General features: G+C 39.4%; 1 non-coding gene across 1 annotated transcript; it reads left to right on the plus strand.

Moving 5' to 3' along the window:
* The first annotated feature begins 14,620 nt into the window (after nt 1-14,620).
* Nucleotides 14,621-14,727, plus strand: LOC141624042 (small nucleolar RNA R71). The gene has a single exon (XR_012533853.1). It is a non-coding gene; the product is annotated as a small nucleolar RNA R71 (small nucleolar RNA).
* The last annotated feature ends 57,362 nt before the right edge of the window (nt 14,728-72,089 follow it).

The following is a 72,089-nucleotide window of genomic DNA, read 5'->3' on the forward strand; positions in this document are numbered from 1 at the left end:
CTTATACTTGTAATTGTTTTACATGCATAAGATCCGATTTAATTTTATGACTAAATTAAACTTTCATATATTGGATATGTAAACAAATGAGATTAATGAATCCCAACATGGGGGACCCTCCCTCGGGCGTGGTGTTGGAGGATTGAAAATCAAACGGGGGTAAGCATCGTCAAGCCGGGTAATACTTTCGGAGAGACTGGCTATTGCTTCCTCAACTTGTTGGAACATAGCAAGCATGGTTGCGGCACTGAACACAAATACCCCGTCCGAGGCATCCCTCTCCAAGGCATTCACCTCGTCATCAATTGGCAGGTTGGGGTGTGAGCAGTCCAAGGTCGGCTCATCATCAGAGATAGCATGGATTCCCAAAGGGTTCGTTTTGTTATTTGGTTTAGTCGGTGGTGGCAAAGGCAATTCCCCTTTCTCGATCATGTCTTAGATGATGTGTTTGAGCTTGAAGCAGGTTTCTGTGTCATGACCTTTCCCTTGGTGGTACTGACAGTAGGCATTAGGTTTCCAGAAGCGGGATTTCTTAGCATCAGACGGATTTGGGGTGGGTCTGATTGGTTGTAACTTCCCTTGGTCCATAAGCCTTTTCAGGGGGCTTGCATAAGTTGACCCTATATTGGTGAACACTCTTTGGGGGCGCTCAGCTCTCTTGGCGGTTGGTTCGAGGAGGTTAGCCTCGTCAATCTTGTTTGTCTGACTATAAGGGCGAGATCCGGTTGATGTGGATCCCTGGTAGCCTCTACCGGTGGTTTTGGATAGGACACCCTTGCGGAGGTCGTCTTCAATGCGTGTCCCAAGGATTTGTAGATCTTGGAACGTCTTGATGTTTTGGTACCTCAGTAAGCTGGCATACAGCGGGCGGAGATTGTTGACAAACTTTTCCACCAAGGGGGACTCACTCGGTTTGCTGACCAACTGAGTGCTTACTCTCCTCCGACGGGTTAAGAACTCGGTGAATCCCTCCTTGTTATTTTGGGTTAGGACCTCAAGAGTACGGGTATTGGTTTGGATTTCGACATTGTCGGCATATTGCTTGGGAAATTCAACTGCGACCTCATCCCAGGTAGTGAGGTTCTTCGGGTCCAGGGAGTAGTACCATTGGCGAGGGATCGGTTCCAAGGATGATGGAAAGATCTGGGTGAAAAGTTCCTGTTTAACCTCTTTAATGGCCATGTAGTCTTTGAAGGCTCGAATATGATTGAGTGGGTCCTCCACTCGCTTGAATTTGGGCACATCGGTCAAGGTAAAGTGATCAGGTAGTTGGTCTCCAATAGGTTCAAACTTCGGTTGTTCTCAAGAGTGATATTGTTACCCCGGGCTAGGAGTTGTTCTTCCAAGAGCTTGAGCCTTTTCTCAGTTTCAGTCAAGGGCGGAGTGTTGTTCTCTCCAGTTTACTTGTTTTCCAGGGTGTCGATACGGGTCTCGACACGGTCCAGAGTGACCTTAAGAGCAGTGAGCAGGCTGGCTAGCTGAGTAGTTGTGATATCTCTATTGTTATCATTGTTGTTGTTGGACGAAGTTGAAGAAGGGGCCATGGTTCTGAGGCAGAGAAAATAGCTCACATTATAACTCAATCCGACAGGGTTCAAAGACTGAACACAGACAACGCAAAGGACAGAACAAAGATCAGACTCAACAAGACGATGATGACCGTGTGTGGTACCTCGGTGCAGACTCGATTTATGACGTGATGGTGTTGACCGAACTTTTGGCACGCGCCCAACGTAGTGGCGTGACGCCGTTGGACGAGTCTCGTGGTGAGACGACTCATAAGTAACGACCGATAAGTACGTTTGCTTCGACTCGATAGACACGAGGCGGAATTGGAATGTGGACTGAAGTTTTCGAAAATAGAAATTTTCAAAAAAGGTTCGTTTGTCGCTTTATGGACGGCTTCCGAAGATAGGGATCTCCGCAAGTCGGTTAGTTGAAAGGGTTGTCTTAAGTTTGTTTGCAAAAGACGGTTTTGAGTTTGAGCCGGCTCGGAAAATGATGTATTGTTTTGAAAATCGGGGTTCGAAATATTTGAAGAAGCCTCGGGGACGGTGTATGGTCCTCGGGTTCTCGAAAGTGTCTCGAGAAAAGGGTGTGTGCTTTTCCCGGGTTTTGAAAGGGCCATTGTCGGCGCGAAACGGGTTAAAGTCCGTGTCTCGACGCGGCGATTATAATGGCATAAAAAAGTGTTTTTGAAATGGTTGTAAAAACCGAGTTTTAAAATCGTCATTACGACGGTCTAGAAAGGCGTGTTTAAATGGTTATAAAAAACGGGGCTTGAAAATCGTCATTACGACGGCCAAGAAAGGTGTGTTGAAATGGTTATAAAAACCGGGTTTGAAAATCGTCATTACGACGGCCTAGAAAGGCGTGTTGAAATGGTTATAAAAACCGGGTTTGAAAATCTTTATTACGACGGCCTAGAAAGGCGTGTTGAAATGGTTACAAAAAAACCGGGTTTGAAAATCCTCAATACGACGGCCTAGAAAGGCGTGTTGAAATGGTTATAAAAACCGGGTTTGAAAATAGTCATTACGACGGCCTAGAAAGGCGTGTTGAAATGCTTATAAAACCGGGTTTGAAAATCGTCATTACGACGGCCTAGAAAGGCATGTTGAAAATCAATGGTCGGCGAAAGACCGAGGTTTGAAATGGCCATTATAACGGCACAAAAATGTGTTTTTGAAAGTTTGAAATGACACGGAAGGATTTTTGATCACATAGCACATAAGCACTCACAGTTTCATTATATTATGCATAATGCTGACATGGGTTTTGGATTAAAGGGGTGGGTTACACACCAAGCAATCAAACCCCGATTTGCGAGAGGGATACCAATCCAAACAAAATGTGTAAGGAGGGTGCCCTAGCCTCGTGCTCGAAGGTGATGAAAGCTCTTTGATGAAACAGAAATGTATAACGGCAACGGTATGCTTGACTCAATCGGGATTCGAAACGCGGGGATGAGAAAACTCATGCCGACGAGACGAGCCAATTGGTCGAAAAGGTTTAGGTTGTGGGCTCGGACAAGGAACCCGACCGTGACCGTAATATCAATTAATGCATTCCAACCAAGACCTCGTTCGAGTCTCACCATCTAGGGATCACAAAGACACAAGTGTCCTAGTTATCCCCAGCGGAGTCGCCAATCTGTGGACATGGCCACCTACGCGCCAGGCCAATCCGTGGACGCATAGCGGTCTTTTGAAAGCTACACTCGGCGGCGTAAAAGTATGCTTTCGACCGGATCATTTTAGATCGGTCGGTTTCGTCTCGACAAGGGTCTTGAAACGACTAGAGATGTTCGAAGTCGCCACCAAGAATTTGTGGGATGCTTGGAACCCGTTCGAATCCACTTTATACCTCGGTCAAACGATGCACAAAGCAGTGTTTGACATAGGTACTAAAGATAAGGAATCGTCCCTCTTTAGCATCCTATCTCTAGAATGACTCTCGTACGCCCTGGATAAGGTCGTCCACTATCCAAAGTTTCTGAGTAAGAGGTGAAGGTACGTATTGGGAAGCCCTTTAATCAGACAACCAATCCCGTCTGCGGTAGCGACCTCTACTGATCGATCTTGGTTAGTTGAATGCAAAAGTTGATAAAACGGTTTAAATGCACGAATGCACATCCAATAGTTTAAACCTAGCATGTGAGAGCTTTCTAAGTCGGTTGATTTAATCCAATATCAAGTATAAGATGTCGAGTTAGATTTATGGTTGATTTGCATGCAAGACGAAAATTAAACATCCATTTACCTAGTTAGGTTTATGGTGCATAACATGATCCATTTGTCTTAGTAAGACATTTTGCAAATATGATTTTTGAATGGGCAAGTTAGTCATTTGATCCGTCCTATATCCGGGTTAGCCGAAGTCGGGATCGTCCTAAACTAATGTTGGAAGGGGAACAGACCCTGCATCAGGCACCCAGAAGAGGCGCGAGCCTATTGGCAATGTAAGGGGGTCTCACCTGGTGTGCAAATAGGAAACGAAAAGGCCTGTTTAGGCGCGGGTCAATCAACGGTATATGACGTGTTATAACCATTGAAAAACGTTTATAAAACGCGTTGAAAATGGTTATTTGAACCCGTTTTGGCTTGAAATGGCCATTTAGGCCGCATTTGTGTTGATTTAAAGAACGAGACTTGAATAATCGTCATTGTTTTGACGGTATTCGATGTCGGGTTCGACTGTGCAAGCTTGACATGATTAATTTTGAAAATGATTATGAACTAATTGTTTTAAGTTCATTTGAATATAATTTGTCAATACTCATCATCGTACTCGGATTAAAATCCGACATGGTATGTAGAACCAAGGATGACTTTGTGTTGGTGACTAATACATTTATTTTGAAAATGTAAAGAAATGATGAAAGGCTTTAAAATACCTTCCAAAATGTAAAGAAATGAAATAAAAGGCTTTAAAATACCTTTTAAATGTAATTAACCAAATATTATCACCAAAACACAAATTAAACAGTCATGGTATTAAGAACCAAGGGTGAAAAATGTTTTATGGTTAAAACTTGTGAAAAATGGGTTGAAAATACTTGAAATGGTAAAAACCGATTACAAATATGAAAATGAAAAATAGAGGAAAAGAAGAGACCAAACACGGATTGGACTTAAGGCTGGCCAAGGTGCTTTAGGCACGAGCCTATGTGATACGTAAGTAGCCTCTGCCTCAACCAAAAAGTCCAGTTTTGGCTCATCCTTCCCATGTTTTGGACCATGTTATGCATGATTTAGCAACTTATATTCATGAAACAAGTGAAAACATGATAAAAGAAGATTTTTACACCCTCATACTTACATGCTTGGCTTATGGCGAGAAACCGACGTAAGTGTATCAAGTTATTTGGTCGAAAAAGACTCGGTTTAAAACCATTTTAGTAAGTAAAAAGTGTTTTTTATTAAGTTTAGTGATGGTGTAGTGGTCGAGATGGTCGGTCAAGTGATTTAATGCACGATGACGGTACCAAACATTGTGTAAGGCTCGTGTTTACGATCGGTAGGTCGTAAACACGTGTCGGATTGTGACTTTGGAAGTCGAGTCGAGAATTATAAGGGAGAAAAGAGGGGGCGGACACTCGCGTAAGTTCTCAAATGGTGGCATTTGAGGGGTATTTATAGAAAAATGAGTGGTTGTGTGAGTTTTGAGCGACGTGGCCACCTGGGCTGCTCAAAGAGGCGCGAGCCACGTCGCACGTCTTCGAGGTGTCTTGTTGCTTTCACACAAATGCAATCATGATTTGTTCTATCCTAGGATTTGTATGCACATGTTTGGTACTTGTGTTGGGATTCATTAATCTCATTTGATTACATATTGAATATGTGAATAATTAATTTAGTCATAAAATTAATTCAAGATCTTATGCATGCAAAACAAGTACAAGAGTAAGGAGAAAATCGGTTCCTAACATTTGATATTTCGGATATATGGGCACTAGTAAGGTCGCCTACCTTAGCTAGTTCTTGACCTTTCCTTATGGATGAACAAGATTCAAGTGTAGAATCTCTCCCCAAGGATTGTACCAAGATAATACCTTTAATAGTTTAAATTAATATAAGACTAGTATTAATAAAAACTACCTTAAAATAGACACAAAATAATTTGTATTTGCTCTTGAAAATTTTGGTCAAGAGGGAGAGGTTTTGTGATATTTTTAATTTTTTTGTTTTAACAACAAAAACTAGAGAGATTTATTTTTCTCAAGTTCTAAAAAATAACAAGAATGAATTAGTGTAAAGGAAAAATACACTACTTGAGTGTATAAGGGGGGAGGCAACCGGTTTTAGCATGGGTAGAGTGCCCAATGCTTTTGCTTGTTGCTCTTCACAAGAGTGTAGGCTTAAAAGCCTATAATTAGTAGGCAATGATAATGTTTCCCACTAATTAAAATAACCAAACACAAATTTTCCTTCCTCTCCCATTTTACACGGCACATATGTATAATATGGACCCATTTTAACTTTGTCAATTTGTTAATTTGTATTGTGTGACAAATTAGACATGTTCCTAGACATGTCATTTAAATAATGCAATTTTAACAAATTAAAAATCATTTTCTAAATGAAATAAATCACATAAAAAATTAACTTAGTAATTCACAATTACAATTACTTAAAATGGGTCATAAAATTATAAATAACAACTTCTTATATTTATAATAGGCAATTCATTCTATATTTTAATTGTTTCATAAACAATGATTTAATCTAAGCAATAAAACAATTCGATTACTTTGAACGAATCTTATTTAATCAAATTACAATAAGACACGTAATTTTACTCACAAAATCACTCGTCAACTTGAAGGAATTTAATTAACCAGTATCGGCATACGATTAATTAAATAATCAATTAAGAGCATTACCCTATAGGTATGTCTGGTCGGACTCTCGAGGAGGTTTAGTTTTCGGTACTTGTCGTTAGGAGCACCTGGACCAAAACACAATTTATAACTTCACAAACAACTCTACAATTAGTAAAGAGGCAAGTAAAGGTCGGATCCCAAGGGACGGGAATTAAAATGAGATTTTCTATTGCAACTAGTGGTGTCTAAGGGTGTCAGAAATTGGGGTTTGAAGTTGAAGATCACTAAACTAAATAGCAATGAAAGTAAACAAACAAGATGATTAAAAAGGGATGTAAACAATTGATAAAAGGCACTAGGATGTCATGGGATCATAGGGGATTCATGGGAATTGATCATACAAACATATTCTCAAGTTATAAACAAGAAATTATTGTTGTGATGGATCGAGTTGGTTTATATCTTACAATCCTAGGAAAGTTTGGGTCCTGGAGCCGAATCAATTAGATTGTACAACACCTACAAGTCGACTTAATCTTCCCTACTCAACTATAGGCATGGTCTAATGAGACTGGAGTTGGTTTATGTCTTACAAGTCTCATTGAAAAGATAGGTGATGGGTAAAAAAAATGCAAGGATTCATAGGCTCGCATTTCATCAAACATAACATGTGCATAAGTTGAGATCACAATAAGCAAGCAAATAAACTATGAAAACATATTAATTTAAGCATGAATCATCCCCTATGTTGGTTTCCCCTAATTACCCACTAACCCTAGCTAAAGAAACTACTCACTCATTATCATGTTGAACATGCTAGCAAGGTTGTCAATCATACCAACAAAGTAAAACATGATGAATAAATGAAAGTAATTAACAATAATTAAAAAGGGATTAAGAGAATTATACCTACTAATGATTCCAATAATAAAGCAAAGAATAATAGAAGTACTTGATGATTGATTGGAAGGTTGTCAATCTCCCAATAATAACATAAATAATCTTCAATTACCCCAAACAAAGGATGAACAAGAGAGAGATTAAGGAAATGAAACTTGTATTAAAACTTGATTAAATGTTGATTACAAGATTAAAGAGAGATTTGATTGATATTAACTACACTAGAGATTTCTATGAAGAACATGCTAATCTAATTAGACTAATGGGGTATTTACAGTGGGGATTCGTTACATAGATCAGTGTTTACTAAGGGCTTAAATGACGATTAAGTCCTTGAGGAATCCCCGGTCTCTAGGGAGACTCCGGTCTCCTTTTCGCCGGTCTTAGAAAAATATGCGCATCCTTCCTTGAAGCTTGTAGAAGACGAAATAGCTGTTAGAGAATCCGGGCGTCCAGGGCACGGGACGGGCGGATTCTGGTGATTCTGGACGGGCGTCCAGGTGGGCAAGACAGGCGGATTGGGCTTGTTTTGGACGGGCGTCCACAGGGGGAAGACGCTCGGATTGTGGTTGCTGGACGGGCGTCTTGTGGACAATCCGCTATCTTACAGCTTCTTTCTTTCTTCTTTTCTTCCTTTTTCTTCATAAAATCCTTGAGGATTTCCTCGGGGATGCAAGGATCTTTTCTCATCATTGCCCATCTACTATAATATGTACAAAGGCCTTCTAATATTGTCTTCTCTTTGATGCTTGGTCATTGAATTCAATCAATTTAGCTTCATTTTGCCATAAAAATGCAAGGTTTGCACTCCTTTCCTACCAAGGACACAAAACCTCAAAGCATATGCAAAACAAAGGACTAAAGACAATAAATGACCCAAATATGCACTAAAAAGCATGGGAACAAGACTAATTCGGGGACTAAATATGCTCTAATTATGGTCACATCAAATATCCCCAAACCGAACCTTTGCTCGTCCCGAGTAAAGAGGTGACAAAGACTAGGACCATTATTTAAACTAACCTAATAGCATAGCCGATATGAGACAATTAGCGGGTGTCACTCCGCCCCTTCAACTCACAACAAGACAACCATGAGGTAGGATGCCTTCTTGCAAGGCAAGGTGGGTCTTGCCAAAATGGCGACACATCCAAACATTAAGCACACAAAATCAAGTAATGGATGCATCTACAAAAGAATAGCCACTTTTCTCATCTAAGTGGCGGAAATTATCTACAGGGGAAGCAATTCAAGGGTACACACTCCTTCATAGATGCAATTTCTTCAAACTACTAAGCCTAGAAGGATACCAATAAATCACCTCCAACTTGACAACTTTTCAACTTTTCTTTGCATTTCTTTTTTTTGAACATTTTCAAAGTCACCCGATATGTAGTGAGGGTGGCTTATATTTGAGGCTTTAGGAGTCTATTTTTGCTCCTCTTTTCATTTGATGCATTTTGCAAACTTTCTTTCACATTTCATTTCTTTGAACTCAAATCAATTTCTTTTTTGTGCCCATTCCCTTTGATGACAAAAATGTGGTAGAACATGGATGATGGATGCATGGTTTCAAGGGTCACCTTGGAATAAACGGTAGCCAAGGAGTTATCACACCACAAGGTACTCTTGACTAGGCCTTAATCCATGGGTCAAAGGATACTAGCATGACACATCCTAGGGTGTTTTACAAGTATTCTAACAAGCAAAGTCTTAAGAAGAAAAAGCATCTACTAGGGCCTATATACACTTGTCAAGTTTCCCAAGTAGACGGTTTCACAAAATTTTTCTAACATGCAACTACATGCCATGATGCAACTAGCATATAAACATCCTAATGCAAATGATTCTACCAACTAATATGCCATATAAACTAAATGCAAGTCCTAAATTCACATTGTTATACCGCATCAATCAAAATAAAGCCACATAGTCACTAACATAAAGAGGAAAAAGGAGATTGAAAAGATCATACCATGCGGTCTTCAATATCCTCATGTCTCGGATGTGGCGTAGTCGATCAATGTGAACAAGGATAGAACAAATACAATATATACAACAATATATACAAGTCTACACTACAAAGGAAATGAATTTGTTTTTGGATTTTCAAATTTGTCAATTTTTTTGGTTTTTTCGAAACTTTTTGATTTTTTTTGGGGTTTTTTGAATAAAAGTTAAGTTAGAATTCCCCATCCACACGCTAATATGGGAATTGTCCTCAATGGTCAAAATGATGGGAAACTATGCAAGCATGATGCATGAATTCTACACTAAATGCAAGCTACACTAATCTACACTACATGATGCATGGGTTTTTTGTTTATGACGGAGAGCGTAATTTAGATTACCTCCCGTTACGTATGCATGTACTTCCCCAAACCGAGATAGACATTATTTCTAATGTCCTAAAGTTGGGGGTAGTTCATGCACACAAGATGCAATGCATGAAACTAAATTGTCATTTTGAATTTTCAAAAGTGGGAACAATGAAATAAGAACACCTCAATGGGGCCGAGGTGTTAGTCCTCATGTTGCTAGGACTCTCCAACTATGATCAAGATAAAAATAAATAAAACAAAGAAAGAAGTAGACAACCCTCAAGAGGGTAGGAGCCTCCAAAGCTTGCTAGTCTTCCACCATATCATCATTGTCATCATTTTCCTCAATAGAAGTGGACTCATCACCACTCCCCTCTTCACTTCCTTGCTCACGTCCTTCATCACTTTCTTCATCATCTTCATTAGCCTCTTCTTCTTCATCATCTACCTCTTCATCAATGCCCTCATCATCAACAACCTCATCACCGACAACCTCATCGTCACCCGGTCTTTCACCCCTAGATGCACTTGGAAAGAAAACTTTCCTATCCGCCCAACTAGGCAAAGGACATGAAGGATCAAGTAGTCCTTGCCTAGCTAAATGAAGGAGGGGTGGATATTGGGCCAAGTATGCATCTTCCCGATCCTTATAAGCTTTTTTGTGCATCTCTTGCATAAGTAGAGTCATGTAGTCATTGCCCACTTCAACACCTTCGGGTTTGAACTCTTGATATTTGAATGGATAGGGTGGTGTGACAATGGAGGAGGAGGGCATTTCAATTTCACCCCTTTGTTGACGGATGATGTATTCGGCTTCCTTTGAGAGTGGAAGAAGGTAGTTTGTTCTATGAACACTCAAGCGGCATATCTTGGAAGGCAAAGTAAAAGATCTAGCATCATTGGTGAGCCACCCATATTTGGTGTCAAGAGGATTATGCTTGACCCACTTGTACTTGTTAATCATGGCATCCATGTAAATGAGATGACCCCCTCTTTTCGCCACATACTTGCTATCCTTGTTGAAATTCGGTTCAAAGTATTTGGCCAAGAGAGTAACTAGACCTCCATTTACGATAAAAGCGGTGCCTTCCTTTCCACAATCTACATTGAGCCATCTTTCCACCAAAAGCCTTAGCGCATTGTAAGGCTTGGTGAATTCCCTTCCAATATTTAAGGCCGACTCAATGAGACCTCAATCGAGCTTGGTTAAGTGGTTAGTGTCTTTTCTTGCAATGATAGTATTCCCGATGACCTTGTGCCACACTCTAATACCCGGATGGTGGACTAATAGAGCGCGACAAGCATGAAAGTTATCAAATTTCTTCCCGGAAATCGCCTCCCAAAGAGGAGCGGGGTCATATTTTTCGGGCTTCTTATAGTAACGAGGTGTATCACTAAGACCTAATGCTTTACTCAAAACATCAAAGGTGATGCGCCTATTCACATTGGCAAGGCGAAACTCGATGTATTCTCTAGTCTCTACCTTAGTCACTTTCAATGAACTCAAGAATTCCAAGGTAAGGGAGGGGTATGTCAATTCTCTTGTAGTAAACAATTTTCTCAACCCCATGGCTTCAAAGAAGGCTTTTGTTTGCTCAAGGACACCCAATTTGTTCAAGGCATCTTCACATATGAATTTGGTGGGTAGAATGGATTTCTTAGCATACTTGGCAAATGTATCCCTATGGGAGTTAGAAATGAAAATTACCTCCGGATAGTTTAATAATTGAGCAATTTCCGGAGTTGTTGATGTTGTTGCTTCCAAGGGAGGATTTTGTTGTTGTTGAACTTCTAAGCTTGCACTAGCAACCACCATAGCCATTGAGGCTTTCTTTGCTTGAAGGCATTGTGCCTTTTTGAGAGTGCATTTGCCTTGAGTGCCTTTGTTGATCCTTTTGTTCTTGCCATTGATGATTATACCAAGAAAAGATTGAAAATCTTCAATTTCCAATTATACCCAAATCGATTTTAAGATGAAAGGATTTGCTTTTGTATTTCAAAAATCGACTCAAAGGTTGAAGATTTTGGTGCTTGGATTGATTATTGTTGGAAAAGTAGTGATTAATTGTTGTTGTAAGGAAGTTTGGATTTGATTTTGTTGAATTTGGTTGAGAAAATCTTGTTTTGGTGATGGAGAGGATGAGGGTTTTTGGGGTTTTGGGGTTTATGGTAGTGTTTTGAATGTATGAATGAAGGAATGGATGTGGGAGGGGTATTTAAAAACACCCGAAATTTTCGAACTGCAGGGGGAAGACGAGCGGATTCCCTTCGAGACGCTCGAATTCTGCTTGTTCTGGGTTCAGGAATTCTCGCCTAAAGACGAGCGTCTTTCAGCTGGGACGCTCGGATTCTTCAGTTGTAGGACGAGCGGATTCCAATAAAGACAGGCGGATTCTGTTACAGCGAGTTTTCTTATTTTGCACTGGCAAAAAGACGGGCGTCTTTCTGCAAAGACGAGCGGATTCTTCCAGATGAGCGTCTTCTCTGTTGGAACGCTCGGATTCATCAACAGTCCCAAATTTTCAATTTTTCAGTTCAATTGGACGGACGGATTCTGCAACAGACGCCCGGATTCCCATAAGACGAGCGGATTCCCCTTAAGGACGCTCGGGTTCCTCCTAGTCTACCCGGATTCAGTTCCATCCGTGCATTTTCATATCCCGTGTCATTTTCATTCTTCAAATCCCATGTTCTTCATTGTAGGGGCACTACTAAGGCATGAATAGCCTAGGCAATTGCTATCCCCATACTAAGCTAAAGCCCTACACATCAATTAAATTATTAGTCCCTCCCTCACTTCTCTCAAAAATGATAAATATCTTGATCAAAGCATAAAAATCCAAAAATGACAAAAATGCAATGTAAGAAAAATGCGAGTTAGGGAGTTAGAAATATTTACAATTGGTGGTTTGGAGAGGACTCCACCAAACTCTCATCCTTAGTGAGATGTCATGGGGGCATGTCCAAGGTGTTGTTGATGTTACTCAACACCTTGAAGAAGTAGTCAAAAGCTTGTTCATTGTCATGATAAAGATCTTCAATAGATCTTTGCCCTTGTTGTCCTTCATGTTGGTCTTTATTGATAGCATTACCAATGTAGGGATTGAAGATCCCTTCAAACTCATTGTCCCAAAGACCACAAACTTCATCTACTTGGTCACTAAAGATCTCTTGAGTTGATAGAGACAACTCTCCCACTTTCTTGTCTTGGCCTATGAGGCCATCCTCTTCATTGCTTGACTTTGGTGAGCTTTTCAAGCTCTCTTTGTTACAATTCACTTGCTCTTTGAATGGAGCATCATCAATTTCTTCTTCCATTGGAATTCCGACTTCTTCCTATCATCCTTCCGGCTATAATGATCAACCATAAAACATGGTTCATGCAAACGGGGAGCTCTCATGGTCTTGTCAAGATTGAAAGTTATGCTCTCATCTCCCACTTCTAGAGTGAGCTCTCCATGCTTCACATCAATCACGGCACCCGCGGTGTACAAGAAAGGTCTACCTAGAATGATTGGAATATTGGAGTCTTCTTCCATGTCAACAATGACAAAGTCCACCGGGATGAAAAATTTCCCAACTCTTACGGGAACATCTTCCCATATCCCTAATGGTGTCTTTGTTGATCTATCGGCCATTTGGAGTGTGATATTGGTGCATTTAAGCTCTCCCATCCCTAACCTTTTACTCACCGAGTACGGCATAACACTCACACTAGCCCCTAGATCACATAAGGCTTTGTTGATCGTGGTGTCGCCAATGATACACGGTATTGAGAAGCTTCCCGGATCTTTTAAGTTTTGGAGGTGAACTCCCTTGAAGTATTGCACTACTCACCTTAGTGAAGGCGATAGTCTCAAGCTTCCGGATCGACTTCTTCTTCGTAAGGATGTCTTTCATGTATTTTGCATAGGCCGGCACGTGATTGATTAATTCCGTGAAAGGAATCGAGACTTCCAAATTCTTCACAATCTCCATAAATTTTCCAAGTTGGACATAAAATTTGGGCTTGGCTTGACGACTTGGAAAAGGAAGTCTAATCACAATGGGCTCCTTCTCCTTGGCCTTATCTTCATTTTTCTTTGAAACTTCTTCTTTTGATGGTTCTCCATCCTTGGAGTTTTGCACAACTTCTTCTTTGTCACTAGCTTCCACAACTTCATCCTCAACTTGCTTCTTCGGTGCCTCATACCTTGTACCACTTCTCAAGTGAATGGCACTAACCGTTTCATGTCTTGGGGGATTACTTTGAGGTGGTAATTGCCCCTTTTGTCTTTGTGAGTTTGAAGATGCTAGTTGAGTCAATTGGGTTTCCAACATTTTGGTGTGGGCTAGGATGTTGTTGATGGTGATGTCCTTTGCTTGACTATCCTTTTGCATTTGAGTGAAAAACTCTTGTTGATTCTTTTGCATTTGGAGGACCGCATTTTGAACAACAAAACCTTGGTCATTTTGTTGATTGTATTGAGTTTGATTTTGATAGCCTTGGTTTTGGTTGTAAAAGGGTCTTTGATTTTGGTTTCTCATGGGAGGTGGGGTGTATGTTGGTTGAGGGTTTTGAACATTTTGGCTTTTGTATGAGAGATTTGGGTGGAATTTGGTGTTTTCATTGTAATAGTTTGAATAAGGGGTACCACTCTTGTATGCTTGAAAAGCATTCACTTGTTCATTTGTTCCCCTACATTCACTTTGGTCATGTCCCAAAGTTCCACAATTCTCACATATCCCACTTGGGATTGATGAAGATGCCGTCATGGCATTAACATGATGCTTTGGTGATTTTGAGGCTTCTTCAAGTCTAGCCATAGCTTTTTCAAACTTCAAATTGATGGTATCAATGTGAGCACTAAGTTGAGCACCCAATTGAGTAATAGAGTCCACTTCATGCTTTCCTCCTCTAGTAGCCTTGCGAGGCCTACTATATTGTGAATTATGAACTGCCATTTCCTCAATTTTGTTCTAAGTTTGATTGTCATCAACTTCAGTGAACATTCCATTTGATCCCATGTTGAGAATGTTTCTTGAGTCTTCATAAAGACCATTCCAAAATTGTTGTACCAAGAACCACTCGCTAAGTCCATGGTGAGGACATGAGCGACAAATTCCCTTGAATCGCTCCCAAGCTTCATACAAAGATTCTTCATCTCTTTGCTTAAAGCCCGTAATTTGAGCTCTTAGCATGTTAGTCTTTTCCGGTGGATAGAACTTTTTGTAGAAAGCTAGAGCCAATTTCTACTAAGAATCAATTCCGAGAGTAGCCTTATCAAGGCCTTTCAACCATTGTTTCGCGGTGCCAATTAGAGAAAAAGGAAATAAGACCCATCGAATTTGGTCTTGAGTTACACCGGTTTGAGATATCGCATCACAATAGTCACAAAAAGTCTCTATGTGAGAGTGAGGGTCTTCACTAGGCATCCCCCCAAATTGGCTTCTTTCGACTAATTGGATAAATGCGAACTTGGCAATGAAATTTCCGGTTAAGTGTTGTGGTGTGGGAGTACCAGTGGGTAGGTTCTCCTCGGTTGGCACGGAATGTGATGAAAATTTAGGCATTGTGGGTTGATTTTGTGTTGGATTTTGTGTTGGGTTCTCCTCACCTTCTCTTGCAAAAGGGTTGATGAACTCAATAGTGTTTGGTTGAATATCTATAACCTCACCAATACCTCTCAAAGTTCTCCTAGCAAGTCTTCTATTAGTTGTCAAAGTCCTTTCGATTTCGTGATCAAAGGGTAACAAGTTACCTTGTGATCTTCTAAACATGCAAAATATCAAACAACTCGAAAATAATTAGAACAAACCTTGAGGAGTTTTACTTCCCCAAGGCAAAGAAAGACACAACTAATAACAATATAAAAAAATCTAAATCAAGTTAACACCGTCCCCGGCTACGGCGCCATTTTTTATCAGACTCTCGAGGAGGTTTAGTTTTCGGTACTTGTCGTTAGGAGCACCTAGACCAAAACACAATTTATAACTTCACAAACAACTCTACAATTAGTAAAGAGGCAAGTAAAGGTCGGATCCCAAGGGACGGAAATTGAGATGAGATTTTCTATTGCAACTAGTGGTGTCTAAGGGTGTCACAAATTGGGGTTTGAAGTAGAAGATCACTAAACTAAATAGCAATGAAAGTAAACAAGCAAGATGATTAAAAAGGAATGTAAACAATTGATAAAAGGCACTAGGGTGTCATGGGGTCATAGGGGATTCATGGGAATTGATCATACAAACATATTCTCAAATTATAAACAAGCAATTATTATTGTGATGGATCGAGTTGGTTTATATCTTACAATCCTAGGAAAGTTTGGGTCCCGGAGCCGAATCGATTAGATTGTACAACACCTACAAGTCGACTTAATCTTCCCTACTCAACTATATGCATGGTCTAATGAGACTCGAGTTAGTTTATGTCTTACAAGTCTCATTGAAAAGATAGGTGATGGGTAAAAAAAATGCAAGGATTCATAGGCTCGCATTTCATCAAACATAACATGTGCATAAGTTGTGAACAACAAGCAAGCAAATAAACTATGAAAACATATTAATTTAAGCATGAATCATCCCCCATGTTGGTTTCCCCTAATTACCCATTAACCCTAGCTAAGAAAACTACTCACTCATTATCATGTTGAACATGCTAGCAAGGTTGTCAATCATACCAACAAAGTAAAACATGATGAATAAATGAAAGTGATTAACAATAATTAAAAAAAGATTAAGAGAATTATACCTACTAATGATTCCAATAATAAAGCAAAGAATAATAGAAGTACTTGATGATTGATTGGAAGGTTGTCAATCTCCCAATAATAACCCAAATAATCTTCAATTACCCAAAACAAAGGATGAACAAGAGAGAGATTAAGGAAATGAAACTTGTATTAAAACTTGATTAAATGTTGATACAAGATTAAAGAGAGATTTGATTGATATTAACTACACTAGAGATTTCTAAGAAGAACATGCTAATCTAATTAGACTAATGGGGTATTTATAGTGGGGATTAGTTACATAGATTAGGGTTTACTAAGGGCTTAAATGACGATTAAGTCCTTGAGGAATCGCCGGTCTCTAGGGAGACTCCGGTCTACTTTTCGCCGGTCTTAGAAAAATATGCGCATCCTTCCTTGAAGCTTGTAGAAGACGAAATAGCTGTTAGAGAATCCGGGCGTCCAGGGCACGGACGGGCGGATTCTGGTGATTCTGGACGGGCGTCCAGGTGGGGAAGACGGGCGGATTGGGCGTGTTTTAGACGGGCGTCCACAGGGGAAAGACGCTCGGATTGTGGTTGCTGGACGGTCGTCTTGTGGACAATCCGCTCGGATTGTCTTACAGCTTCTTTCTTTCTTCTTTTCTTCCTTTTTCTTCATAAAATCCTTGAGGATTTCCTCGGGGATGCAAGGATCTTTTCTCATCATTGCCCATCTACTATAATATGTACAAAGGCCTTCTAATCTTGTCTTCTCTTTGATGATTGGTCATTGAATTCAATCAATTTAGCTTCATTTTGCCATGAAAATGCAAGGTTTGCACTCCTTTCCTACCAAGGACACAAAACCTCAAAGAATATGCAAAACAAAGGACTAAAGACAGTACATGACCCAAATATGCACTAAAAAGCATGGGAACAAGGCTAATTCGGGGAGTAAATATGCTCTAATTATGGTCACATCAATGACCTTAGGGGATCAACTGGTCACCACCGTCGTATGACAGTAATGGCAAACTCTAGTCAGCCAATCATTACTGATATGTGTGGACCAGTTGACTAAGAAGTATAACTTTCCCTCATGTATTCTTAATATGAGATTTAAACATATGATCTCAATATGATCAACAATGTGATCGCATTATTTTCGGGGACACTTACTCCAACAACTTGACCATTCATGATCCCGGGAAATCTTAACATGGAAGCATTTGAATGGTTTGTTTTTGTGTTTGACTCGTTGTTGGAGTCGGGATTTGAAATTTGAGCCGCTTTTTGGTCCGGTGTCGGTTTTGACTCTAGTTAGTGTCATTGCGACCCCGTTGTCTTGCATTAAACACTTCAGGTACTTTTGAAAAATTTTGAAATGTTTTTTTTCCGAAATCGTTTTAAGCTTTCCGACGTAAAGTTGTACACGAACTGTCGATCAAATGCTGCGATTCCAAAGCATGTTGTAGTCTGATAATCATTGGGTGTTTGTTGGAGTCTCAGTAGATACTTGGTATCTACACACTACCAGAGCCTGTTCAGCCCCGTCAGCAGTCTTTGATTCAGCAGCCTTTCTCCTTCCACCAGCCATTTTATGATTGGAATATGAAATTGATTTTCAAAGAAGGGTTTGTTTTGCAAAGGAATTAAAGAGAAGAGAGAAAATTTAGAGAATTGAAGAATGCAAATATGGAAACAAGCAAACAGTTCAAAGCTTTTTATAGCCGCAAAAATCCAACGGATAAGACAAGTGGATGAATCCAATCATGACTCTCCTAGGGTTTAATGAACCTACCTCATTTACGGCCACTAGCCGTTATAGAAGTTAAAAGGAACTCAAACTCTTTACCATTAAAAACTCTTAATACTTTTTTCCTAGCCCGCATTTTTATCTCCTTATCCCTGGCCAGATCCATTGGGAATAAGAAGATAAGGGGCAATTGTTGGGCCTAGAATTATCCTACCTGACCAGATATGCAATTAGGCAATGACCAAGCCAAGCCTGAGCAAAAGGTATTTAATACAAGGCATCCCGACAGGCGCCAGCCATGAGGGAAAGACAGGTGAGGCCATCTACCAGGCCAGGCCTGAAAGGATATCTTGCCAGCCATATGCTAAGCATTACCAAAACGCGTCAGGCAATAATTAACGTCTAGAAATATAGTTCCTACTTACACGAAAGACTTATTCAACAAAACCTACGACAAATATAGAGCAGTCAACCAAGAAGAGATGAAGGCGGGCAGTTTTGAGGAGTCAAATACCTACCTCCGGGTAAATAGAGTACGAGGCCTATTACCTAGGAGTATCTTAAACAAGCATGGGAGAGCCTTTGCAAAGAGAATGAAGGTACTATAAATAGCAAGGAGAATAAAAAAGAAAGGATCACTTACTCACTCGCATTTTTACTCTCATCTTTGTAATCATAAACTACCATAGCATTATTATTAAACAGTCATACTCTATTCCTACCCTAACATACACATTCCCTGTCAGGACACCCAAAATCATTGTAACAATCCCTCCTGGCTTGGTGCCCGTGGTTTTTTCCCTTATTCCCAGGGTTTTTCCACGTATAAATCTTTGTGTCTTACTTTATTATTCATTATTTACTTTGTCAATCGTACTCGTCAGGCTAAGTTATTTTGAGTTTGATTGCCCTACAATTACATCCCTGGCAGGACTTCGTCCCTGTGAGAAATCCCACTAAAACAATTGCCATTGTTGGGTGTTTGTGAAAATAGCGAATTTTGAATTTCGCCATTTGCTATTTTGTGTTAGGAAAATTTCGTTCTGATAATAGCGAGCTTTACTTTCGCCATTTGTTTTTTGCAATATTGTTTTGAAAATAACGGTTTTTAATTCCGTTATCTTGCTATTTTGTGAGAAATAACGAGTTTGAATTTCGCCATTTGCTATTTGTGAAGAAAATGACGATTTTTAATTCCGTCGTTCGAAATTTGTGAAAATAGCGAATTTTGAAACTAGCCATTTTCTATTTGTGAAGAAAATGATGATTTTTAATTCCGTCGTTTAAAATTTGTAAAATAGCGAATTTTAAAACTCGCCATTTGCTATTTGTGCAGAAAATGACGGTTTTTAATTCCGTCGTTTGAAGTTTGTGAAAATCGCGAATTTTGAAACTCGCCATTTGCTATTTGTGAGAAAAATGACGGTTTTTAGTTCCGTCATTTGAAATTTGTGAGAAAAATGTTGTATTGCGTGTTTTGGGCCAAAGCCCACAACTTCGCTGAAAGTGATAAAATCGCCCAAAGAGGCGCGAGCTATTGTGCGATGTAAGGGGCCTCCCCTTATTTTCTGAAAAGGACGCGAGGGCAGCTTGCTCCCCAATTCCCTTCGTCTTCTTATGAAAAAAAGGCCATTTTTGATCTCGTTTTTTGCTTGGATTTGTGCCATTGCCATTATGTCATCTAAAGGTATATAAATCCTCTTGATTCCACTGGAGTTTGCTTGCCTTTTGTTGATTGAATTAGGACGAACCCTAATTCGTTTAAAATCGATTTGGGCATTTTTTATTTGCCCATTTTCGAGTAAAATTGATGCTTGCATTAGGATAGAAACTTGTTTAGGAGAAACTCTTCGGGCTCAAACTGAGCCACCTGGCTTAGAATAGACCTTAATGGTAGTTTAAGTCGTCCTGGGCGTGATCGAGTCACGTTGCATTGCCGTGACCGTAATTTGAATTTTTGACCCGTTTGCGCTTAATTTGGCGTAAAATTACCTTTTGAACTGCGTAAAATGCCCAGTTGTGACGGGATTTTTTTTGTTTATTATTTTTTGCAGACCTTGTGTTGGCCCGAGGGTGTTGGGTTGTTTTTTTTGCTGTCGTTTTGACTCGTCTTTTGCTTGAAAGAAGGGCGAGTCGTCTTTTTTGTGAGTTTTTTTGTGCTGGATAGGATTGGGCGGGTTTGCCCTTGTTGTTGTTTGCTTTTGTTTTGTATTTGCAGGTGTTTTTTGTTTTTGGGATTTTGTCCTTTTTGTGCCGTCGTAATGCCGAAATTTCGGCTGACATTATTTTTGTTCTGGTTTCAGGTGGGTGTTCGGGGGCTGCTAGGCCCGTTGTGTCCGAGGCTGAGGCCGTGGAGGAGGAGGAGGAGGAGGAGGAGGAGGAGGAGGAGGAGGAGGAGGAGGAGGAGGAGGAGGAAGATCCAGGAGGGGGAGAGACGGATGTCGCCCGTCTTCGTCCAGTTGTGTTTCTTCCTGGTGGCCTTTGATAACGTGTTGATCATCGCCCGTTGTCTGCAGAGAGTTGGACGTCTGATGATTGGAGTTCAACATCAGGGTGTCGCACTGTGTTGCGGCTTTCAATCATTACTGAATTCCGATGATTGAGGTTCAACATCGGGGTGGCATCCTATGTTGTGGCTCTCACTTACTGCTGAATTCTGATGATTGGGGTTCAACATCGGGGCGATGCACTGTGTCACGATTCATGATCGCCATGTCGTCTAAAATCTGCCAGACACTTTCTCCTTTTTTGTTTCGGAAGTAGGAAAGAGTGGTTATCGCCATGGTAACCACCTCTGCTTCCGCGGTTACTCCTTTTCTTTTCATGTTGTTCCCTTCCTTTTCTGGTTAGAAGGAGAAAGAGTGCTTAGTTCGATAGGTGGCAGATAGCCCCCGGTTCATTGTTTTAGGCCAGTGTCTATATGATAACCATTCACACCATATCCTGTTTGTATGGTCAATCGTTTGTATCAAATGTGTGTTGATGTATTTTGCGTGAGGCGGTTTGTATATATGTGTTTTTGGTTTGTAGTTTGTTTGTGGTTGGCTTTTTTGTGTTGTATTTCAGAGAAGCGCGGTCAACTGCTGATTCTCCATTTGCTTCGGTATTTGCTCCTGCATTGTTAGTGTAGAAAATAGGCAACATGTTGCACATACGTAAACATGCAAGGTATTTGTTGAAAACAAAAGTAACCACGATGACTCGAAGTTAAAATTGAAATTGCTTGTTTGAAAATCGAATATTGAAAATTCCGCGACAAGATGTCACGCTTTGGAATTGTTTTGCAATTTCGAGAAATTAAATCGTGTTTGAATTAAGTCGCATCGAATTTTGCCAAAATTGATTTGCAACTGAAAAATTAAAACTCAAACCGCCATGGATGAATTTCAAAAAGATTTTTGTGAGTGTGTTGTTTCGATTTTTGCGAGATCAGGACTTGAATTTGCAAGAGTATTTTGAGAAAGATTGATGTCATGTATAAATTTTGCATAAATTCGAAATTTGTTTCTAAATTTTCGACTGACATGGAAACAATCGATCGCGGATCAGGGCGACTAGCCCTTCCCCCTAAAAAAGAAGAGAAAAACCTGTATGTTTAAAGCTGCGTCATGAAAACCATGTCGGATTTCGTAAAACGTGAATCCAAGGAAATGTGAGTGTGAGAAAACAAAAAAAAATTATGGGTAAGCCAAAAGAGGCGCGAGCCCTAAGGCGAGAAAAGCGAGGTGTCATAAAAAAGCACAACTTGACAAGGACAAGCTAAGGTGCGGATTTTTTGAAGCAGCCCAAAGAGGCGCGAGCTCCTGGGCGATGCAAGGGGCCTCCCCCTTTTTTTTGGAAAAAGGCGCTGATTATTTTGTATAAATAAGGAGCTTTGTGCTTCATTATTTCATCATCCAAAAAACAAAACATCTATACGAAAACCTTCTCTTCTTCTTCCACAAAAAAATTCATAGATACTTTCGAAAATAGGTTGCGGCATTGGTGTCGAGATTTTTTGCCTCCCGAGAAATATCAACTCATTGTAATGGGAGTTGGTCAATTGTTGGTGCTTCGTCAAGTCAAGGTGCAATTCTCGCTCCTTGAAGCATGCTCTCGCTTTTGGGATGCGAAACATCATGTTTTCGTTTTCCCGAAAGGTGAAATTTCCCCTCTAGCCGAAGAGGTGGGTGCTATTGGAGGGTGGCCGAGTTGTATTCCGGTGCTTCCTCCTACTCGGTTGTGCTATCAGGAGAAGTTTTGTTCCATATTAGGCTTTTCGACGAGCCAAGTAAACTTCCTACTAGCTCCTCATGGTATTGATATGTTGTCTCTTGTAATTATCTTTTTCGATCGCTTGGATGCCAATATTTCGGAGGTGGCTAGGAGAAGGGCTCTTGCCTTTTGCCTATTACATGCTTACCTCCTTGTTGATGCTTTGAAAAAGGAGGATCCAAGGTGGTATGGTAGCATGATCCTTGTTCATGTTGTCGAGCAAATGGAGCATGGGTGGGATCCCTCTTGGTTAGTGCACGGTGAGGTTGTTCAAGCTTTGGACAAGAAGGGTTATTGAGGAGAAGTTCCTTCGTTCGGGTCCCCTAGGATCCTCCAAGTGTGGCTTATGGAGAGGCTAAGGTATGTCGAGCCTCCAGTGGATGCTTGTTCTTACTCCTTTCGTCATCTTACCATGAGGAAGAAGTTGTATGCGGATAGCTTTGCATGCACCGAGGCCTATTGGACCTCGAAATTGGTGGAGGAGGGTGGCCCTCACATCCGTTGGGTGGGGTCGTGGTGGCACTTGTGGTCCTTTATGGGGCTGCCCACTCCGGCCGCATCTTCTCGTTCTTTAATGGTTGTGGGCTTGAAGGTTGCTTCTTTCATTTATCCGGAAAGGGTCATGAGGCAAATGCGCCCTTAACAAAAGGTACCCGCTCAAGATACTCTCGTCCAAGAGAGTATATTCCGAAACTCCGAGCTTCTGGATGCTTTTGAGAGGTGATGGGCCACTCGGCCAATGTGGGAGGTACCTAACCCTGCTTTAACGACATGGCTGACTCCCGCTTATGTCAAATGGACAAGAGCTTCAACCTTGGAACAAAGGTCAAAGTTCCGCAAGGATGAAGTCATCGACTTGAAGTATAGGGAGGCGGCCAAGTCAAATCGCGCCTACCTTGAAGACTTTAGCGATAATGTGAGCCCGAATGTGATGAGGCCGCCGAAGAAGAGGAGCTTGGGTCCCAGGGAGGCGGTGAGGCGCGTGTGGGCTCGGCTTGGGACGAGTATAGGGTCGTGTAAGATCCCCGGCGTTGTTGGCGTTGTGGATCCGTTCCGAGGAGGAAGCCCATGCTAGGCGGGCTAGCAAGAAGAACAAGGGGAAGATGTATCCCGAAGGCAAAGGCAAGGGTAGAATGGAAGAGTGAAGACCTCCATTACCCACTTTATTATTATGTTGTATTATCATTTGTGTGTGTCTTTATTATATTGTATTAGGTATGGATTGTATGTTTGTGTGTGCTAGTTTTATTATGTGTAATGTCTTAGTCGACACCCTAGCTTGGCAAGTTGTGGACTCGCTTAGCTTTATTGTTGTCAAGTTTGTAATCCTCCCTATAATTAATTAAATAAGAGGATTGCTTGTGCTAAAAAAAATGTTGTGAACATTTGTTGTTTCTCCATCCATCTTATAAAGGTAATTCAGTTTGAATTGTCCTAAACATTTCACATGTAAAGGAGATTTTGGTGGGAAGGGATAAAGGCCTTTTTTCTTATTTTTTTTGTTTTTGTTGTTGTTAGGAAAAAGGGGATGAGTTGGGGGGTGTGGAGATGGTTGTATCCTTCTTGTGTAATATAGTGTGGACGTAGCCACCTGCAGGCCCGGTTCGATCTGTGGGCATGAAGCGGTCTTTTGAAAGCCACGTTCGGCGACGTAAAAATATTTTCGACCGGATCATTTTAGATCGGTCGATTTCATCTCGGTAAGGATCTCGAAACGATTAGAGATGTTCAGACTCTCCACCAAGAATTTGTGAGATGCTTGGAACCCGTTCGAAATCCACTTTATACCTCGGTCAAATGGAAGCACAAAGCAGCGTTTGACATAGGTACTAAAGATAAGGAAATCGTCCCTCTTTAGCATCCTATCTCTAGAATGACTCTCGCACGCCCTGGATAAGGTCGTCCACTATCCAAAGTTTCTGAGTAAGAGGTGAAGGTACATATTGGGAAGCCCTATAATCAGACACCCAATCCCGCCCACGGTAGCGGCCTCTACTGATCGATCTTGGTTGGTTGAATGCAAAAGTTGATAAAACGGTTTAAATGCATGAATGTGCATCCAATAATTTAAACCTAACATTTGAGAGCTTTCTAAGTCGGTTTATTTAATCCAAGTATCAAGTATAAGATATCGAGTTGGATTTATGGTTGATTTGCATGCAAGACGGGAATTAAACATCCATTTCCCGTATTAGGTTTATGGCGCATAACGTGATTGATGCGTGTTTAAAATATGATGTTTCGCACTCTATTCTACACGCATTTCAGAGCTCATTCTTGTAGTTTATGCTCTATTTCTCCCTATTTCCGTCTACTTCCGTATTTTGTACTTTATTGCAGGAATGTGAAGAATTCAACGGAAAATCAAGCCAAATCCGTCCCCGAGTAATCTGCATTGCAAATGACGTAAAGGAACTGCTTAAGGAACGAGCTTGGTGCGCAATCCAAGGCCCAAAAGACAAGTCCACGTGTTTTGAGAAGTCAAATAGCAGCTCAGCCAGTCGATCGACTACCACCTTCAGTCGATCGACCAACTATCGGGTTCCAGAAGCAACTGTTGCTGAGGAGCAGTCGATCGACCAGCATTATCAGTCGATCGACCAGATTTCTATTTGAGACGTGAATTGAAAGACCGTGAATCTTGAAGCCCGTGAAGTTTAGGTTTAGGAAATAAGATGTTGCGTTGATTACTATATAACGTAACATAAAACCATCAGTTTAGGCATCTAAGTTTTTACCTAAGTTTCTATCACAAATACAGTACTTTGAGTTTTATTCATTCGGGTAGTTAGGGTTTGAAACATCGGTTTGACATTGGATTTTCCTGTTCTTATTCTTAATCGTTCCGCTGAATCTCGGTATTCATCCTGCCCTAATTTTAGTTTATTGTTTTACTTTCATTATTAGTATAGAATTGATAGCTAGTGTCCCGAAAGCCAATTATCGTATTGTCATTGTTGTTATTTACCTTAAGCATGAACTCAGTAATTGTTATGAGTTTTATTGTTGTTTTCATCTTTAGCATGAGTAGCTAATTCTTTAGTGCGAGGATGTAGGCGATTTATGGCATAGGCGGCATTAGATTAGAGAGGACTATCTCGCGTGTTGGTCGATCGACTGACATTGCCAGTCGATCGACTGACCTCGTAGGGTTTTAAATTCGTTTTAATTGTTTTAATCTTGTATTTAACGAATCGAATGCATGCGACCAGTTAGATACCTATTTCGTGACTGACCCATTAGATCGAAAGGTAGGGGAAGTTATTAGACCATCAATTAATTCGACTAGACTGTGCTAAGATCGAAAGATAGGTATAGTTTAGACCGTTAGTCACTTTTCAGGACGAAAGTTAGTATTAGTGACATTAGGGACCTTTAGCGAGATCGAGAGATGCTATATGTTAAGAGTGGACCGAGAGGACCTCTTTATTTCCCGCCTTACCTGTGTTTGATTCAAACCGACTTAGTTTGCTGCCGCCGAAGCTATAATGACCCGACCATCCTAGTACCCTTCTTTTATCTGTTTAAATCGTATTTTTAGTTTATTATCTTTGTTCACTTTAGCTGTCGACCAATTCAAATCAATCCCCATAATAGTTACCTCAGACTGAATATAAATCAACTAAGGTTTACAACTGCCTCCTTGTGGTTCGACCCTGTTACCACTAGCCTAGGTTAGTCTTAATAGGAGATTATAAATTTTATCTTTGGTACTCACAACGACGGGTATCAAATTTTGGCGCCGTTGCCGGGGAGGCAATAGTCCTAATTTTAGTTGTTTTTATTTTTAGTCTTTCTTAGTTTAAGGGACATCTGTTCCTTAAACTTTTCTCATATTCTTTTTGTAGTTTCATCTTATGCGCAGGTCACAGGGTGGAGAATTAGTACCGTTGAACCCTGAGCTTGAAAGATCCTTGCGCGAGTTGAGACGAACACAAATGGTATTACCGACAGAGGAAGAGCTGAGTACTCTGTCAAGCTATCACGAGAACGATCTGTTCGAAGAAGACCTACAGTCTTCACCCGTTTCCACTTCTTCAGCCGAGACAGTTACTTCTCCGGAAATTCCAGTCATGGCCGAGGAAGCAAGTATAGCTAGTTATTCCGAGCCGACAGCCGATAACTTGTACAAGGGGTTCGAGTTACCGGGAGATGCCAGGAAATTCGAACCAAAGCCTGCTTACATTACTATGGTCGAGAGAAATCAGTTTGGGGGAGCTGCAAATGAAGATGCAGCAAGGCATATGCGGAGACCTTTATTGACTCATCGTTGCTCTATTCCCCCACCACCGGGCGTGACCAGGATCAAATCAAGGAGACCATGTTCATCTTCTCCCTTCGTGATGCTGCAAGGGAGTGGTATAGAGATTTGGACCGGACCGCTCAGGAGATCACTGATTGGAATACATTGGCATTGGCGTTCTACAAGAAGTACTTTTCTGCTTCAAGGACGATCGCTATTAGAGCTCAAATCACGGGCTTTAAACAAGGGCCAGATGAGAATTTCCACGAGGCATGGGTCCGATTCAAGAAGTTGGTGCGAACCATAACGCACCATGGGTTTGAAAAGTGGAGTTTGTGCAATCATTTCTACAATGGGTTGTACGACGATCAGAGGGCCATTTTGGATCTTTGCAGCCCAATGGAAGATTTATTTGAAAATTTGGGAGCAACCAAGGGGTGGAAGATCATTGACGATTTAGCTACCCACAAGGCCGAGTACGGGAATTCTAGAGGGAACCAGAGGAGAGCTGCTGAATCCTCCTCTGTTCTTTGCCGCACTTGAGGCTCTTCTTTGCGAGGTTTGACAAGTATGAGCTAGGAGGAGCCTCTAAGGGTGGGATGTACCAAGTCAACGCCGTGTCGACGGTCCCTTCGTCTCGTGAAAGGTGTGGAGTTGAGGGCCATGTCTCGAAAAATTGCCCTAGTCCCTTTGAATCTTGTCGCCTTTCAACACTATAGGCGGACAAACACCTACTACGAGCCAAGCCACCCAAACTTGAGTTGGAGGAGCCAAAACGTCCAAAATCCAACCCAACATCCACCGCAAAGAACAACCCTATGTGCCCCCTCATCAAAAGCAACAAAGAATATCAAAAGCCTCCTTATAAAGCCGCAGCAAAGCAACAATCACAGAATTCTGAATTTTCCGAGCTCAAGAATATGTTGCTAAAGGAGTCCCAAGCAAGAGAGGCCGGGATGAAGCTACTAGAGAGCCAAATTGCTCAATTGGCTAGTAAAAATAACACTCGAGCCCCGGACATTTACCCACTCAACCCGAACAAAAGGAGACCCTAAATGCCATCACTTTGAGGAGCGGGTCCACCCTTGATGGTCCTACCATGGTTGAGGATCTTTGTTGGAAAAGATGAGCCGGAAACAAGTCAAGAGAAAGCTTCAACGAACAAATCAAAGAAAAGAGACGTCGCTGGGGGTATTTGATCGATCGTCGACATACCTAGTCGATCGACTGAAACACGGGTTACAGGAGCTTCTGGAACTGTACATCTCAGTCGATCGACTGAGGAGAGTGGTCGATCGACTGAGATCGCTGCTGATGCTGAAGAATTTCGTCCTTTGATGCCAAATAATCTACGAGACCACTTGTTTCGGGGAACCACCGTCCCGAAAATTTTGGGCGAACCGAAAGTCTTTGATGGGTCGATCCCGGCTCAAGTTCGATCCAATGACGGTCAATGGTTCTCATTTGAGACGGTCTGAGGAGGGGTCTAGCTTCAACAAAGAGAAGGTAACAGACTTTCGGCCCTAAGTCCAAGGATACGGCACACGCGATTTAGAGGAGAGGGCTAAGGTACTCCTTACAGCCCCATATCCGGAGAGACTCGTGCCGACGAAGGAACAGGTATCTTTTAGTAAATTTGAGAAAGTTATTCGTAGCTTAAATGTTCAGGTACCCTTCCTTGAGTTAGTTAACCAAGTGCCAGCATATACTAAATTTATGAAACAGTTGTTGTCAAAGAAAAAATCGCTTGAACATGTTCACACTGTTGCGTTAACTAAAGAGTCTTGCTCCTACTTGTCTCACACTGCGCCCCATAAGTTAGAAGACCCGGGCAGTTTTTCAGTTCCTTAAAGATAGGTACCTTTTCTATCGAAAAGGCATTATGTGACTTAGGAGCTAGCATAAGTGTCATGCCCTTGAGTCTAGCTAGGAAGCTTAAGTTGACCAGGTTTGCAATAACCGAGATGACGATTCAGATGGTCGACCGATCCGCGGTCGAGCCTATAGGAGTCCTAGAGGACATACCGTCCCAGATAGGGAAGTTTTTCTTCCCTGTTGACTTTGTTGTCCTTGACATGCCTGAGGATGACCATATACCGATCATCTTAGGTAGGCCGTTTCTGCACACTGCTGGTGCAGTTATTGACGTCGGGTTAGGAACCTTGACCTTCAAGGTTGGGAAACACTCTATCATTTTTGCCCAACCTGCTAAAAAGAAGGACGCCATGTGGCCTGTTACTTGTAATACGGTCTCTGAAAAGAGATCGTACTTTGTGCTTCCTGAATCGACTGTCCCTATTACTACTGCTGTGTTAACCCCTCCGCCCCGGATTGGGAGCAAGAAGGAGGAAGAATCTGTTATTTTAGATAATGCAGGAGCTGGTTTGGGGAAGGAAGAGCCGTTGGATGCTCCAGCTGCGACAAAGCCTATCATTCAAAGAGGAGGACTGGGATGCCTAAGCTATGGGACCGATGAGGAAGTGGAAGGTGAGCCAGCCAAGGTGAGATGGGCTGATTTGGAGTCTGACGATCCCAAGGAAGTCCTTGATTGGAGAGGTGACGAAGTTGATCCATTGAGCTCTCCGACCGTCGAAGCTGAGAGGGGTGCAACTGATAACATGAGCACCTATGAGGCTACCTCTAGTAGCCAGAAGCCGACGAAGTGGGCCATACCGTGGTCCTTCTTGATCAACTATTAGTTGATCAAGTGCGTTATAAACTTCATTTTATTTTTGTTAAGACATTTTTATTGCTTTTTGTGTGCGCGAAAACTTCGCCTTTATTTCATTTTGTTTAGGATTTTTATGCACTTTAGACTTCTTCTGGGTTTTGCGCAATTTTAGGCGCGTACTATTGTGCGTTTGCAGGTATTTAGAGCTTGTTAGCTCAAATCATTGAGCAATTACGAAGAAATAGGACGCTGCAGCAGTGTTTTAAGTCGATCGACTGGCACCATTAGTCGATCGATCGAATTGCTGAGTTTACAGAGCTCTGTTCACACCCACCTGGCCGATCGACCGATCTCCTTAGTCGATCGACCACCGCCACATTACTACATTCGTTCACGACCTCTCCCCTGCTGTGTTTGGTCGATATGCGGACCTAAGGGAGTCTTCTACTCCACTTTATTTTCCGTCGATTATCTATTTCTTCTATTATCTCATTTGTGCACAATTTTTACGCTTCAAAATTGTTTTCTCATTCTTATGCGTGGTTTTTAATTGTCTTTTTAGGTCCTTATTGGTAGCACTGTTGGCTACTGAAACCTCCTAGCTCACGCTGGTTTGGGGAGGTTTCCTTTGCTGCGCTTAAAGTCTTGTGAGTTCCATATCTTTCCTTTGTGTCTTGCTTATTTATTTTCTCGCAAATTCCCATTTCTCTTTTCTTCATTACATGATTTTGCACAATGGGGACATTGTGCGATTTGGTTTGGGGAAGGGTTTTGCGTCGCATATCATTTGCTTGCATTCACGTTTAATTTTGTTTTGCATTGTATTTCATTTTTTTTATATACACAGAAAATTCCAAAAAAAAAAAAATTTGATAAAATTTCAAAAAAATTCAAATAAAATGCACGTTTATTTTAGCATATAGATTGAGTCGGAACGGTAGTATTTCAAGGATGATATTGCATTTTGCACCTGTTTTGCCTGAGCCTTGCTAGATTAACATGTTATTAGTAGAATCGTATAAGTGCATACCTACGAGTTTTCGTTGAATTACTTGTTGGACTTGAGACTTGACTTTGAAAATTGGCAACCTACATCATATTTCTGAGTTATTAGAGCCTATAACTGGTGACATTCATGACCAGTTTATCTAGGAATGTGAGTAGTACTCCTTATGAGACATGTTTCCTTAATTTGCATGAATATGAACTTGATCTACTTAATACCTGTATGCATTCGGTTTGTGGTTTGTTGACACATGTGGAAGAGGTTTCCTTTATTCATTTTACCCATAAGCTCCACACTGCTAAAAATAGCCTTTTTGTCCCGTCACCACATCCTACATTTAGCCTGCCCTTGTCAAGCTAGTAGTTTATGTTCTCGGGATTGTTACTACGTTTTTGGTAGCATATGCTCATTTGAGATGATGTTGGGAAGAAAAAAATAAAGAAGAAAAATAAAGGAGGAAAGAAAAGAGAAAATGAAAAGAGAGAAAAATGATTCGAAAAAGAAACAAAAAAAAAAGTGTCCTGTACTGTTCAAAGCAGTCGATCGACTGCCCCTTTTGGTCGATCGACTGAAGATTCGAAGAAAGAAATCAATTCGCATGATTCAATCCTTATCTTTTGGCGATTTTTGCTCCCATGTTTTTTAGGGAGTTAGTTGATTACTTTTATCTCTGGAAATTGTGAGATTTGTGCTTGCTATAGCACCGTTTCGTTTATTTATGAGAAAGAAGTTGGATGTTGTTCTTTGGTTCCGTTTTGGTACTAGCTTGATCACCTGTACCTCCACTCTACCATAAAATGTTTTGCCTCTTCTTACCCATACCTCACATATCCCATATATACCTCGGCATGTGTCATTGGTCATCTGTTTGGTTGGAATGCGTATGTACGGTCGTAGAGGTCATTTTCATATTTTATTGCTGGCATGTCCTCATAGGTCGTAGTTAGGTGAGAGTCAATACAAGATTAATTCTTTCTATCTTACAAATATATCACCTGTGCTTAATTGAGTGATTTGAGCGACCCGCGAGAGTCCAATTTGATAAGTCTCTATAGTCAACGGTTCAGCAGTTTTTGACGACTTTATAATTCGTTTGCATGATTCACATTACTAATTGATTGTTGGTTGTGCCTTAAATCGGTTTAGGCTTAACAGTTTGCATTTCGCTCTGAGATTGAATTCGTTCCATTAGGTCATTAGATTGAGTCTAGTTCTTGCTTGGGGACAAGCAAGGTTTGGTTTGGGGAGATTTGTTGCGTGTCTAAAATATGATGTTTCGCACTCTATTCTACACGCATTTCAGAGCTCATTCTTGTAGTTTATGCTATATTTCTCCCTATTTCCGTCTACTTCCGTATTTTGTACTTTATTGCAGGAATGTGAAGAATTCAACGGAAAATCAAGCCAAATCCGTCCCCGAGTAATCTGCATTGCAAATGACGTAAAGGAACTGCTTAAGGAACGAGCTTGGTGCGCAATCCAAGGCCCAAAAGACAAGTCCACGTGTTTTGAGAAGTCAAATAGCAGCTCAGCCAGTCGATCGACTACCACCTTCAGTCGATCGACCAACTATCGGGTTCCAGAAGCCACTGTTGCTGAGGAGCAGTCGATCGACCAGCATTATCAGTCGATCGACCAGATTTCTATTTGAGACGTGAATTGAAAGACCGTGAATCTTGAAGCCCGTGAAGTTTAGGTTTAGGAAATAAGATGTTGCGTTGATTGCTATATAACGTAACATAAAACCATCAGTTTAGGCATCTAAGTTTTTACCTAAGTTTCTATCACAAATACAGTACTTTGAGTTTTATTCATTCGGGTAGTTAGAGTTTGAAACATCGGTTTGACATTGGATTTTCCTGTTCTTATTCTTAATCGTTCCGCTGAATCTCGTTATTCATCCTGCCCTAATTTTAGTTTATTGTTTTACTTTCATTATTAGTATAGAATTGATAGCTAGTGTCCTGAAAGCCAATTATCGTATTGTCATTGTTGTTATTTACCTTAAGCATGAATTCAGTAATTGTTATGAGTTTTATTGTTGTTTTCATCTTTAGCATGAGTAGCTAATTCTTTAGTGCTAGGATGTAGGCGATTTATGGCATAGGCGGCATTAGATTAGAGAGGACTGTCTCGCGTGTTGGTCGATCGACTGACATTGCCAGTCGATCGACTGACCTCGTAGGGTTTTAAATTCGTTTTAATTGTTTTAATCTTGTATTTAACGAATCGAATGCATGCGACCAGTTAGATACCTATTTCGTGACTGACCCATTAGATCGAAAGGTAGGGGAAGTTATTAGACCATCAATTAATTCGACTAGACTGTGCTAAGATCGAAAGATAGGTATAGTTTAGACAGTTAGTCACTTTTCAGGACGAAAGTTAGTATTAGTGACATTAGGGACCTTTAGCGAGATCGAGAGATGCTATATGTTAAGAGTGGACCGAGAGGACCTCTTTATTTCCCGCCTTACCTGTGTTTGATTCAGACCGACTTAGTTTGCTGCCGTCGAAGCTATAATGACCCGACCATCCTAGTACCCTTCTTTTATCTGTTTAAATCGTATTTTTAGTTTATTATCTTTGTTCACTTTAGCTGTCGACCAATTCAAATCAATCCCCATAATAGTTACCTCAGACTGAATATAAATCAACTAAGGTTTACAACTGCCTCCTTGTGGTTCGACCCTGTTACCACTAGCCTAGGTTAGTCTTAATAGGAGATTATAAATTTTATCTTTGGTACTCACAACGACGGGTATCAGTGATCCATTTGTCTTAGTAAAGCATTTTGCAAATATGATTTTGAATAAACAAATAGTCATATGATCCGTCCTATATCCGGGCTAACCGGAGTCGGGATCGTCCTAGACTAATGCTGGAAAGGGAACAGACCCTGTACCAGACGGCTACATGAGGCGCGAGCCAGCCGGCGGTGTAAAGGGGCCTCCCCTGGTTTTGAAAATGAGAATTGAAAGGCCTGTTTTAAACGCGGGTCAACCTACGGTGATATGCCGTTTTCTGACCTTTTGAAAAACGTTTATAAAACGTATCGAAGAAGGGGCATTTGACCCGATTTGTTGATTTGAGGAACGAGACTCGAATAATCGTCATTATTTTGATAATATTCGGTGTCGGGTTCGACTTTGACAAACTTGACATGAATAGTTTTGAAAATGATTATGAACTAATTGTTTTAAGTTCATTTGAATATAATTAGTCGATATTCATCATCGTACCCGGGTTAAAATCCGGCATGGTATATAGAACCAAGGATGACTTTGTGTTGGTGACTAATATGCTTGTTTTGAACATGCAAAGAAATGATGAAAGACTTTAAAATACCTCCCAAAAATGAAATAAAAGGCTTTAAAATACCTTTTAAATGTTATTAACCAAATATTATCACCGAAACACGGATTTAACCGTCATGGTAGGAGGAACCAAGGGTGAAACATGTTTTATGGTTAAAACAAATAAAATAAAATAAAAAGGTTCGAAAATATTTGAAATAGTAAAAACCGATTATAAATATGAAAATGAATTAAAGGGAAATGACGAGACCAAACACGGTTGAGTTCTGACCTGGACGCCCCATTGAGGCGCGGGCAAGCCGGCGAACCAAGGGGCTTCTGTCTCAGGCCAAAAATCAGTTTTGGCTCGTTTATTCTATGTTTTGGTTCATGTTATGCATGTTTTAGCATGTTATAGTCATGAAGCAAATAAAAACATGATAAAAGAAGGATTTTTACACCCTCATACTTACATGTTTGGTTATGGTGAGTGACCGACGTAAGTGTAACAACTCGTTTGGTCGGAAAAAAACTCGGTTTAAAACCGCTTTGGTAAGTAAAAAAGAGTGTTTTAACATTAGTGACGGTGTAGTGGTCGAAGTCGTCGGTCAAGTGATTTAATGCACGATGACGGTACCAAACAATGTGTAAGGCTTGTATTTACAATCGGTAGGTCGTAAATACGCGTCGGATTGTGACTTAAGAAGTCGAGTCGAGAATTTTAAGGGCGAAAAGAGGGGGCGGACACTCGCGTGAGTTCTCAAATGCGGGCATTTGAGGGGTATTTATAGGGAAATGAGTGGTTGTGTGAGTTTTGAGCGACGTGGCCACCTGGTGTTGGAATATGTGTCCTCCGACAATAATGTGATCACAACTGTCGATCATGATGATCACATGTTTAAATCTCATTTTATGAATACATGTGGGATGTAATAATTTACAGTCAACTGGTCCACACATATCGGTAATGATTGGCTGACTAGAGTTTGACATTATTGTCGTGCGACGGTGGTGATCAGTTGATCCCCTTAGGTCATACCTAAAGGGTAACACTCTTAATTGATTATTTAATTGATCGTATGTCGATACGTGTTAATTAAATTGCTTAAAATTGAAGGACGATTTTGTGAGTATTATTGACGTATCTTATTGTAATTCGATTAAATAAGATACGGTCTAAGTAATCAAATTGTTTTATTACTTAGATAAAATTATTGTTTACTGAAACAATTGAGCTGAATGAATAATTTATTATAAATACAAGTCGTTGTGATTTATAATTGGTAAACTGTTTTTTACAAGTAATTATGAATTACTAAGTCGATTTTGTACATGACGTATTTTTATTAATACGTTGAGTTTTAATATGTTAAAAATACATGACAATTTCACATGACTAGTAACATGTGACAATTGACAAATGACAAATATGAAATGGACCTCCCATTTTATGTAAGTGCCGAAAATTTGAGGGAGTATTAGGTTTAAATTGTGTTAATTATTTTTAAGTGGAAAACATGATGATTGCAACCTAATATAGCCATGCATACCTATGATTTCTTGGGTAGATAAACTTGCCCATGCATTGGCTCTCCTCCACCCTCCCCACCGGTTTTCAAAGGGAATAATAGAGAGTTTTTCTCTAAAAATTATTCATTCACAATTTTACATATTATTTTCTAGTGTAAGAAATAAAAAAACTCTCTCTACATCTTATGAAAAATTAGAGAGATAAAATCTCCAAAATCCTTCCTCTTGGCCGAAATTACAAGAGACAAAAACAAATATTTTGGGTCAATTTTTAGTAAGATTAATAATGTTCTAGTTCTAATAATATTAGTCTTTTAAGAGGTTACCTTGGGTATTCACTTTTGGGAGGGATTCTTCTTTGGATCCTTTGTTCATCCATATAAGGAAAGCTCAAGAACAAGTGAGAAGGAGAACTCATTTGTGCCCAAAATCTGAAACTCCCATAGCAAGAAAGACGATTTCTTCTCTATTCGTATTCAAGTTTGCATGCATAAGATCTAGTTTTAATTTTATGACTAAATTAAAATGTCACATATATGAATATGTTAAATAATGAGAATAATGATTTCAAACAAGCGGTATCATGAACCTTAGGTTGTTTGCATGCAAATCGGTTTATAGTTTTTCCGAGTTATAGGATTAACATACAAAACTAATTAATTGGTTTTATGAAGATAAACCTTAAAATAAATTTGCATGTTAAAAATTTCTGGTCCTAAATGATTTGTAGGACATTTTGGTTTGTTTATGAATTTTATTGTTCATTTTATATAATATTGGCATTAAAATGTGATTTTTATGATAAAAATGTCATTTTTGGACGAAAAATAGCTAAACTTTGATTTTTTCTGTGGTTTTTGGATATGTTTTCACATATATTATCTACTGATGGCCTGTAAATTTTCATGATAAAATGAGTTGTTTTGCTCGAAATATGGATTTTTCAAGTTAAAATCGTATTTAAATGGGTAAATTGGTTAAGATGAGTTATATTTCGAATCTGGTCATGAAAATTTAGTATGTTGTCACATGAAATGTTACAAGATGTGTGTAAAATATTTGGCTATAATTAAGTCTTTATGCATGATTTATGAATTTTTGATGAAACATCACATAAATAGTGACTAAAATTAGTAATAATGCTAAAACATACTTCATGACTTAAGGAAAAACGTCACGTGTTGAATTTTATCATATATTTCAGATCTAAAAGTAAAAAGTTTATAAAAATAATTATTCTCATATTTTTTATGGTCATATTTGTTAAAACCGATAAACCGCAACATTGTTTTTCTCGATAAATTTTTGAAATTTTTAACCTAAGTTTTTGAACATTATGAGTGTCATGATATTTTTCCAGAATGTTCATGAGTTTAAATTTCAAATTTTGAAATTATTTGAAATTTTTATGATTTAATTTGAAGTTTATAGCATAATTTTGTATTTTAGGTCCATTTATGAACAATATTTAGAAAACAAGTTTAATTATTGTCAAAATGTTAGTGGAGACTAATTTTGAGTCCTAAGATGGTTAGGGTAATTAACTTGTACATAAATATGAATTTATGTAATTAATGTGATTTTTAAAAGGGTTAAATCACGCAAATCCGTAAAAACCGATTAATATACGATATTGGCTCTTTAAAGGCGATTTAGCATAAAATCGAGCATGTTCATACATATTATAATGCTGCATTTTATTTCTGATTGTCATATTTTAATTTTATGTAATTTTTTGAATTATGTAATTTTACTTAGTATGGCCTTAGTTTTAATTTATATTACCCGAAATGTATGGGAATATTGATTCGGTTGTAATTTATTGTGATCTCGTATCACCGTTTTGTAATTTAATAGATTTATTTTATTTTAGTTACAAATGTATAATAGGAAATTATGTAATTTATTATGTAATTTATTTATTCCGGAGTTCCTTGAAGACGGTGCCACTAGAGAAGGCGATCCATCATAGAAAGTGTTGCCTTGAAATGCGTGCTAAGACCGAAGTTCAAGGGACCAAAGGAGTTGGTTTCCGAATTTGTAATAGTTTATTAGATTTACTATTTTAGGAAGGCCATACTAGGATTTTATTTTTTTTATGCTTTGCATTTTATTTATATGTTGCATGCATCGCTAAATCGCCATAACTAAACATGCATTTTAATCGAGTTTATCGACCTTGTCAATTACAATTATCGTAGTTCACCTCTTTAGTTCGCTTAAAACGTGATAGATAATAAATTGACATGACCTCTCGCTAAAATAAACAATTGAGACTTAGCCTTACCAAAAAGTAGAAACCATGAAAACCTATTTCGTGAGGGAGTGCACTCGGCCTTATCGGGGTACAAACCTTGCTACGTAGGGGAAGTGGGTGATAAATGTCTACCCACCGAAGTTATAGAGATAAGGGTTGTATTCGGCTTTACCGATGCCCAAGTTGATGTAAATTTGGATCATGGACACATTTATTCGAAATTTGGGTTGAACTCAACGAAAGTATTCTCGACGGTTGCCGGATGTGTTTCGGGCTAAAGATAAACTATAATGTAAATTTATCGACCAAGAGTTCTAAGACTAGAATCGATTAAAGTGTTAATCCACCGAGTTATATTGATAAGAGTTGTATTCGACTTTACCGATGCCTACGTTAATATGAATTTGGATCTTGGAATCATTTATCAAGTTGGGTAGAGGTCACTAGATAAATGCAATAAAACTTGTTTAAATTAAAATTTACGAGTATTATTATTATTTTAAAAACGATAAATGTTTTATTCCTTGTATTTTGTTTTGTAGACCACTTTTATTTCTCATAACAAATGGCCGCACCAAACACCAATGTCGCACCTCTCACTAATGTTTCGTGGCTCCGATCCATCATGGATCGTTGTAAACTTGAAAAGAATGCGTCAAATTTCTCCGATTGGGATGCCCAACTCAAATTAGCCGCCCAAGGTGACGACAAGCTTCGTTACCTAACCGAGGCCTCTACACCCGAACCTAATGCTAGGTCGAGTGCCGCCCTTAGGGAAGCATATGAGGCTTACCACAAAGAGTCCGCCGCTATGAAAAATGTGTTGATTTTTGCTATGGAGGCGGATCTCCAAAGGGGAGCCTTTAAAATGGGCACCGCTTATGAAATCTATTTCAAACTTGTGACAATGTTTTCGCAAGCACCGAGGATCGTCCAATATGAGGCTGCCTCGGCATTCTTTGATATCGATTTTAAGGAGGGCCAAAAGGTTAGCCCTCACGTTCTCAAATTGTTGGAGCTAGTCGAGACATTGAAACTTCAAAAGGCTGAAATCCCCAAAGAGCTCATTGTAGATAGGATTCCACACTCCTTATCCAAAGTCAAAGCGTATGTTCAATTCCGGGTGAATTTTAACATGCAAGACAAGAACATGTCTCTTGAAGAGTTGCACAAGTTACTTGTGCAAGCCGAAAGAGACATGGGGTTAAATGTTAACCCACCTAAGGACGTGCTTAATATAAGCACTAAGAGCAAAGGGAAGTTCAAAAAGAATGGGAAAAAGGGTAAGAGGCAAGCTCCCATGTCCACCAAGGCTAAGACTTTTGAAGCTAGCATTTCCAAAACTAAGAAGGGTCCTCTTGACAAATGCCATTATTGTAATGGTGTTGGACATTGGAAGAGGAATTGTTCCAAGTACCTTGGTGACATCAAAGCTAGAAAAATCACTCCAGTAGGTAAATGACTATCCTTTCTTTTATGTTTCTAATTCAACTATGGTATTTTGATAAAAAGTTGTGATAATGTATCCCCTTTTTATTGCAAATAGGGCCTCCTCCACGCAAAGACAAAGGAAAGGCAAAGCAAGCTTGAGAAATCATCAAGGAGCTAGGAGTAGCTACCAATGAAGCTTAGCTTTTTTATTATTGTCTTATTTTAAGTTGTGTTTCGGATTTTTAGAACTATTTTGATTTCCATGCTCGACATGGAAATGGTTGATCCTTTCTAAACAATGGTTGTATTTTGGATTATGGTGGCTTGGTTTGCAACCCAAGTCACCTCTTTTATCGTATTTCTTTGTTCTAAAAATTCGTCTTTATCTGCTTGCACATAGAAACATATGATCATCTACTTAAAGTGATCCAATAGACAACTATAATGATGGGATTCATTATATGTCCACAAGCTTAAGGCTTGTGTATGATCAATTATAAAGTGATGTTGAGTTGATGAACTCTTCTAAAGAAATGTCAATTACCAAGTACACTCATCAAATTTAAAATCTATTAGTCAATCTATGAGATAGTCCTCCTTCCACTTCAAAATCATTATTTGTGTCTCATAAGCTATCTTTGAATATCTAGTGTATTTATTCTAAAGATAGAGTGGGAGAAAAATGAAGAGACACAAAGAATACAAAGAATAATTTGTATGCTTGAGCAAATGAGATCTACGAAAGAAAGAATGATTTGTATACCTAAATAGATAGTATACATGAATATATGAGATCTATGGTCTCGAATAGATGAGATCTACATGACAAAAGAGACCAAGTGAAGTAATCAAAAGAATATGTTCTTAAGATAACTACACGAGGAGACCAAAAGAAAGTTTTGAAAGGAAATGACTAAAGAAAAGTGTCAACAAGAGATTTTGTTAGTTTATGAACTACATATGAATAAGAGTTTCAATATTGATATTTACTTAAGAGCCTAAATGAAACAAAGTTGTATCCTTGAATATAAATGAGAATTATGCTTAAAAGTTGCAAAGAAAGATATGCCGATATCAACAAAAGCTGAGTTAATTGTTAACCACGCTAGTGTCATTACTTAACCTCATTATGAAAATGAAATGGTTAAACCTCCTTCCGAAAAGGGTATTTTGAGAAGGACATATATTAAATGGGATTTCACTTTTAAATAATGACATTGCTACGCATCATCATAAAAATGAATGAGTTAGAGATTAAAATCTCTTTCCATAAGTTTAAGACTAAAACCTTTTCAAAATAGGTATTTTGAAAGGATATGTTGGGAACCTATATGGTTTTAATCTTAATAACTTGGCAAAGCAAAATGTATTTCAATGTTTCGATTGTGTAGTCAATTACAAAACATGTGGAATTGAGTGGGAGTTTGAAATTATCATGTGAAGACATGAAATTTAGTGGGAGCAATCATCTTGTAAAATTTATAACTCATTACTCATTGAGAATGACGAGCTAGTACTACCTTTCACAAAGAAGTATTTGAGTTTTCAATTCTGGATGAAAATGGACTATGATGAATCCAATCACATCATGGGATGTTGGATAGGTATTGAGATATACACATCAAATCAACGAGAAACGTAGGTTATTCATGTCGATGAAAATGGAATTACCATAAGCAGTCATGGTCATTCATTGAACCTAAGAATGGTTGATCACATGATAAAAGATTACTAATGTTTCCGCCATTAGAATAATCATGCACATGTCCAATAATGAATCATATGCTTAAGAGCATGAAAAGTCATTGGTAAGCCATAGAAGAATCGTCATGAATTCTCAAGGAGAACTAATGAGCTATTCTAGTGTTTAACAGAACACTCTATTATGTGACAAGAAGTTGCACATATTGAAGTTTTCGAAAATCCATATAAGGATTTATGAAGATCCTAAGCTAATTAAACTTAATGAGAAATAAGAAGTTGGAAAGATACTTAGTTATAGTAAGAAGTTACTCAAAACTAGTATTTTCTAATATGCTAGGACTTATGAGAATTGCTAGGCTAATCATCTTGTAAATTGTTGCAAGACCCTACAAACGTATACCTAGTGCACTGCGAGTAGGTAGAACACTTGACCAGTGCAAGTTATATCATCCGCCACAATTCGTTGGTTATGTGATAAACAACAAGAAAGTTCTTTCAAGATAAAGAATCTAAACCTAGGTTGGAAACCTAGATGTGTACTTGGTAAGGTTTATGCTATGTGAGACAAACATGAAAATAAAGGAAAATCCAATTCAAGAGTTTGAACACATGGACACATGGTATGTTAAACTCATGTTGCAAACGACTAGTGTTTACACACTTACGATATACATCACAAGGTTGTAATATGGTATTGACTACCCGAATGTGATGTCGACTTTCGTCGTTTGAGTTATTATTAACTCACCCTATACTTTGTTACATCCAAACGGGTTGTAGAGACAATTGAACCCCGTTAAAGTGAACACGGATTAGCATTGTATTCGCCCATAGTCACTTACATGAGGTGACGTCTCGAAGTGACTAGAGTGTGATGCGATTGATGGCAAGTTCAAGTGTCATGGAGTCATATGAGATGACTAGTCGTTCACATAGGCAGACTGTTAGGAACACTTTGTCGGGCCTTATGACCGCTTATAGAGTTCTGGCCAATTTATATAGCCTGGTCATGGCGAGAGCTACTATATTATTCTAATGAGTCGATTCTTTTGACTAAAGACTGTTCGCCTAAGGTGGCACAGTTTCAGATTAACTTTGATTTATGTTACTACGACCTTCGTATATGGGGTCAAATGTGCATATTTTGGATTATGATGGTTGTGGCTAGTCGAAGGGAATAAGTGCGATAGGAATTGTCCACCCCTTGTCAGGGTTATAACAATATCTCAGGGCCACTCGAGGAGTAATGAACTGGAAATACGTGGCCACGCTCGGAAGGTATCTATGGTAGAAAATTCCGGTCAATCAGTTATTCTCCAGATCGAGGAAACCACTCTCGATATGATCACTTGCAAGTACGACCTGAAAGATACCATGCATTGAGTGGGAGATAGTAATAGGACAAGAGAATTGGTGACGCACACTTGTCGAGGACAAGTGGGAGATTGTTGGAATATGTGTCCTCCGACAATAATGTGATCACAACTGTCGATCATGATGATCACATGTTTAAATCTCATTTTATGAATACATGTGGGATGTAATAATTTACAGTCAACTGGTCCACACATATCGGTAATGATTGGCTGACTAGCTAGAGTTTGACATTATTGTCGTGCGACGGTGGTGATCAGTTGATCCCCTTAGGTCATACCTAAAGGGTAACACTCTTAATTGATTATTTAATTGATCATATGTCGATACGTGTTAATTAAATTGCTTAAAATTGAAGGACGATTTTGTGAGTATTATTGACGTATCTTATTGTAATTCGATTAAATAAGATACGGTCTAAGTAATCAAATTGTTTTATTACTTAGATAAAATTATTGTTTACGAAACAATTGAAACTGAATGAATAATTTATTATAAATACAAGTCGTTGTGATTTATAATTGGTAAACTGTTTTGGTACAAGTAATTATGAATTACTAAGTCGATTTTGTACATGACGTATTTTTATTAATACGTTGAGTTTTAATATGTTAAAAATACATGACAATTTCACATGACTAGTAACATGTGACAATTGACAAATGACAAATATGAAATGGACCTCCCATTTTATGTAAGTGTCGAAAATTTGAGGGAGTATTAGGTTTAAATTGTGTTAATTATTTTTAAGTGGAAAACATGATGATTGCAACCTAATATAGCCATGCATACCTATCATTTCTTGGGTAGATAAACTTGCCCATGCATTGGCTCTCCTCCACCCTCCCCACCGGTTTTCAAAGGGAATAATAGAGAGTTTTTCTCTAAAAATTATTCATTCACAATTTTACATATTATTTTCTAGTGTAAGAAATATAAAAACTCTCTCTACATCTTATGAAAAATTAGAGAGATAAAATCTCCAAAATCCTTCCTCTTGGCCGAAATTACAAGAGACAAAAACAACTATTTTGGGTCAATTTTTAGTAAGATTAATATTGTTCTAGTTCTAATAATATTAGTCTTTTAAGAGGTTACCTTGGGTATTCACTTTTGGGAGGGATTCTTCTTTGGATCCTTTGTTCATCCATATAAGGAAAGCTCAAGAACAAGTGAGAAGGAGAACTCATTTGTGCCCAAAATCCGAAACTCCCATAGTAAGAAAGACGATTTCTTCTCTATTCTTATTCAAGATTGCATGCATAAGATCTAGTTTTAATTTTATGACTAAATTAAAATGTCACATATATGAATATGTTAAATAATGAGATTAATGATTTCAAACACCTGGGCTGCTCAAAGAGGCGCGAGCCACGTCGCGGGTCTTCAAGTTGTCCTGTCACTTTCACACAAGTGCAATAATGATTTGTTCTATCCTAGGATTTGTAGTCACATGTTTCGTACTTGACCATTCATGAATTCGGGAAATCTTAGTATAGAAGGTTTTGAATGTTTTGTTTTTGGTGGTTGACTCGGTTTGACACGTTGTTGGAGTCGGGATTTGAATTTTTGAGTCGGTTTTTGGTCCGGTGTCGGTTTTGACTCTAGTTAGTGTCATTGCGACCCCGTCGTCCTGCATTAAACACTCTAGGTATTTTTGAAATCTTTTATTTTCAAAATCGTTTTAAGTTTTCCGACGTAAATTTGTACACAAACTGTCGATCAAACGCCGTGATTCCGATCCAAAACATGATATAGTCCGATAATCATCGGGTGTTTGTTGGAGTCTCAGCAGATACTGGGTATCTACAGAGCCCCCACTTTGACTGAGGCTTGGACAGGGCGAAAGTCAAAGTAGAGCCCCCAGATCAATCGAAGATTACAACCTGGAGACCCAAGCGACGTCGAGGCGGCTCGAAAGTATTCGGGCCAAGGACCTACCGTCGGGAAGGACGACGCCAAGGCGACTCGAGGGTACGAACCAAGGAACTATCGTCGGGAACAGTTTAGAGTCTGTCGACTATCCGTGCGGGTTGTTTAAAGTCCGTTAGACTACGTATTAAGGCTCGCCAGCCACAAGAAGGGGTCATACCTGAGGCATCTTCGGATACGTCCTTGCATGTTTGCGGACAAAGGCTCGCCAGCCATGGTGCGTACCTGAGGAGGGCTCGCCAGCCGCGACGCGTCGTAAGGCTCGCCAGCCATGGTGCCTATATGAGGAGGGCTTGCCAGCCGCGACGCGTTGTAATGCTCGCCAGCCATGGTGCGTATATGAGGAGGGCTCGCCAGCCGCGACGCGTTGTAAGGCTCGCCAGCCATGGTGCGTACCTGAGGAGGGCTCGCCAGCCGCGATGCGTTATAAGGGTCGTCAGCCATGGGGCGTATATGAGGTGGGCTCGCCAGCCGCGATGCGTTGTAAGGCTCGCCAGCCATGATGCGGTCGGTTAATGGACCGTGAGAATAGCCGCGTCGGATGGGCTTGTTTTGAAAGTAGCGGACTCATGATGCCGTCGTGGAAATAGTGAATTTGAATTTTCACTATTACTGTTTTTGACAAGAGCGGGTTCCGTGAGGAATCCCCCTGTTGACATTTGAAAGAATTGTGAATTTGGAATCTTCACTATTCATTGCTTTTTGAATTTGAAGTGGCGGTTTTGATCACCGTCTGTTCGAATTTTGAAGGAAATAGCAAATTTTGAGTTTTGCTATCACGTTTTGAGTGACGGTTTATGTGCCGTCGTTGACATTTGAAGGAAATAGTGAATTTTGAATCTTCACTATTATTTTTGAAGTGACGGTTTATGTGTCACCGTTGACATGTGTGGGAAATAGTGAATTTGGAATCTTCACTATTATGTTTGAAGTGACGGTTTATGTGCCGCCGTTGACATGTGTGGGAAATAGCAGAATTTAATTTCCAACTATTATTTTGAAATTGACGGTTTTAATTGTCGTCGTTTAAAATTTGGAGGAATAGCGGATTTGAATTTTCGCTATTATTTTTGAAAAAAAAAAAAATTTGAAACGAAAATAGTGAATTTTGATTTCAATGTTATTTTTTTAAATTGACGGTTTCGATTGCCGTCGTTTGAATTTTGAGGAAATAGTGAATTTTGAATCTTCACTATCATTTTGTTATTTTTTTGAAGGGCAAATGACGGTTTTGATCGCCGTTTGTTTGAAATTTTTGAAGGAAAATAGTGAATTTATATTTTCACTATTTGTTTTTTTTTGTATTTGAGAAAATGACGGTCCTTAATATCGTCATTGAAAACTTGAAGTTTATTACGGGAAATTGGGCGAAAGCCCAAAATTCGCTGAATAGAGCAAGGGGAGGCCTGGTTTAGGCGCGAGCATCCTGGCGAACCAAGGGGGCTTCCATATTTTTCTGTAAAAGACACGAGGCTTGGCTGCTCGTCATTCATCATTCATCTTCAATCCTTCGACACAAAATCCGCCATTAAAGGACCTTTGCTCACTTCCATTCGTGCTATCAACCATAATGTCATCTCAAGGTATGTATTTCCTCTTGAATCCATTTAAATTCGTTGGTCATTTGATAGATTGAATTAGGGCGAATATTTTACCCTAGAAAATTGATTTGAGCGTTTTTGATTGAGCCCATTTCGAGTGAAATTGATGATTGCATTAGGTTAGAAACTCATTTAGGAGTATAGGGGTGCTTTTAGTTTGCATTTTGGTCCCCGTTCCCGCTCCCTATGCTCAAAAAAGGTGAGTGAGGTGGAGAAACCGTCTCATCTCACAATGCCAAGTTTATTTGCTTGGGTAGTGGGTCCCACTAGGTTGCATTGTAGTCGGGAAAGACCGTATTTGCAATTGTGGACCTTTGTTGGGTATTGTGGGCAAAGTTGGAATTTTTGCCTTTTGTGACGGTCTTATGTCTGACAAAATAAGCGCCTGTTTGAGCTTGAATTGAGTCAGTTTGCCTTGAAATGGACCTTATTGGTAGTTTAGGTCACCTTGAGGCGTGATAAAATCACGTTTGCCTCTTTGCGGTCGTTTTTGAATTTTTGACCGGTTTGTGCTCAAACTGGCGTATAAATTGCCTTTTTGAGCCGTAGAAAAATTCCTCATTGCATTGGGAATGCATTTTGGTTCGTTGGCGGACCTCGTGTGGGTATTGCGGTGCCGTTTTTTTTTGTTGTGGTTGTTTTGACTCGTCTTTTGCTTGAAAAGAAGGGTGAGTTGTTTTTGTGCGCTTTTTTGTGAATTGTTTTTTGTTTTGTTTGGTTGGATTTGGGCGGGGTTGCCCTTGCTTTGCTTTGCAGGTTTTTTTTTGTTCTGGGTTTGTCCGATTTACACCGTCATAATGCCGAAATTTCGGCTGACTTTTTTTGTTTGCAGGAGAGTGTTCGGGACAGGCTGGGTCCCTTGCTGCGACTTTTGAGGAGTTGTTCGGGATGGGGCCGGTTAGCACTCCAGTAAGTGTACCCGCTGCGGTAGTGGAGGACGCTTCCGAGGAGGAGGGACCCCCTACGAAGACTGTTGGGGCCGGGAGGGCCGTTGAGGTGCGTGGGGAGCCCGTCGTTGGGGCTACCGACGCTAGGAGAGCTCAGACTGGTTCTGAGGCTGGTGCCTCCGGGAGGAGGGTTTCTACGAGGAGGCGGACTCCTTGGCCGACTAGACGGATGTTACAGAACATCGTTAGGGTCGTTGAGAGGCCTCCCGTCTGCCACGTTGAGTCTCGTGGTCAGAAGAGACGGAGGGCAGAGACAGTTGAGGACGACGCCGACGTCACGAGTTGGAGAGCTAAGCGACTCTGCCCCACGGGGCCGAACTGCGGCGGCGCGCGGGGCCGAGGGTTTTGACGGTAGCCAGTTGTTGCTTCGACTAGACATGCACATCTCCTGCCGTGCTCACGAGGGCTTGGTGAGTCGTGTCCCCCGTTTGAACTTTTGTCACTTTTGAAGTGTCAGGCCTGAATAGGGATTCTGACGTTGTTTGTTTTTGATTTCAGGAGATCGGCACCATGAGGACTTTCTCGGGCTTCACTACCTGCCTGGGCTTTTACGACGTTCTCTGAGCCGGGACGAGGGCGTTGATAGAGAGGTCGGCTTTTAGGCCGTTGGTGGCCGATTGGTGGGATATTCACAGGTCTTCGATTAGGTCGAACATGTGTCTGATCCGCGCCATGTTGGATCGGTATTGGGATCTGACGTCTTCGTTTCACATGGAGTTCGGGGAGGTCGGTGTGACCTTAGAGGATTTCGCCATGATATCCGGCCTCCCTTGTGGCGAGACGCCTGTTGAGCTTACCGAGACACCGGAGAGAGTGTCTTCTCCTGCGGTTACTCGTCTGATCGGAACTGCTTTGCCTGAGCCTTCTGACATTACCACGTACCTGATCGCGAGTTCGTATGTGAGAGACCACTTCAGTGGGAGGGTGGCAGGTGTGGTTCCGGCGCCGTTGGAGAGTCCGGAGGCAGAGGCTGAGGCTGACGCGCAGGAGGCACGGTTGTGGTTGTGGTACTTCTTGGGTGCCACGTAATTTGGTGACAAGGATGAGCGCTTGTCGACCAAAGTGCTTCCCCTCCTTGCTGACCTTGACACTTTGGGTCAGTTTGACTAGGTTACGCCGGCCTTGGCGAGTTTTACCTGGTACATGCACGCAGCAGTGCGTCCGGAGGCAGTGGGGGATGGTAGTGCCCCTGCTTTGGTTGGTCTCGGCCTCATCTTGGAGGTACGAGCATTTTTTGTAGTTTCTTTTTTTTAGTTTGATTTTGATTTTGATTTTGGCAATTTTTGAGAAATTGGCTGATTTGTGTTTGATGTGTTTGATTACAGGCTTGGTTGTACGCTTACTTCACCCCTCTGCGTCCGGGGACTACAGGCGGTGTTCCCTCAACCTACCCTGTTGTAAGGGGTTGGACGGTGGCTCGGAAGAAGTCGATTAAGTCGACTTACGAGGACTGCAGGCGCGTGTGAACAAGCTTCGGATTGCTGATGTAAGTTCTCGTTGTTTTCTCCCTCTTCTTTATAGAAGTAGATAGGGGTATGGTGACTAGGTAACTTAGGAAGCCCCAGTCGGCTGAGTAGCTTTGTCTTGAATGCAGTTTGTTGAGCGACCTTGGGAGCACTACACGAACGTGCCGGCTGCTATCAGGGAGCGTTTGCGGCCTCGCAGCTCCCTGCGTTTGTACCTGGAGACGGCAATCGAGCCGGTTTGGTACCTGGGCGAGCGTTTAGCTCGTCAGTGCTTCACTGAGACTTTCGTGGTACCGGTCGATCCGCCGAGGGTGTTGTTCCAGGAGTCGACCCCCGACGAGGTTGGGGAGCACCTTCACGGTCAGGGAGGTGAGGAGCTGTTGCTGCGGGACGTCGACTACGACACCTTCCGGTTGTCGAGGCTTGCTTGGTACCCGATCGAGGTATATTTTCCTCTGTTCTTTTGTTTTCATTGCCTCTCTTGATAGGAGGGTTTGTCATCTTTTATGTGGATCCAAATGGTAGGGAGTCGACCTGCTGTTGAGGACTCAGCCCCCAGCTTTCCCGACGGAGACTACCTTCCAGGGGCCGGGCGGCGAGGAGCTTCGCTGCGCTTAACGGAGCGCCTGCGGTTGCCGAGGTGACCGACGCCGGCATGGAGTGGAGGTTGATCATCCTGAGGATGAGTTCCTGACTTGAACATTTTTCCTCATTTTGGGCTTTGCCTTGCATTGTATTGAAGGACATTTTTGATTTGTAGGTGACGACCGTTAGTCATCAGGCTTTGTCGCGGATGGCTAACCGCTGGAGGGCGCTTGCCGGTGACCTGGCTGCGAAGGAGGCTCGGATTTCTAAGGTACTTTTTGTGTGTTGTTTTTGTGTATTTTGTGTTGCATTTCACGTTTTAAGATCTTGACGATCTGTATTGTGTTTTGTAGGGTACTGCGGATCCAGCGGAGGTTGCTCGGGTCCGCGCTGAGTTGGATGCAGCTAGGTCGATGATCGAGACCCAGGGGTTGGGGATCACTCGTCGGGACCAGGAGTTGAGGCGTCGTGAGGATGAGTTACAGAGCCGATACGCGGAGATTGCCTCTCTGAGGGCTCAGCTGGCTGCAGCGGAGGAGCTTCACGTCGAGATGGAGCGTGAGACGCTGGAGAGTTCCCCGGAGAGGGAGTCTGAGTAGGTGGTAGTATCTGCGTTGGCGGCGACTCCTCGTGAGACCGAGACTGGTCCGACGGAAGGCGCTGACTAGTTGTAGTAGCTTGTCCGTGTCTTGGACTCTTGTCTGTACATATTTACATTTTACGTGAAGCGGTTTGTATATATGTGTTTTTGGATTGTGGTTCATTTGTGATTTTTGGCCTTTTTTTGTGTTGTGTTTCGGAGGAGTGCTGTCGGTTGTCGATTCTCCTTTTTCTTTGTACCAGTTCCTGCATCGTTAGTGTAGAAAACAGGCAACAGAGAGCACATATCCAAAAATGCAAACACGTAAAAGCATTTGATTGAAAAAAAAAATTAACCAAGATGACTTGGAGTTAAAATTTGAAATTTGAAATGATATGATATTTGAAAATTCCGTGACAAGTCGTCACTTTAGATAAAAGGAATTAATTTGAAAATTGAGCAATTAACTCATGTCGTGAATTAAATTGGATCGAAATGTTGAAATTGATTTGTGACTCGAAAAATTCAAACTCAAACCGTCAGGGATAAATTTTTAAAAAATATTTTTACGAGCATATTTGATTTTTGGGGTCAAGACTCGAATTTGTGAGTGCTTGAATTTTGAGGAAAACTGATGTCGTGTTATCACTTTTCGATTTTTATTTTGATGGAAAATTGTGAAAAAGCGAAAAAATTTCGGAATTTTGATTGACATGGAAACGATCCGTTTGATTGACATGGCAACGATCCGTCGCGGATCGGGGCGACTACCCTTCCCCCTTTTAAAAAAAGAAAGAAAAATCCGTATGTTTAAAGCTGCGTCATGGAAACCGTGTCGAATTTCGTAAAACGCGAAAATAAGGAAATGTGAGTGTGAGGAAACACAAAATGTCCTGGATCATCCCGAAGAGGCGCGAGCGTCCTGGCGGGAGGTTTGAGGTGTCAGGAGAAAACACAACTTGAAAGAGACAAGTCAAAAGCGGGAATCCTGGGGAAGGCCTAAAGAGACGCGAGCTGCCTAGCGATGGAAGCCAGCTCTCCATTTTTTCTGAAAAACGCGCTGATCATTTTTGTATAAATAGTGATGTTTGCGCTTCATTGTTTCATCATCCGAAACACAAAAACATCTCTACAAAACTTCTTCTTCTTCTTCTTCCACGAAAATATTTCATGGATGCTTTTGAGAATGCATTGCGACAATGGTGCCGGGATTTGTCGCCTCCCGAAAAGTATCAACTCATTTGCATGGGAGTTGGTCAATTGTTGGTGCTCCGTCAAGTCAAGGTGCAACCTTCATTTCTCGAAGCATGGTCTCGGTTTTGGGATTCGAAACACCATGTTTTCGTTTTCCCGAAGGGTGAAATTTGTCCTCTTGCCGAAGAAGTTGGAGCCATTGGTGGGTGGCCGGGTTGTGTTCCGGTGCTTCCATCGACTCGGTTGTGCTATAAGGAGAAATTCCGTTCCATGTTGGGTTTGTCGACGAGTCAAGTCAACTTCCTTCTTGTTGTTGGGAAATGTGTCCTCAACAGTAGTGCGATCACATGATTTAAATATCATTATAAAATCTCATTTTAAGAATACATGTGGGATGTAATATTTTACAGTCAACTAGTCCATACATATCGGTAATAATTGGCTGACTAGAGTTTGACATTACTGTCGTGCGACGGTGGTGATCAGTTGATCCCCTTAGGTCATACCTATAGGGAAATACTCTTAATTGATTATTTAATTAATCGTATACCGATACGAGTTAATTAAATTGCTTAAAATTGACGGACGATTTTGTGAGTATAATTTACGTATCTTATTGTAATATGATTAAATGAGACACGGTCTAAGTAATCGAATTGTTTTATTACTTAGATGAAATTATTGTTTACAGAAACAATTAAATCGGAATGAATAAATTATTATAAATACAGAATGTTGTAGTTTATAATTCGGAAACACTTTTGGTACAAGTAATTACGAATTACTTGTCGATTTTGTAAATGACATATTTTATGAGTATGTTGATTTTTAATATGTTAAAAATACATTACATTGTGACATGTCATGTAACATGTTACATGTGACAAAATTGACAAATAACAAAAATAAAATGGACCTCCCATTTTATTGATACATACCGAAATATGGAGGGAGTTAGTGGAAATTGTGTTAATTGTTTAAGTGTTAACACAATGATGAAAGCTAACAAGTAGCCATGCAAACCTAAGCTTTTGAGAAGAGCAAAAATAAAAGGTATTGGGCAACCTACCCAAGCCATATTTTTCGGCCAAAAAGAAAAGAAAGAGGAGAGGTTCTTTTCATTTATTCATTCATTCTTTTCATCTTATTTTTCTAGTGTAAGAAAATCTATCAAAACTCTCTACAATTTATGATAATTCTAGAGAAATAAACTCACAAAAATTACTCCCTCTTGACCGAGATATTCAAGAGAAAAACACAATTTATTTTGTGTCAATTTTATAGTAAAACTAATATTATTACTAGATCTAAATAATGTTGGTTGTTATGAGTGTTCCTTGGGTATATGTCTTTGGGAGAGATTCTACCTTTGAATCTTGTTCATCCATAAGGAAAGCTCAAGAACTAAGTAAGGTAGGTGACCTTACTAGTGCCCAAATATCCGAAACATGCAATGTAAGGAACCGATTTCTTCTCTTAACTATTGATGTTTGCATGCATAAGATCCACCATTTAATTTTATGACAAATTAAAATAAAACATATATGAATATGTTAAGTAATGAGATCTACTTTTCCTTCACTTGCTCCTCATGTTGTGGATATATTGGCTCTTATCAACATCTTTTCAAACCGATTAGATGTCAATGTTTCAGAGGTGGCTAGGAGAAGGGCTCTTGCCTTTTGCCTTGTCCATATGTACCTATCTGTTGAAGTTTTGAAGAAGGAGGGGCCAAAATGTTATGGTAGCATGACCCTTATTCATGTGGTTGAGCAAATGGAGCATGGTAGAGATCCATCGTGGTTGGTGCTTGGCGAGATCATCCAAGCCTTGGACAAGGAAGGCTCTTGTGGAGAAGCTCCTTCGTTCGGATCCCCAAGGATCCTTCAAGTGTGGCTATTGGAGAGGCTAAGGTATGTAGTGTGGAAAATATCGGTATATCTCATCAAGAAAATTCGGATTATAACGAAATTATAGAATATGAAATTACGAGTCATAAACGAAATTGCATAAACAAAAGAATAGAGATTAGAATTAACCTTCGGTCCTAGTAATTTGGCCTAAGAACAAATATCGAGATCGATATTCTCCTAATCGTTGCACCCAAAATACTACAAAAAAAGCCTCTCTTTTGCTAGAATAAGAACCTTAATTTCTAATTGATTTTTAGGGTTTTGTGATGAGAGAATTAGGTCAAAAACAAGTGAGAAAAATAATCCTCTTTCCTCCTCTTTTAACCATCCAAAAGGAGAGTAAAATGGGAAGATCTTTTTCTTCTTTTTTTTCTCCCTTAAACCGATTTGACCAACCACCAAAAATAAGGAGAAAATCTTCTTATTATAGGTTATCATCAAATTGTATATAATGTGTATCTTTCTCAATTGTCAATTATGTCGACACATATTTAATAAGTCCACACACAACAGTTTGTAGTCGATTTATTAATACCGGTCTGTCAATCATTTATTATGACAGTGTCGTATAATATATACATTAACTATAAATATCGCATATTTATAATTTGCTAATTAAATATAACCGTTTACGTTTAATTACGAATTAACATCTTAATTCGTTTAAGCTAACATTATATACATTAATTAAATATAACAGTGTATATTCAAATTACGAATTAACAATTAATTCGTCTCAGCTGATATTATTTAATTGTATTAAATAATTGACTCATCATCACTTTGACTAACCTTTTAGTCAAATACATGGACTAACCTTTTAGTCATATAAGGCATCAATGTGATTATATTTTCATATAATCACATCTCAAAAACACATCCTTTAGGTGTGACTTTTAGGGACCAGTTGATCACCGCCATCAGTATGATAATAACGTCAAACTTCTAGCAAGCCAACCGTTATTAGTAAATGTTAATCAACTGATAAAATACTAAGTATACCCTGTGAACCTATAAGATATTTATACACGTTATCACACTAACTGTGGAGGACACTAGCTCCAACAATCTCCCACTTGTCCTCACAAGTGTGTGTGCGATAACCGATTCTCATATCCTTAATTTCTCTCACTCAATGTAAAACAATTTGCAAAATCCGTATTCACAAAGGCCATATTTTACAAGTGATCAATATCAAGAGTGGTTTTCCCGACTAGAGAGTAACTTAACTGATAAACGAATCATCATTCGAGCATGGCCATGCATTTTAGTTACAACTCCTCGAGTGGCCCTGAGAAATGTCTAAACCTGATAAAGGTTGGATATTTTCTTCAACTCGACTCCTGCAGATATAAGCACAGTATGAAATGACCCAGTAAAAGTCAGCTTAGCCTCCTGTTATAGTCGACTATGAGAAAGAAACCAAAGTCACCCAAAAACTGCCTTAATCTCAAGAGACAGTCGATAGTCAAAAGAATCGACTCTAGGAACACAATGGAAGTCCAATCCACGATGTGGCACCGAATGTTTTTAAACATTTAGGACTCCATTATGTTGTCACAATGTCCTATGAGGTATTGTTATAACTCGCATATGTGATCAATCGGACAACCGTTTGACTTATGGCTCGTTGAACTCACCATCAATCAACTTCACAATATAATAGACAGAGTTATCAGCTCATGTAGGCGATTACGGACCAAAACAAATATAATGTAATTCAGTTCACTTTGTGGCGTTCAAAGTTGTCGTACAATCCACATGAAAAACAAAATATGAAATAATACGATGAAGTTATAAATAGCATATGAAAAAGAAATTGTATCGAATCCATATGCAACTAGTACAACTCAGGAACACGTTTAATTCCCATGGAAATAACGTGCCCTTCATGCTTATCATATTTCAATGGTTTAGTGAGAGGATCTGCGATGTTGTCATCCGAAGCTATCTTGTCAATCACTATCTCCTCTTGCTCCACGTAATCACGGATCAGGTGAGCCTTCCGATGTACATATCTAGACTTGTTGCTAGACTTAGGCTCCTTGGCCTGGAAGATGGCACCTCTATTGTCACAATAGATGGTGATTGGGTCATTCGAACTAGGAACTATGGTTAGTCCTTGTAAGAATTGACGCATTCATATAGCTTTCTTTGCTGCTTCTGAAGCGGCATAGTACTTGATTGATGGTAGAATCTGCTACAACTTCCTGTTTGGAACTTTTCCGGTGACCGCAAAGCACCATTAAGAGTAAAAACGAATCCGATCGAGATTTGAATCATCTCGATCCGTTTGGAAGCTAGCATATGCGTAACCGATTGCACATAGCTTAGTATCTCCTCCATAAGTCAATGCCCAATCCTTAGTTCTCCGTAGGTACTTAAGGATGTTTTTAACAACCATCTAGTATGTTTCACCTGGATTGCCTTGGTACCAACTCGTCATACTCAATGCATATGCCACGTCTGGACGTGTGCATATCATGGCATACATGATTGATCCTATGGCTGATGCATAAGGAACACGACTCATGCGTTCAACCCCTTCCGGTGTCTTGGGTGACTGAGACTTGCTCAAATGCATCCCAGAAGTCATTGGAAGGTTCCCCTTCTTGGAGTTGGTCATGCTGAACCTTTCAAGAAGTTTATCTAAATACGACTCCTGACTCATTGATAACATTCATCGTGATCTATCTCGATAGATATGGATTCCCAATAATCGTTGTGCCTCACCCAGATCTTTCATCTGGAAATGGTTCTTCAACCATCCTTTTACCGAAGATAAGAGAGGAATGTCATTCCCAATCAAGAGTATGTCATCGACATACAATATCAAGAAAACAATCTTGCTCCCACTCGACTTGACATATAAGCATGGTTCCTCGACCGATCGAGTGAAACCATACTCTTTTATCACCTGGTCAAAACGATGATTCCAACTCCGAGAAGCTTGCTTAAGTCCATAAATGGAACGTTTAAGCTTGCATACTTTCTTAGGATTTTCAGGATCTATGAAACCTTCGGGTTGTACCATGTACAATTCCTCCTCCAAATAACCGTTTAAGAAGGGGGTTTTCACATCCATCTGCCAAATTTCATAGTCATGAAAAGCGGCAATCGCTAAGATTATCCGAATGGAACGCAGCATAACTACGGGTGCAAAGATTTCATTATAATGCAATCCGTGCACTTGAGTGAAACCTTTTGCCACTAGTCGTGCCTTATAGGTATATGGTTGCCCTTCTACAGAATGCTTTATTTTGAAAAGCCATTTGCACTGAAGAGGTCGTAACTTGTTTGGTAAATCAACAAGATCCCATACGTCATTCTCATACATGGAGTCCATCTCGGATCGCATGGCTTCAAGCCATAGCTTAGAGTTGGAACAGGTCATTGCACCTTTATAGGTAACGCGTTCATTACTCTCTAGGAGCAAAACGTCATTTTCCTCGACCATACCAATGTATCTGTCTGGAGGATTAGAGACTCTACCCGACCTCCTAGGTTCCTGAGGAATATTAACCGTATCATTAGTTGAAGGAACATCTTCCCCCATCTGTTCCTCGGTTGTTGGCTCTTGAATCTCCGACAGCTTGAAGGTTCTATTACTTGACTTGTTCTCGAGAAATTCTTTCTCTAAGAACTTTGCACTAGCCGCAACAAAAAACGATGTTCGGTAGGCGAATAGAAGTAATGACCAAGCATTCCTTTTGGATAACCACTAAAGTATGTCTTGACCGATCGCGGGCTAAGCTTATCCTCGTGTCTCCACTTGACATAAGCCTCGCAGCCCCAAACCCGAATAAAGGACAAGTTAGGGACCGTTCCCTTCCATATTTCATACGAAGTCTTGTCGACAGCTTTAGACGGACTTCGGTTAAGTATAAGAGCAGCTGACAAAAGAGCAAAACCCCATAATGAATCAGGTACTACCGTGTGACTCATCATGGATCGAACCATATCAAGTAGTGTTCGATTTCTCCGTTCGGAAACACCATTTAATTGAGGTGTTCCGGGTGGAGTTAACTGTAAAACAATTCCACAGTCTTTAAGGTGTTGATCAAACTCATTTGAAAGATATTCGCCACCACGATCTCAACGGAGTGCTTTAACCTTTCTTCCCAGTTGGTTCTCAACCTTATTTTGGTATTCTTTGAATTTTTCAAAAGACTCACTTTTATGCTTCATTAAGTAGACATATCCGTATCTACTCAAATCATCCGTGAAAGTGATAAAATATCTATAGCCGTCTCTTGCGGTGATTGACATAGGTCCACATACATCAGTATGTATGAGTCCTAATAGGTCATTAGCGCGCATTCCAACAACTTTGAAGGAAATTCGAGTCATTTTGCCGATAAGACATGATTCACACGTGCCAAATGATGAGAAATCAAATGTGGAGATAGTCCCACTCTCAATGAGTTTCTTTACACGTTTTTCATTTATGTGTCCCATTCGACAATGCCATAGATAAGTTTGATCTTTGTCACCAACCTTTAATTTCTTATTATTCACATGTAATATATCTGTGGTTTGATCTAAGATATAAATTCAATTCATGGAAACTGCTTTGCCATAAACCATTTCATTAAAAGAGAAAATACAGCTATTGTCCTTTATTGAAAATGAAAAACCGTCTTTATCAAGTACGGAAACGGAAATAATATTCTTAGATAAACTGGGTACATAGTAACAGTTATATAAATATAACTCAAAACCACTCGGGAGCTGGATTACGTATGTTCCCATTGAGACTGCAACAACTCTTATTCCATTCCCGACTCGCAGGTCCACATCACCCTTTGCGAGAGGTGTGATGTTTTTTAGGCCCTCCAAATGATTACACAGATGAGAACCACAACCAGTATCAAGTACCCAAGTTCCGAAACTTGCATGGTTAATCTCAATCATATGAATATAAGATGACATACCAACAGGAGTGACGCGGCCTGCTTTTATGTCCTCACGGTACACGGGACGGTTCCTCCTCCAATGCCCAGTCTTGTGACAATGGTGGCACTCAACATCACCGCCCTTTCTCTTTGCCTTGCCTTGTGAGCCACTAGTCTCACCAGGCCCACTCTTACCGTTTCCTGACTTCTTAAACTTTGGCTTTCCTACAGTTAGGTCGCCGTGAGCTTTGGCCTTACCCTTATTCTTGTTGGAAATCATGAGAACATCTTGCTTCATGCTCCCACTCAATTTCATATCCTTCTCGGTCTGTACGAGAAGTGAGTGTAGCTCATGAGGACTTTTCCTCATGTCATTCATGTAGTAATTTGCCCTGAAAAGGGCAAAACCATCATGAAGTGAATGAAGCATACGGTCAATGACTATGCTCTCACTGATTTTGCAATCAAGTGCCTCCAGTTTCTCGACATTCTCAATCATGTCAAGAATGTGTGGGCTAACCGGTTGGCCCTTCTGGAGTTTCGCCTCAAAGAAGCGACATGTATCCTCATAAGTAACGATTCTCGGTGCTTTTGAGAACTCATTAGTGAGCGTGGTGAAAATCTTGTTTGCACCTTGGGCAATGAAGCGTCTTTGCAAATTGGTTTCCATTGCAAAAATGAGTACGTTCTTTATCGCACCAGCTTCCATGACGAAGTCACTATAAGCAAGTGACTCGTTAGCTCTTGCATTGGGGCCTGGGTTTGGCGGTATTGGCTCAGTCAAGTACTTGAGCTTACCGTCAGCTATGGCAGCATTATGTAATGATGCCTCCCAGTCCGCAAAGTTGGACCCGTCATTCTTCAGTCGTGTGGACTGATTCATGTGGTCCATGAAAGTTTTGAGCCAGGACTCGCATGCAAGTGTGGCACTTGGTATAGGGATATCATTATTTCTAGCCATTTTTTGTAAGCAGTATTATCAATATAAAACGAATTATACACTGCGAAAAGAAGAAGAAAAATATAATAAGCATACTCATCGTTATGATTTAAGTCTAATGCAAAACTGTTATAATGCGAAGACTCAAGCATTTATACAATTGACCTCCCTCAAGAATTATATAAATGATCCCAAGACTCAATTATCTGTAAATTGATAAGCCACCCACTTGGCTAATTCTACTTTTAGAATTCTTGGTTGATAAATTTCTGTAAATTCTATCTATAGTCCATCATAATCACGAGAAACTCTTCGGATTATAATGTTGAGGTAAAATAAGTCAACACAAACTACTTACCCAACGTAGAAGGGGTCACATGGAGAGAAAGGTCCTATATGCCTACCGACGAAGAAGGGATTCATAGTTGTTTGGCCTATAAAGACTAATCTCAATTTTAGTTTTAGAGGAAGATCCCATCAACTTTATTTTAATTCATTTTAAGTGAAGTAATATCTAGCATGCGAGAATGAATAAACTAAGATGATGGCTTAGAATTGTGTGACATCTTTATGTCCATGATAACTAACATCCAAACTATATGAGTCAATTTTCATGTTTATAAGTAGGTGGTTTGGTTTAGGCGGAATATGATGCACTAATTATCAAGCGAAGAAAAGCAACGATAATGAAAAACGAAAACAAAAACAAAGTCCTAGTGTGGCCTATCTACCAAAATGAACATAAATACAACTTTGGAATCCTTCCTAGGACCCGAGAAGCTTGTCTTGATGTTCCATCTTGGTCCATGTAGCGGGAGTGAGCAATACAATCTCCATCTTTAGTCTTCTCAAAATTACAATAAAAAATTACAAAATAAACCTATTTACATTCTAATTTCAAAACCATAATACTAAAGAAAACCAAAGGAGATTCGAGATCTCAAAATTACATCAAGACTATGTTTCCATCATTACGAAAACATAATAATACAAAATTACAACCGATTGCAAAAATACGTAAATAAACCATTCAACAATTCATACAACTAATAAAATGCATCAACTATAAATTAACCATTCAAGACATAATTCCTTAATTATGTAGAGTAATTTATCCAAACCACCTATTTTAAAAAGATCAAAATTATGTGACAATTCCTCAATTACTCACAATAATTCCAATCTTAATACACATTAACTTGTAATATGAATTAATCTAACATTATTTTTAAACCACTTTAAAATAATTGGGTATCTTTAATTTGTGAACTTTTTCACAACAAAACAATCATACATTATAGATCTAATGTATAATAATTATTGGCCAAAACAAACATAAAAAAAACGAAATTTTTTTTTCTCGGCATTTCTTAAAAAAAAAAAGAAAAACAGTTTTTTTTTCCTCTTCTCGGCATTCTGCCCTAAAAAGTCGAAAAAAAAACAGTTTTTCTTTTTTTCTTTTTCTCGAAAATAACCTTTTTAATGTGAACAAATTTGTTTAATGTTGCTACTATAACAAGATTGGCATAATCATCAACTTTTAATTTAAACATGGATCCAAACTAGATGATTCAATTTAAGCTCTTAAAATGAATATCTAAATTATGATTAAATCGATTATCCGAATATTTGATTCATCACAATTGATTTGAACATTATTAAATTAACTTGTATGCCAAAACTATATAGCAAAAACAAATGAACATCATCAAACAAAACAATTTCCATTTACATTTGATGTGACCATAATTAGAGCATAATTAGTCCCCGAATTAGCCTTGTTCCCATGCTTTTTAGTGCATATTTGGGTCATTTATTGTCTTTAGTCCTTTGTTTGACATATTCTTTGAGGTTTTGTGTCCTTGGTAGGAAAGGAGTGCAAACCTTGCATTTTCATGGCAAAATGAAGCTAAATTGATCGAATTCAATGACCAAACATCAAAGAGAAGACAAGATTAGAAGGCCTTTGTACATACTATAGTAGATGGGAAATGATGAGAAAAGATCCTTGCATCCCCGAGGAAATCCTTAAGGATTTTATGAAGAAAAAGGAAGAAAAGAAGAAAGAAATAACCTGTAAGACAATCCGAGCGGATTGTCCACAAGACGCCCGTCCAGCAGCCACAATCCGAGAGTCTTCCCCCTGTGAACGCCCGTCCAAAACACGCCCAATCCGCCCGTCTTCCCCATCTGGACGCCCGTCCAGAATCACCAGAATCCGCCCGTCCCATGCCCTGGACGCCCGGATTCTCTAACACCTATTTCGTCTTCTACAAGCTTCAAGGAAGGATGCGCATATTTTTCTAAGACCGACGAAAAGGAAACCGGAGTCTCCCTAGAGACCGGCGATTCCTCAAGGACTTAATCGTCATTTAAGCCCTTAGTAAACCCTAATCTATGTAACTAATCCCCACTATAAATACCCCATTAGGCTAATTAGAAGAGCATGTTCTTCTTAGCAATCTCTAGTGTAGTTAATATCAATCAAATCTCTCTTTAATCTTGTAATCAACATTTAATCAAGTTTTAATACAAGTTTCATTTCCTTAATTTCTCTCTTGTTCATCCTTTGTTTTGGGTAATTGAAGATTATTTGGGTTATTATTGGGAGATTGACAACCTTCCAATCTATCATCAAGTACTTCTATTAATCTTTGCTTTATTATTGGAATCATTAGTAGTTATAATTCTCTTAATCCCTTTTTAACTATTTCTAATTATCTTCATTTATTCATCATGTTTTACTTTGTTGGTATAATTGACAACCTTGCTAGCATGTTCAACATGATAATGAGTGAGTAGTTTCCTTAGCTAGGGTTAATGGGTAATTGGGGCAACATGGGGGATGATTCATGCTTAAATTAATATGTTTTCATAGTTTATTTGCTTGCTTGTTGTGATCTCAACTTATGCACATGTTATGTTTGATGAAATGCGAGCCTATGAATCCTTGCATTTTTTTACCCATCACCTATCTTTTCAATGAGACTTGTAAGACATAAACCAACACGAGTCTCATTAGACCATGTATATAGTTGAGTGGGGAAGATTAAGTCGACTTATAATTTGAGAATAATTGCTAGGATACTTTTAAGATATAAACCAACACGAGCCTCCGGGACCCAAACTTTCCTAGGATTGTAAGATATAAACCAACTCGATCCATCACAACAATAATTGCTTGCTTATAATTTGAGAATATGTTTGTATGATCAATTTCCATGAATCCCCTATGACCCCATGACACCCTAGTGCCTTTTATCAATTGTTTACACCCCTTTTTAATCATCTTGCAAGTTTACTTTCATTGCTATTTAGTTTAGTGATCTTCTACTTCAAACCCCAAATTGTGACACCCTTAGACACCACTAGTTGCAATAGAAAATATCATCTCAATTCCCGTCCCTTGGGATCCGACCTTTACTTGCCTCTTTACTAATTGTAGAGTTGTTTGTGAAGTTATAAATTGTGTTTTGGTCTAGGTGCTCCTAACGACAAGTACCGAAAACTAAACCTCCTCGAGAGTCCGACCAAAAATGGCGCCGTTGCCGGGGACGGTGTTAACTTGATTTAGATTTTCTTATATTGTTATTAGTTGTGTCTTTTTTTTTGCCTTGAGGAAGTAAAACTCCTCAAGGTTTGTTCTAACTATTTTCAAGTTGTTCGATATTTTGCAAGATGGACCTTATAGATTGTTTTGTAGAGGACCACTTATGTATACCTTTTTTCAAAGATCCCATGCAAGCATTGGAAGCCTTGGAATCAAGTGAGGCTAAAAATATGTATTGGGAATTGGAGGTAGATCTTTTTGAGGCCGCTCTAGCTAACAAAGAACTTACTTATGCACAATTCGAATTAGTACATAACATCCTTGTGGAAGCATGTCAACCTATAGAAGATGAGCAATCCATCCTAGAAGAAATCTTACAAGCTCAAGAGCAAGAGGAATTCGTCATGGAATTCGAATGTGATGAGGTTGATGAAGAACAAGTTGAATACGCAATGAGAATGGAATGTCTAATGGAGATGGAGCAAATTCTCAATGAACTTCAAAGGAGGAAAGTGAGGTACAAACCCCTACTTTAAAACCCCTTCCCCCAAATTTGAAATATGCTTACCTTGATGAATCAAAGACCAAACCTGTGATTGTTAATGATAGACTTGATGAAAACCAATTGGGAAAATTGCTTGATGTGTTGAAACAACATGAGAAGGATATAGGTTATAGTCTAGATGACCTTAAGGGGATAAGTCCCAACTTTCGCATGCATAGAATTCATCTAGAGGAGGACCATAGACCTACCATTAAACCTCAAAGAAGATTAAACCCCCACATGCAAGAAGTTGTCAAAGGAGAGGTTATGAAATTGCTTGATGCGGGAATCATATATCCCATATCGGACTCTTTGTGGGTTAGCCCCGTTCAAGTAGTACCTAAGAAAGGAGGTACCACGGTGGTGACAAACGAAAAGAACGAGTTAATACCCACAAGGAAGATCACCGGTTGGCGTATATGTATTGACCATCGAAAATTGAATTCCGCAACAAGAAAGGATCATTTCCCCCTACCATTCATTGACCAAATGCTTGAGAGGTTAGCCTCCAACAAATTCTTTTGTTACCTTGACGGGTATTCGGGATTCTTCCAAATCCCTATACACCCGGATGACCAACATAAGACCAACTTCACATGTCCTTATGGTACTTTTGCATATAGGAGGATGCCTTTTGGCTTATGTAATGCCCCCGCCACTTTCCAAAGATGCATGATGAGTGTCTTCTCCGACTACCCAGAGACCATAATGGAAGTTTTTATGGATGATTTTAGCGTTTATGGAAAGGACTTTGACTCATGTTTGCATAATCTTTCTCTTGTATTGCAAAAATGTGAAGATGTTAGTCTTGTTTTAAATTGGGAAAAGTATCACTTCATGGTCAATGAAGGAATTGTTTTGGGTCATTTAATTTCGGAAAAGGGCATCGAGGTCGATAAAGCTAAGGTTGAGGTGATAGAGAAACTCCCACCTCTCGTGAATGTTAGAGGGGTGAGAAGTTTTCTCGGTCACGCGGGTTTCTATCGCCGTTTCATAAAAGATTTTTCAAATATAGCGAAACCCCTCACTCAACTCTTACTTAAAGATGCCCAATTCCATTTCACTGATGAGTGTGTTGAAGCCTTTAATAGAATCAAGGAAGCACTAATCTCGGCACCGATCATTCAACCTCCAAATTGGGAACTACCGTTCGAGATTATGTGTGATGCTAGTAACTACGCCGTTGGAGCGGTTCTTGGCCAACGGGTAGGAAGAGCTCTTCATGCCATCTATTATATAAGCAAGACTATTGATCCCTCCCAAGTGAACTATGATACCACCGAGAAAGAGCTTCTTGCCATTGTCTATGCTTTGGACAAATTTCGTTCATACTTACTCGGATCCAAATTGATTGTCTTTTCGGATCACCGTGCTCTCCGACATCTCTTGATAAAGAAGGAGGCAAAACCAAGGTTGTTGAGATGGATTTTGCTTCTTCAAGAATTCGACTTGGAGATAAGAGACAAGAAAGGAGCCGAAAATGTAGTGGCGGATCACTAGTCAAGGATCCGGTTTCATGATGAACAAGGAGAAACACCGATCAATGACTCATTTCCCGACGATATCTTGATGGCCATTCAAACACAACTTGAAAGGCACATCACCCCATGGTTTGCCGATTAAGCCAACTATATCGTTGGAAGAGTACTCCATCCAAATTTGAACTACAACCAAAGGAAGAGGTTATTATTTGAAGTAAAGAGGTACTTTTGGGATGACCCAAACCTCTACAAAGAGTGTAGTAATGGGCTCTACCGGAGATGCATCCCTCAATGGGAAGTCCAAGGAATCTTGTAAGGATGTCACTCATCACCCTACGGTGGGCATCATGGAGCAAGGAGAACCATTGCAAAAATTCTTCAATCGGGCTTCTATTGGCCTACAATGTTCCAAGATACAAGGGAATTCATCATTCATTGTGATGCTTGTCAAAGAACGGGGAATATCTCTTGGAGGAATGAAATGCCACAAAGGGGCATAATAGAGGTGGAGATCTTCGATGTTTGGGGGATCGACTACCAAGGTCCGTTTGTGTAACACCCCGTAATTTTGGACCGTTATTATTTTGCGAAAGTAATTTATTAATCAAGTTGAATTTAATATTAATGTATTTGAAGTAAAAATAATTCAAAGAAATATAATTTTATTATATTTTGAGGTAAAGTATTTATAGTGATAGTTTCGAAACGTTTAAAAATAGTTTAAACCGTGTAAAAACTTTTTATTTCGAAATAAGGGCATTTCGGGGGAAAATGACAACTCTTTTGAAAATTGGGCAAATGATTTTGGAAATGGGTCGTATGAGTATTCAATTTTCTTGTAATCTCGTGTTTAAGAACTTTGGTCTTGTCGGAATTTGCATTTGACAAGCGGTTGTAATTATTATCGAAACGAGCCAAAACCGACTCGTAAAATCCCGACTAAAAACCCGCTCTTTCCTTTCCTTTCTCCCTTACCCGCGGCACCCCCTTCCCCTTTCTTTTTTTCTGGTTTTCATTGTCCTTCTTCATTCTAATCTATCCCAAAAGATAAACACACCATTTTCATCTTAAAAATTCAAGCTAATTTGGCCATAACTTCCTCATTTCTTATCGGATTTTCGCATAATTTATATTTCCGGAATCCTCTCGTCGAGATCTATAACCTGGTATATTTTAATTTCAGTTTTCTTGAAGTTGTTTTAAGACGAATTTTGGCACAATTTCGGTTTTTATGCTTATTTTTGTGTTTTATTTGTTTATTTAGGTGAAGAATTGGAGGACGAGTTTGGGGACTCGTATATTGTCGAGGATAGTGGCTAGTTGCTTGTTAGGGTTTGGTTTTCAAGGTGCTAATTGCTCATTTTCTAGCTTAAGGTAACATATTTGGAGTTACTCGACGAATAATCGTCACATTCTTTGCTTTATGTATGTTTTTGTGATTTTTGTTTGAGTAGTAAATTTTCACATGATAAAATGGGTTGCATGCATGTCTTTTGTTAGTTTAAGTTAACCATTTGTATATTATTGTTTAGAACAAATTTGGATGAGTAATTATTTGTTGGGACAAATCCGCGGGTTGGCTGGAACGTGTCAGTACCGGACTGAGACATTTTCCAATGTTTCCAAAAATATGACAGATTGAACGGCGTCGAAAAATTAGGTGGTTTAGCCACTTGAATCACTCAATTCGGAGTCCGTATGAGTATTTGGCGTCGTTTTACCGAAAAATTTATAGAAAAGTTACTGTTCACAGACCCGCGGTACTGTTCACAGCAGTGAAACAGGCCCGTGACGGGCTGCGGCAGGCCCGTGCTTGGCCCGGGTTGGTCCGTCGCTTGTTTCGCGGTTTTTCATGCAATATTTGTCGTTTTAGGTTCATTAATGTTATAGTTAGAATAAGTAACATATGGTTAAACCTTTGAAATGAATAATGTTAGTAGTAAAGATAATGAGGTTGGTAAAATTATGCTTATATTGATAGTTATCACATGTTAGGATAGTTTACAAAATGAATTTTATAGTGATAATTGTAATGTTTTGATGATTGTGCCGAAAACTGAGCCTTGGTCCCTTTGACTGATTCGATGTCAGTTAATTGAGTGATTGGCCAGCCGCAATTTAACCCGTACCTGTCGCAGGGCTGGGGTTACGGGTAAAAATTCGGTTGGATGAAATTTTATATGAATTGGATAATCGGCCTTTTCTTGTTTTAGGCCACTTATCAAGTTTTTAAGTTCACATGTATAGTTGTTTGAATTTAATAGTTTCTTATATTGTAGAAATGGCCCTAGATTCCCTGAAGCCTTTAATATTGTTAATATTGCTAGAAATGGTATTGGTATTAAATACTTTCTTGCAGGTTGTTGTGTTTGTCATAGATAGGTCTTTATAGTCTCTGACGAGTATATGTTCACTGCTTAATAGCCTTTGTGTTCCTGACTAGTGGATTTATATCCAAGTTGGGGCATGACCTCGTTACTTATTTTGATAGTAAGTGGTCAGCTTAAGTACTAGCCAACCCTTTGGTGGACTCCTTAGGGTACTCACTTTGTTTTAGAAAAATTGTGGGTCTTGGGTGCGGTGGTGTGTATCCGCATGTCTAGGTCTCTTGTGATTTTAGGCTAGGGTTGTGTTGTGTCTTGGCCATGTTTTATTAATATTAACCGCTGAGCCAAGATACCGGTTCGATTACCTTCCCTACCTCGTGGTATAGACTCGAGTTACAAAGTGACTATTGACCGTACTAAGAACTTATGCCTGTCTTTGATATATTGCCCTTTCTTGTATGGTGATTTTATGAATTGTAATAGGTGAGATGTAAGCCGGTTACAATTGATAAAGTTTGGATTACTATTTGTTATATATTTCACATGTTAGTTTAAATTGGTTAGTTTAGAGTTCACATGTTAGAATACTTGATAAGTAAATGGTTTATCAAATTGTTTACATGTTACATTACATGTTACATTAATTATGACGTTTCGTGGCTGGGAGGACTCGAAGTTACTCCCCACTGAATTGTGGCTTTCGTGTTTGTATAAAATGCGATTGTGGGTTGAAGATTTAGATGGGGTCACGAGGCGAGCTAGTGAGCATAAGGAACCTTGGACCTAGTTTTGGCTATTTTTATAGTAAACCTTTAGACTTTTGGTTTTGTATATATTTTGAAGGGACATATGTCTCCCTCTTCTATTTTGGTTTGTATTACTATATTTCCGCGTCTTTAGTTATGTATGTAAATTAGTTTGTTAGAAATTGCAGGTTATGGCACTCTCTTCCGGAAATGTTTGTGAATGGTTTAGGAAATTTTTTTTGAAATTACGGGTTTTATCTAGTTGAACCAATTACAAACATATCTGTCGCTTTTTCCGTAGAATTTACGCCTTTATTTATCGCTAATTTTAAGGGTGTGTCACGGTTGGTATCGAGCTTGTTGCTCCCGACGCACGTTTGTGCACCCCACCTAAAATCACTTGACCTTTAAATAATAAACTTGAGAGATGGGTAGGATGGGTAGAGTTAGGATTTTATGTGGTAGTCTGTTTGTGATTGCTAATTGTTAGGTTTGTTGATTGTTAGTTATTAATTTTGGTGCCGTTAAAGATTGGTTATGCCAAATGAAGAATGCTTCCACTTTCTCGATATTTCTTTCCGTATTCAGTGTATCTTACCTTAATCTTCCAATCTCGTTGTTCATTCGTCTTTCAAATTCCTCTTATCTCGCCTTGGTAACTACTCTTCAATTCTTTCTCCGGATTCATCCTTGGTTCGTTTTCTCCTTATAACAAAAGTCCATGTGGACACCTTCCTTTTATTCCGCAGGATAGTCCCCTTGTTCAAGAGAACCCGGTTTTGAGAGAATGTAACTTTGGAGGGCGTGAACGAGTTGAGAAATTGATTGTTTAAGGTTTGAGTTGTATAGGAGAATATAACTTGGGATCCTTTGGTTAGTCTTGTTAGTTGTGCTTGATATGGGAGCCTAGTGAGATGTGATTTGAGGATATAGGATTGACTAAGTAGCCGAGTTTGGGTTGGGCTTCCATAATCACTTTGGATATGAGGGTTTGATAATGTATATGTTATCGTGTGGGAAATGTTAAATGTGGGATTATTTGTTGGTTTTAGTGGGTGATATTGATTACTACTTGAAGTATGTTATGAGAGTGAGAGTAAGCTACATTGTTGGGAAGTCTTAGCACTTGTTTTGGTATCTAGAAAGGGTAATGGTTTGGTTGACACCAATTGTTAGGTTAAAGAACATAGTTTCACTTATGGTTTTAGGAACTTTGAGGAGATAAAGTGTTGTTACAATTAAGACCTTGTTCCTTGGGAATTTGATGGTAAGTAAGTTTTAGGATGTCAAATTTGAAAGAATATTCCTTGAGATGTTGATGACCATAATGGTTTGGTGATGTGATTTGTCATTTTAGTTGACTCTTGAGAGTTCTTGAGTTGAGAGAGACTTAGTGTTGAGAAGAATTTGTTAACCCTATAGATTTATAGACCTTGAGGTCACATTGAGTACTTGAGATGATGGGATGATGTTGTAGCTGAGTGTAGATCCGCTTTTGGCAATCCTTAATAAGCAAAAGGATAGAAAACTTGAGATCCTATTGATTTTTCAGAGTTTGGGGTTGGTATGTTACTACCTTGTTTTGAAATGAGAATCTTGTGGAATATTTGAGGAACTTTCTCTTGGAGTTTATAGCTTGGTATTGGGATTCTTGAATGAAGGTTTACTTTTTGAGGAAACCATAGTTGACACTAGTTGGATACGAATATAGCTTTGTTGGAAGCTTTGACCTTAGGCTTGTGGAAGTTGTTTCTGGATGTTTGAGGATTTGGAACGATGAGATCACGCTTATAGTGGAATACCTTGTTTCAGGGAATAGATTAGGATGAGGTAACATAAGCAATTGAGGAAACCCTTGGGAGTGATGTGGTTATGAGTTTTGTTGTTAGGAAGTTTTGGAACCGTTTTGGGTGTTGTTGTAGTTTGTGATAAAAGTGTCTGGCATTTCCTTGTTGTCCGATTTTCCTTCTTCCTTGATCATGAGCGTTATCGCTCATACCTCTTTTCCTTACTTCATCATACTCCTCTCATAAGTTTGATGTTGGTAACCTATGAAACTCCGTCTTTGACACCCATTTAGGTTCGACTTCAATTCTTACCTCATGAAATTCATACAACTCTTTTGATTATTATTCTTATTATAGAACTTTAAACTAAAATTTTGAAAATGCTTTTATGATTTTTAATGGTTTTAACATTAATGAGTGTTAAATTTCGTTGTTGGAGACGTCCCAATAATGGGTTTTCTCATTTATTGGTGTAGAAATAATTTTTATATCTTGATATGAATGTGGATGTTCTTGTCTGATCAACAAGAGTATCACCGTTTCATTGAAAAGATACCTATATTTTTCTTATAATTATATTATTAAGATGTTGTATATTATAATTTTCTCCTTCTAAGTTTCGAGGACGAAACTTTTTAAAAGGAGGGGTGATTGTAACACCCCGTAATTTTGGACCGTTATTATTTTGCGAAAGTAATTTATTAATCAAGTTGAATTTAATATTAATGTATTTGAAGTAAAAATAATTCAAAGAAATATAATTTTATTATATTTTGAGGTAAAGTATTTATAGTGATAGTTTCGAAACGTTTAAAAATAGTTTAAACCGTGTAAAAACTTTTTATTTCGAAATAAGGGCATTTCGGGGGAAAATGACAACTCTTTTGAAAATTGGGCAAATGATTTTGGAAATGGGTCGTATGAGTATTCAATTTTCTTGTAATCTCGTGTTTAAGAACTTTGGTCTTGTCGGAATTTGCATTTGACAAGCGGTTGTAATTATTATCGAAACGAGCCAAAACCGACTCGTAAAATCCCGACTAAAAACCCGCTCTTTCCTTTCCTTTCTCCCTTACCCGCGGCACCCCCTTCCCCTTTCTTTTTTTCTGGTTTTCATTGTCCTTCTTCATTCTAATCTATCCCAAAAGATAAACACACCATTTTCATCTTAAAAATTCAAGCTAATTTGGCCATAACTTCCTCATTTCTTATCGGATTTTCGCATAATTTATATTTCCGGAATCCTCTCGTCGAGATCTATAACCTGGTATATTTTAATTTCAGTTTTCTTGAAGTTGTTTTAAGACGAATTTTGGCACAATTTCGGTTTTTATGCTTATTTTTGTGTTTTATTTGTTTATTTAGGTGAAGAATTGGAGGACGAGTTTGGGGACTCGTATATTGTCGAGGATAGTGGCTAGTTGCTTGTTAGGGTTTGGTTTTCAAGGTGCTAATTGCTCATTTTCTAGCTTAAGGTAACATATTTGGAGTTACTCGACGAATAATCGTCACATTCTTTGCTTTATGTATGTTTTTGTGATTTTTGTTTGAGTAGTAAATTTTCACATGATAAAATGGGTTGCATGCATGTCTTTTGTTAGTTTAAGTTAACCATTTGTATATTATTGTTTAGAACAAATTTGGATGAGTAATTATTTGTTGGGACAAATCCGCGGGTTGGCTGGAACGTGTCAGTACCGGACCGAGACATTTTCCAATGTTTCCAAAAATATGACAGATTGAACGGCGTCGAAAAATTAGGTGGTTTAGCCACTTGAATCACTCAATTCGGAGTCCGTATGAGTATTTGGCGTCGTTTTACCGAAAAATTTATAGAAAATTCTGTTCACGAGACCGCAGATTGTTCATAGCGATGAAACAGGCCCGTGACGGGGGCAGGCCCGTGCTTTGCCCGGTTGGTCCGTCGCTTGTTTCGCGGTTTTTCATGCAATATTTGTCGTTTTAGGTTCATTAATGTTATAGTTAGAATAAGTAACATATGGTTAAACCTTTGAAATGAATAATGTTAGTAGTAAAGATAATGAGGTTGGTAAAATTATGCTTATATTGATAGTTATCACATGTAAGGATAGTTTACAAAATGAATTTTATAGTGATAATTGTAATGTTTTGATGATTGTGCCGAAAACTGAGCCTTGGTCCCTTTGACTGATTCAATGTCAGTTAATTGAGTGATTGGTCAGCCGCAATTTAACCGTGCACTGTCAGTAGGTGGGGTTGCGGGTAAAAATTCGGTTGGATGAAATTTTATATGAATTGGATAATCGGCCTTTTTCTTGTTTTAGGCCACTTATCAAGTTTTTAAGTTCACATGTATAGTTGGTTGAATTTAATAGTTTCTTATATTGTAGAAATGGCCCTAGATTCCCTGAAGCCTTTAATATTGTTAATATTGCTAGAAATGGTATTGGTATTAAATACTTTCTTGCAGGTTGTTGTGTTTGTCATAGATAGGTCTTTATAGTCTCTGACGAGTATATGTTCACTGCTTAATAGCCTTTGTGTTCCTGACTAGTGGATTTATATCCAAGTTGGGGCATGACCTCGTTACTTATTTTGATAGTAAGTGGTCAGCTTAAGTACTAGCCAACCCTTTGGTGGACTCCTTAGGGTACTCACTTTGTTTTAGAAAAATTGTGGGTCTTGGGTGCGGTGGTGTGTATCCGCATGTCTAGGTCTGCGCAGATTTTAGGCTAGGGTTGTGTTGTGTCTTGGCCATGTTTTATTAATATTAACCGCTGAGCCAAGATACCGGTTCGATTACCTTCCCTACCTCGTGGTATAGACTCGAGTTACAAAGTGACTATTGACCGTACTAAGAACTTATGCCTGTCTTTGATATATTGCCCTTTCTTGTATGGTGATTTTATGAATTGTAATAGGTGAGATGTAAGCCGGTTACAATTGATAAAGTTTGGATTACTATTTGTTATATATTTCACATGTTAGTTTAAATTGGTTAGTTTAGAGTTCACATGTTAGAATACTTGATAAGTAAATGGTTTATCAAATTGTTTACATGTTACATTACATGTTACATTAATTATGACGTTTCGTGTACCGGGAGGACTCGAAGTTACTCCCCACTGAATTGTGGCTTTCGTGTTTGTATAAAATGCGATTGTGAGTTGAAGATTTAGATGGGGTCACAGACGAGCTAGTGAGCATAAGGAACCTTGGACCTAGTTTTGGCTATTTTTATAGTAAACCTTTAGACTTTTGGTTTTGTATATATTTTGAAGGGACATATGTCTCCCTCTTTTATTTTGGTTTGTATTACTATATTTCCGCGTCTTTAGTTATGTATGTAAATTAGTTTGTTAGAAATTGCAGGTTATGGCACTCTCCTTCTGGAAATGTTTGTGAATGGTTTAGGAAATTTTTTTGAAATTACAGGTTTTATCTAGTTGAACCAATTACAAACATATCCTGTCAGTTTTTACGTAGAATTTACGCCTTTATTTATCGCTAATTTTAAGGGTGTCACGGTTGGTATCGAGCTTGTTGCTCCCGACGCACGTTGTGCACCCCACCTAAAATCACTTGACCTTTAAATAATAAACTTGAGAGATGGGTAGGATGGGTAGAGTTAGGATTTTATGTGGTAGTCTGTTTGTGATTGCTAATTGTTAGGTTTGTTGATTGTTAGTTATTAATTTTGGTGCCGTTAAAGATTGGTTATGCCAAATGAAGAATGCTTCCACTTTCTCGATATTTCTTTCCGTATTCAGTGTATCTTACCTTAATCTTCCAATCTCGTTGTTCATTCGTCTTTCAAATTCCTCTTATCTCGCCTTGGTAACTACTCTTCAATTCTT

The sequence above is a fragment of the Silene latifolia genome, chromosome X, assembly GCF_048544455.1.
Source record: "Silene latifolia isolate original U9 population chromosome X, ASM4854445v1, whole genome shotgun sequence".
In the NCBI taxonomy this organism is placed as follows: domain Eukaryota; kingdom Viridiplantae; phylum Streptophyta; class Magnoliopsida; order Caryophyllales; family Caryophyllaceae; genus Silene; species Silene latifolia.